Genomic DNA, 72,089 nt, shown 5'->3' with positions numbered 1-72,089 from the left:
GGCCGTGGTCGGAATCAGGGTGTTCTCTCTTACCCCGCCTCAAAACTGGGGATACCTGGATGCGAAGGAGGTAAAGGATCTCTAAGTGTAGTCAAACACACCTTAATAACATTCTACCACTGAGCTTTGCATCAACTGGGCTAATACTCGCATTTTTGTAGAGGATGTTCGCGCTGTTGAAATTTTGTCAATAGTGGCACAAGAACAGGGTGAGTCTCTATTAAACAAACACTCTCTCTGTAATATTAGAAAAATATATGTTTACTTTAAAGCATGTTGTGATCTGGTCAAGAAGTTCACTAGCCAACACAGCACACCCATTACTAAGAAAACAAAAAAGACATCACAATTTTATTGGACGCGCCATTGCAAGACATTTCCCCAGAATACAAATCGACTCCTCCCCCAGAACATTTACAGCAATAAATAAAGACATTTTTATTATAAAGAGGACAAGACCACATCACCTGTACCTTGGGGCCTGCTGCAAACAGTAACAGAACACTTCTTGAAGAAAGGAGCATAATCAAATGGGAATAAGTGTACACAGAGATCTGTGGTCCCTGCCAGGGCATCCGGGAGTGAGGTGGTTAATGGAGTTACGCTCATGGTAAAACACAAATGTCCTTAAAAAATGGCTGGAGTTCTGCATCTGTGTGTGTGGTTATGGGTAACTGTTACTGTACTAAGGCACTGACAGCATATTTACCAACAATGACTGCTGGACAGTGGACCTGGAGTTAACCGGCAATGACTCCGGCACCAAGTCAGAGCTCACCATGTTACCTTTTACCCACTCACCCTCCACTGATATCCAGTACAATGGACATGGGAAACAATATTGATACTAACTCAAATGTCCAAATAAAGAATGCTTATGTTTATTTAATACAAATCAACAATATAACTATAGCTCTTTCATAAAAGTGTCAAATCTGTCACACCATATCACACATTGCTTTTTCTGAAGATATGCCAAGATTATTTAAATAATTAAACTGGAGCCTTTCTGTTAGTAAGATACTACTAGTAATAGAATGCATCTGCATAGGCCGTGCTGTATCCGGCTGGATGCCTGCCCAAGTAATTCAATTGGATTCAAGTCTGTTTGTCAGTAAGTGGTTCCAATAGGCATGGTATAGTGAACCCCACTCATAGAAATATAGAATTTGATGGCAGATAAGAACCGCTTGGCCCATCTAGTCTGCCCATTGTTTTATTAACCTATGGTAACCTTAAACCTTATTTGATCCCTTATTTTTTTTATAAGGATATTCTTATGTCTATAACAAGCGTGTTTAAACTGCTCTACCATATTAGCTTCTACCACATCTGATGGGAGGCTAGTCCACTTATCCACTACTTCTGTGAAGTAGTTTTTCCTCAAATTTCTTCTGAACCTACTTCCCTCCAGTTTCAGTGCATGTCCTAGTAGTTCTCTTCCTTTTAAGAATGTTTCCCTTATGTACCTTGTTCAAACCCTTGATATATTTGAAAGTTTCTATCATGTCCCGCCTTTCCATTCTCTGCTCCAAACTATACATATTAAGTTATTTTAGTAATTACGGGTAAGTTTTGTGCTGTAGGCCTTGCACCATTTTAGTTGCCCTTCTTTGTACAGTTTCTAATGTATTTATATCCTTCTGGAGATATGGCCTCCAGAATTGAACACAGTATTCCAGATGAAGCCGTACCAATGACCAATACAGTGGCATTATTATTTTTTTCTTTCTTCCACTGATTCCTCTCCCTATGCAACCATCTGACATCTGACTTGCGTTCCTCATTGCTTTGCTGCATTGCTTTCCTGCCTTTAAGTCACCTGAAACAGTGACTCCTAGATCCCTTCCCTTCTCAGTAGTTCCATTATAGTGCCATTAATACTATATTTAGCCTTTGGGCTTTTGGGATCCAAGATGTTCATACTTAGAAATACAAGTGAATTACAAATGGGTCTTCAGATGTGAAAAGGTACATTTTAAAAGATTTTAAAAGCACATTAGTAATTAGAATATTAAAATGTCATATGAATGGTTGAGTTTATGTATCCAGGCAATAATGTGGACAGCAATAAGGTTTTGACCATTTTCTTTGCTCTAGCCTATACAAATAAGGCTACGGATACCTAGTGGCGCCCTATAAATAAAAATTAATAATAATAATAATAATAATAATAGAAGTGGACTCTATTTGTGGAAAACTGTAATGGAATACTAGTTGTTAGAAAGCTGAATAGCAGCACACACAGTGGCTGAAAAGGCAAATAAAATCCTGGTATGCGTAAAGGTGGGGGCGGTGCAAACATAGTCCCGCCATTCCTTAAGTCACAAGTTACACCACATCTTGAATATGGGGTACAGTTTCAGAGGCAGACATCATCATCATCATCACCATTTATTTATATAGGGCCACTAATTCCGCAGCGCTGTACAGAGAACTCGTTAACATCAGTCCCTGCCCCATTGGAGCTTACAGTCTAAACTTCCTAACACACACACACACAAACACACACACACACACACAGAGACTAGGGTCAATTAGCTTGCAGCCAATTAACCTACTAGTATGTTTTTGGAGTGTGGGAGAAAACCGGAGCACCCGGAGGAAACCCACGCAAACACGGGGAGAACATACAAACTTCACACAGATAAGGCCATGGTCAGGAATTGAACTCATGACCCCAGTGCTGTGAGGCAGAAGTGCTAACCACTTAGCCACCGTGCTACGGCATCCTCGCTAATTACTGGAATTGAAAGGATAAGTTATAAACAGAGGTTGAAAAACTAGGATTGTTTACTTTGTGGAAAAGATGCCTTAGATGTGACCTTATTAATATTTATAAATATATTCAAGCTCAATACAAAGATTTGCCTAATGGACTTTTTTTTGCGACAAGGTCCCTACAGAAGACATGGGGTCATTCATTGTTAATGGAAGAATGATTGTTTCATAATCAGCATAGGAATAGTTACTTTACTGTAATGATGGCTAAGCTGTGGAATTTCATATCTCATGATGCTGTGATAGTTTGCAAATCCTAAGATTTAATGTTCACATTGTCAGAGAAATGATTGTATATATGGCACTTGAAATTACTTATTTTCTTCACTTCTTGGTCTGAAAATGTTCCATGGAAATGTAATTCACGTTGAAACAAAAGAATGTGATTATAAAGACCTCTTTGAATCCACATTCCCTTTAACTGTCAGAATTCCTAGTTAGAATCATTTACAGAGAAATAAAACATGAATTCTTATGTGTTAATGTGCAAGATGTAATTGGGGACCAGATTGAAGACCCTCTTCCCCAACCCACAATGAATTGTGTCCCTCAGCATAATTTGAAACAATTCTACAAAACAAATCTACATTTTGGATGAGTTCCTGTAATGTTATACGTGTCATCTTGTCCAGCATCCACTTATCTAAGATAATGGAAATTTACAACCAATAATTATTTTTCCAATTGACCAATTGTTCTTGGGTATACATTAAAAAAGCCCCCTGTCGCTGTAAATCCTGCTGTACACAATTTGTACAAACAGCAGCTGCATGGAGACACAGCAGATATATTGCAGATGTAGAATACTTTCTGTCACTTTGAAAAGTTTGTATTGTGCTGCTATACATTCCTGCTTGTTTGAGATTATCATTGGACATTCAAGTTTCCTGTCGCTTATCTAAATTATGTTAAAGTTTAATATGCACTAGCTATGGTCAAAGGCAGAGGTTACTTTTTCTTATAACATTATAGGCCTGATTGTAACGGTCCGGAGACTGTATAGGAGTCCAATAGCAGTAAGGAAGGCAGGCCACAAGAAGATAATAAGGAATGGTCAACAATAGCCTGGTTCGGTACACAGTAAGGCAATAGGTAAAGGGTTCAGAAAGAGGCGTAGTCGAGGACAAGCAGAGGTCGGTACACGAGTAGTCGATAATTGAAGGCAGAATGCAGGAACAGGAACTAGATTACAGGCAGAAGCACAATAATCTGGCAAGGAAGACAGGAACAGGCCATCCTCTTATAGGAAGTCAAGGGGAGGAGCCATAACATACTGGAACATCAGGAGATCAATCAAACTGAGCTAGAACACAGTTTGAAGGCAAGAAGCTGTCCAACACCCAGAATAGCTCAGTCAGCAGAGCAGCTGTCCGCAGAAGCCCTGGGTTTGAATCCTGACTCTGTCTGTGTGTGTGTTAGAGAATTTAGATTGTAAGCTCCAATGGGGCAGGGACTGATGTGAGTGAGTTCTCTGTACAGCGCTGCGGAATTAGTGGCGCTATATAAATAAATGATGATGATCTGCAGTGGTAACAACTTGTCCGCAGATCATCTCACCGTTGTATTGTGCTCCTCTGTCCGTAGTGGTAATAACCTGTCTGCAGATCATCTCACTGTTTTATCCTGCTCCACTACCTGCAGTGGTAATAACCTGTCTGCAGATCATCTCTTCATTGTATCCCGCTCCACTGTTCGCAGTGGTAATTTATCTGCCTGCAGTCTATCTCATCATAGGATCCAGTTTCACTGTCTGCAGTGGTACAATCTGTCCGCAGACTATCTCACTTCAGCTATTCTCCAGATTACTCCAAGACATCTGGGTTCTTCCAGCAGGTCTCGCCTGACAGAGGGCCGCAACCTGCGGTGCAGAGGCTGCGAAGTCCATACCTCCTTGCTGGTATCCCTGGTGAAACCCATTTGCTTTGTTACACTCCGTACCTTTGGGTTGAGTAGAACCAAGCCAGGCAGATCTCAAGGGTTCATAAACTCCAGCGACCGTGACACTGTTGCTGCTATATTATCTCAAATTGTCACTGACGCCGTTTATTCAAAAGGCTTATTTTTCATTTCTATTTGGATTATTATAGGAAAGAAGAATCCCATTGTATTTATAAAGTGGTGAACAAATGATATGGGGTGTTTGTATTTACTTATATTTTATATAATAACACTGTCAAGACGCATGTCTATGCTATTGTTGGGTGTAAGTGTTTATATTTGTAATCCTGACATATGCCTCATGTGGAAATACTGCCGTGCTTTGAGTTGCAAGTATCTTGAGATATGTGTATCTCAACAAATACCCATAAGCATGCATTTCCTGCAACAGAACTTGTATGCCTACATTCTGGGCCTGAGTAATTAAGGAGAACAAAGCATAAAAAGGAAGTAACTTTGCACCTGGGCAAAAACATGTTGCATTAGAGGGGGAGGTAAATTTAAAAAGTGAGGACAGATTTATAGTTGGGATAGAGCATGTACTAGGTCAATTTTAGATTTCAGTGTAAAAATAAAGCTATGAAGTATTTGTGTGCTACTTGAAAAACAGCCAGTGTTTTCCTTATGTGCAAAATAATAAATTAATTTGCACCCCTTGCATTGTAACATGGTTTGTCCAGGATCACATTTACTCCTTTCTTTGCCTTGCTCTCCTTTAATGACGTAGGCACTCTGTGCATAAAATGCGTCCAAGTCTAAATAAGGTCCATAGTGGCTAGTATACAAAGCCAAGACAATGGCATGTATACAGAGCTGAGCACAACATGGTGTATAGTACAGTGGGGGGACTAACCTTATAGCTTCCACTAGTCCCTTTTTTGAGGTGAAGGATGTGGGTAAAAGTGCATGGTTTCACCGAAAATGAGAGTAACAAGAGTGGATGGGCAGCACAGTGGCGTAGTGGCTTGCACATCTGCCTTACAGCACTGGGGTCATGAGTTCAATTCCCAACCATGGCCTTATCTGTGAGGAGTTTTTATGTTCTCCCCGTGTTTGCGTGGGTTTCCTCTGGGTGCTCCGGTTTCCTCCCACACTCCAAAAACATACTGATAGGTTAATTGGCTGCTAACAAATTGACCTTAGTCTGTGTGTGTGTCTCTCTGTCTGTGTGCGTGTGTTAGGGAATTTAGACTGTAAGCCCCAATGGGGCAGGGACTGATGTGAGTGAGTTCTCTGTACAGCGCTGCGGAATTAGTGGCGCAATATAAAGAAATGGTGAAGGGGATGATGGCATTGATATGGTGGATTGATCTGTGGTATGGGTGGATTGGAAGTAATACAATTGACACACAACAGCTGTAATTGGAGACTACTTTACTATAGACAAGCAGCAACCTAGGAAATATAAATGTAGAAACTGAGTTCAAATATCTGAAAAACATACATCTCAAATAATGAAATTTAAAAACATATAAATAATATATAGTAAAACAAAAATGTTATAACCTGTGAATCAATTAAGTGAATCAGTTTATCTAGTCACAAGTTTTCGTATTTTTGGTTTTAGTATATAGTATTTATTTATATATTTTAATTTGAATTATTTGAGACATATATTTCAGCTGTTTCAACATTTATATTCTACAGAAATTAGAAAAATGTCGGTAAACAAAGCTGCCCCCAATTTGTTGGCTGGTATTCAAAGCTGTATTGAACATTCTTAATGAAGCTCACTTAGATTTGGGGCCTCAATAGGATTCTCAGTACTTTTTGGGCCTGATTCATGTTTGGATGTATTTCCGTTTGCATATAGTATCTTGCGTGAAATATCTCTGCGCATGCCCAGAAACAGACATAATGCCGGTGAACGCAATAGTACGCAAGTCATGTTTGTACGCAACTGTCACTTACGACTGTCTACAACTTGAGAGGCGGAACAGGGGAGGGATAGGGCGGACTACATAGGCCATGTACAGTAAGAACGTTCTGATGCAGATGCAGCAGATTCAAGTCCTGTGTTTGTTGTTTTTAAGCTTGTTTTCACCCATATCTTTGCACCCACTACAGGAAGGTATAAATGCAGCCTGCTATTACAGAACAACTGTGTACAACTAAGATATACTATTAAAACACATTGTATGTACAGCATACATTGAAATCATCTTTAGTTATGTAATTAATAACAAAAAATATTTAACAAAAACTTTTTTATATTTGAAAATAAATGTTTATGTAAATGGTTGTACTGATAAGAGTTGTTATTTTTTTTTTATGATCAAATAAAAGTTTTATGTGTTCTGATGTGACCTTTTATTGTACTTACACAGGTGCATTTACTACAGACAAGTACTGTGTAGGTAGCGCGTACCTCCACCTGGATTCAAATCAAAACGTATCTTGAGATAAGCTGGGATTCGAATACGACCATAACTATGATTAAGTTCAGGCTCGGACTGGCCTGCCGGGCAGCCGGTATATTCACCGGTAGGCCCGGCCGCGTTAAAGCTCCGCCTCCTCCATGGTTAGGACGGAGCTTATGGGGAAGACCTGTCTTACGATGGAGGCGGCAGCGGCGGCGACACTTCGGTAATAAGCACACTACCGCGCAGGTGCAGAGAGCCACATGGCTCTCTGAACCTGCGCGGTAGTGTGTTTTTCACTTTCAGCAGGGGAGGAAGAGTTCTTCCTGTTGTCATCACTAGCCACGGCCGCCCAGAGGAGCAGAATGCCAGAGATTTTCACAGACTGAGGAGACAGGTAAGTGAGTGCGCTCCCAAGTCAGCCTGTCATTATTTTTTTTTAAACAGAAAAGAGCAGAGAAGCCCTGAGGGAAATAGTGAGAGGGATAAGGGGCCAGGTCAGCATGGCAGAATGAGAACGGAGGCGGCAATTGTCTTTCTCACCCCAGGCGCTAGAATTCTAAGTTACGACCATGTGTGACAACAGTCAAAATTTTTCCAAAAGAGGTAGCGATCTGGGGACACTTCATCTGAAAACATGGATGTGACTTAGCTGGATCAGGGGTGTGGAAAACTATGTCTTGCTTTTTGGCCCCTGAATGTTGAGAGATATGCCTTTATCTACCTTTCCGGTATGACAACATAACTCCTGACAGTCCTGAATTTGTCCAGATCCTGATATGTCCTGAACAAGCTTTCATCCTCCCTGATCACACCACTTTCTGCAAGACCACACCTTGTCTAACCATAGACAAATCAGTACTTTTGGAGTGTATGTTGCACTAATATGTGCAACGTGAGGTCTCAAACCTCAGAAGGGCTCCTTTTTGTCTTTTTATTTTAACATTAGCAAAAAGTGCAGAAGTAAATAGAAGGAAAAGTGAGGTATAATTATAAGCACACTTATGGAAAGTAATTATAAGCTTGGGCATATGTGTCATATACACTGATCAGCCACAACTTTAAAAAATTAAGTGAATAACATTGATTATCTCCTTACAATGGCACCTGTCAAAGGGGTGGGATATATTAGGCAGCATATGAACAGTTAGTTCTTGAAGTTGTTGTGCTGGAAGCAGGAAAATTGGGGACGCATAAGGATGATTGGTGCGCATGGATAGCGAACACTAGCCCATCTGGTCCACTCCCACTGCAGAGCTACTGTAGCACAAGTTGGTAAAAAAGCTAATGCTGGCTATGACTGAAAGGTGTCAGAACACACAGTGCATCGCAGCTTGCTGTGTATGGGGCTGCATAGCCGCAGACTGGTCAGAGTGCCCATGCTGACCTCTGTCCATCGCTGAAAGCACCTCCAATGAGCATGTAAGCTCCAAAACTGGACCATGGAACAATGGAATAAGGTGACCTTGTCTGATGAATCAGGCTTTCTTTTACGTCATGTTCACGATCAGGTGCGTGTGTGTCGTTTACCTGGGGAGGAGGAGGAGGCACCAGGATGCACTATGGAAAGAAGGCAATCTGGCGGAGGCAATGGGATGCTCTGCCAATTTTCTAATGGGAAATCTTGGGTCCTGCTATTCATTTGGATGTTACTTTGACACATACCACCTACCTAAACATTGTTGCAGACCAAGTACACCCCTTCAAGGCAATGATATTCCCTTATGGCAGTGGCCTCTTTCAGCAGGGTAATGTGTCCTGCCACACTGCCAAAAGTGTTCAGGAATAGTTTGAGGAACATGACAAAGAGTTCAAGGTGTTGACATGGCCTCCAAATTCCCCAGATTTCAAAAGAAATCGAGCATTTGTGGGATTTGCTGAAAAAACAAGTCAGAGCTATGAAGGCCCAACCTCACAACTTACAAGACTTAAAGGATCTGCTACTAACATCTTGGTGCCAGATACCAGATACCACAGGACACCATCAGAGGTCTTGTGGAGTCCATGGCTCGTGGGTCAGAGCTGTTTTTCAGTATGGTGGTATTAATATTGTGGTTGGTAGGTGTATGAGATAGTGTGTAATTATATGTCTGTGTAGTATATAGTATAGAAATTAGTTTAAAGTGTATCAGTTCATTATTTGTAATAGCCCCTGCTTTCTGTTTTCATCATTGCCACACAAACTGCTTTACTATATGTTCATTGAACTGGAGCTGATTGGATGATCAGCTTTCGGGTTGAGCTCCAGTTCAGTAAATAGCTAGAAGGGTAGAATCCAGGAGTTGCTATATATGGTGCCATGTTTAATATACAGAGCACTACTTGGTATTAAAATTCATGCGCAGAGCCATAACTGGTGACAAAACTAATATGTACAACTATACACAGGGGTGCAGCAGAGGTGGGGGAGGAAGCTGGTAGAAAGTATTCAAGCCCAGCCTGAGTTGGCAGTGAACAATAATGGGGTTGAATGGGGCAACAGTCCAAGGAGACCATGGCTCCAGTCCATCCACCTATCATTGGTACTAGCCAAGCCAAACTGTCACACATCATTAGTCACTTACATTGTCCGCCGCTGTCATATCATGGCTATCTGGGTATCTCCTGGTCACCTGCGGCAGTATTGAGCACCACTTCTTCATCTACTGATTGTTCTGCTACATGGGTGTGGTTGTTTTGGATTCAGTCAGGGGACCTTTCCAGCTCAACCAGAATTCATCAGCTGTGATCACATGATCTGTGCAACTAATAGGTATTGGGAACATCATATTTAAACCTGCTCCTGAGATTTGCTCATTGCCAGAATAACACACTTTCTCTCCTGAGGTTATTTCTTGGCTCAAGGTTCCAGTTGTTTCCAGCATTGTTCCTGAATACCCTGCATTACCAAGTGATCATCTTTCTGCAAATACTCTGCATTACCAAGTGATCATCTTTCTGCAAATACTCTGCATTACCAAGTGATCATCTCTCTGGAAATACCCTGCATTTACAAAGTGCATATCTTTCTGCTAGTACCCTGCATTTACAAAGTGCATATCTTTCTGCAATAATTCTGCATTCATCAATAGTGCTCAGCAAGAACTTTGCATTGTCTAGTGGTTATTCTGTAGTGATGGGGTTTTGCCGGTATTACCAGTTCTGTAGCTTGGGCTGGTTCTGAGTCTCTAAGGCTCATTTCTTGTTCTGTATATCTGTGTGTGGGTTTAGGTCTGTGGCTGTCTCACAGTCCTGAGGTCTCCATTCCTAGTCACAGTTCTGAGTTCTGAGTTCCAGTTCCAGCTCATTATGTTCTGTGTTTCCGTCTGTTACACATTCTAAGTTCCTAATAGTGTGTTCCAGTTCCGTGTGCCTGGCTACAGGTGCCGGGGTTGAGTTCTCACAAACAGTTTCAACATGTTGTTACAGTGGATTCCAGTTCCGTACTCTGGCGCAGAATCTGCTCCTAGAGTCCTATCCTCAATGCTACTCAGTGCACTCCAGATGATCAGAGGGTTTATCAAGGCCTCCAGTTTCTGTTACACTCCTGCTTCAGCAAGACCCAAGGGTCCAGAATCAGATGAAGAATAAAAGGGGACAGTAACACCAATTAAGGACAAAGTAGGGCAGGTAACTGTGCACGCAGCCTGTGGGGTCCATGGGGTCACATCTCCCAAGGCCATGCACACATCACCAGTTTCTGCAAATGATGCACACACAGCCTGCAGGGTCCAAGAAGCTGCTGCTCTGAGGCACAAGTTTCCTCTCAGCACCCATGACCATCATAACGGCATGTTTAATATACAGAGCCATACCTAACATCAAGAGTAAGGTGCAGAGCCATATTTGATGGCAAAATCAATGTGCAGAGCAATATCTGGTGCTACATAGATTGTGCAGAGCCATATCTGTATCCCACTCCCTTTACTGTAAGAGGAGAAGGCACTTTGTCACATGTAGATAATCTTATTGGCAGAGACACCTATCCGTGCTCTACCCCATATACCTGCTCATATGCGTGCACAGATCATTTCATTAGGTGCACCCATGGTAATCTAGAGGGGGATACTCTGCACCGCAGAAGAGGCACGGCTACCACCAGCTAGGGACGGTGAAAATATTAAACATTGAAAAAAAAAGTTCAAAATAGTCATAAAATAATCCCAGCTCTTACCTTGCTGCTGTGTCCAGTGGAGGAGGGTTCAAAAGACTATTAGAAGTCACACTGCTACCGCATCCACTTAGGGTGGGAACTGCTGTGGTGTGGATAAAAAAAAGACATAAATGTTCAACATGCCCCTCAGACCTCTTCACATGCCCATCGGATCTCCCTGCATGCCCCTTACTTGCCCATCAGACCTCCGCACATATCCTCATCAGACCTTCTCACATGTCCCTTAGACCTACCACATGCCATCAGACCTCACCATATGCTCATCAGATTTCACCAGCTGCCCTTTACAGATTTCTCCACATGCCCATTAGATTTTATTAGACACCTCTTACACCTTCCCACTTACCTTTACCACTGGAGTCCATGCAGAGGAAGGAGGGAGAGCACACTACACTCTCTCCTCCCCCTCTTCCCTGATTGGTTGCACCGTGACTTCTTTGCATTGTGCAGGGGAGGTCACGTGACATGGGAGTCCGGATCAACCCACTCGGGTACCTGCTTTGCCTATCTGCTGCTGGCCGGGAGCCACATTTTAAATTATGATGACCCATATGTGGCTTGGCCATCACTGCACTATGATTTGCCTGGGCACACCGGGCACACTGTTTGCATTATTCCAAGAGAGAAAGTGTTAAATAGTGCTAATCGTTATCATTATATTGATCATTCACAATTAGCACAATGTAACTATTTAACATTTTTAGCGCATCTGATATTTTGATTCCTTCTGTCTTAGAATACATTTGCTTTGTAGAAGATGATCATATATATATATATATATATATATATATATATATATATATATATATATAGGGACACATACATATTTATCAGGTATATTTTACATAATAAATCAATATGTTCATTTACATTTTATATACATGACTAAAATGCATCTTGGAAACAATCCTACTCTGCAAGTTGCTGCCTAATTTGAACCCTGACACAATCTTTGAAACATTCCAGAGGTATTCAGTCCCCGAAGGCCATGATTATTCTCTCAATATTGACCAACACATTGTTGACGTGGTCAATTTAGTCATTTCATATGTCTCTCATTAAGCACTCCCCTAAAACTGACAGACGCCTGTCATCTGCTATTCTTTATTTTTCAGTTTTAGAATGCATGACACACATATTGCATTTCAGACCAGTCGCAGCACGTTCCATCTAGTTCATTTGAGGAGATTCAGAGACATTTATTTTACAATTAGTTACTAGGGAAGACTCAGTGTATTTGCAAATAGTAAAGAAATCCACATATATCCAATTTCTAAAATTCTTCGCTTTCCTTATACATAAGACATTCATCTAGGTGGCTGAATCTCCAGCAAGCTCATTCTACCTTTACTCCTATATTGATCACCATTGGAAAGTTACCCACTATGTGTGTCTAAACAAATGATGAGATTCCACCATATTCTGCCCTTTGAGAGACCCTAGAATACAGTGTCGGACTGGGGCATGAAGGGCCCACCGGGGGACTGCAACACTAGGGGCCCACCAGAGGGGGTGTGGTCAGTCATCATAGAGGTGGGACCAGACACTAGAGGGGGAGTGGTCAATCCACGAAGGACAGCTAGCACCTTAGTGTAGTATATAAAAAATGCAGTGTGTATAAAGAATACACAGTGTTGACCTGCCCCTCAGTTTGGGCAGAACAGTCACCAAAAATCAGGATTGTCCCACTAGATCAGGGTTGGCTAACCTGTGACACTCCAGGTGTTGTGAAGCTACAAGCCCCAGCATGCTTTGCCAATATATGGCAGCTTATTGCTGTAAGGGTATGCTGGGACTTGTCGTTTCACAACATCTGGAGTACCACAGGTTAGCCAAGCCTGCACTAGACTCAGAACATTTGACAGACTGTCCTACCTGTTGTTGTCACTTTTACCACCAGTGGCTGCTGGTTTCTTTAGTTGCGGCTTGTCTGGATCCTGCAATGTTGAGGGCTCTATTTGGAAAAAATAAAGGGGACATTTAGAAACGCCAACCATCCCTGCCATTAAATCAACAGCACCCACATTTAATAATTAGGCCTCTCTCCAGCCTCAACATTAAAGTATAGTGCTCACATGTGATAAATAAACCTATTACCCTCCCTCCAAACAGCCCCAGCAATAAATTAATAACATTTAAGTTTAAAACATCCATTTCCCACGACCATTCATAGCATTAAATAATTAATATTCACATTTTAGATAGCCCTCCTCCCCACACTCTGCCACACAGTAATGCCCCAATATTATGCCACACAGTAGTGCCCCAATATTATGCCACACAGTAATGCCCCAATATTATGCCACACAGTAATGCCCCAATATTATGCCACACAGTAGTGCCCCAATGGTATGCCACGCAAGTGTCCCCAATTCACACACACACACATTATATATGGGACTTTTCTGCCGTTTTGTGTTTTAAAAAAAACAAAAACCAGGCTGTCTGGCAATGAGTGTCTTACCTGTGAGATACTCCGGCATGCTCCCTTAGATTGTACGCTCCTTTGAGCAGGGTCTTCTCTCCTCCTGTCTTCTCCACTTTCAACTCTGCTCGCCAGCTTCCCTGCCTCCTCCTCGAGGACCCTCTTCCCCCGCCCCCTCTCGCTCCCTCCTCTTCCCCCTGGGGGTCTCCCTCTAATCCGTGCCCTCCCTCCTAGGTGCCGTTGTTGGCAGACCATCCCCTCTCCTCTTCCCCGCCCCTCTAGCTGTGCCCTGAGCTCACTGAGTTACTGTGATTATTGTTTACTGTACTGTGCTGTCCCACCTCGTATTGTAATTTCTTTTGTCCCTGTACGGCGCCGCGGACACCTAGTGGCTCCCTATAAATAAAAATTAATAATAATAATAAAAAATAATAAATGCTGCTCCTTTGGGCGGCTGCGACAGGCAAACAACTCCTCCCCTGCTGAAGTGTAAAACACACTACCGCGCAGGTGCAGAGAGTCCAGACACAGCTCTCTGCACCTGCGCGGTAGTGTGTTTGTTACACTGCCGCCGCAGACGTCCGGGACCATCAATTAGGTGCTCCTTGCAAGCTCCGCCCCAACGTCGGAGGGGGCGGGGCTTAATCGCGCCCGGGCCTACTGGTGCCTAGCCCGGCTGGCCGGCAGGCCAGTCCGAGGCTGTTAGAATATAACAACCTATAGGGTACAAGCCCTGTGCTAGTCCATGCCACGTACTGCCAGAACAGTTATTACGAAGCTAATTACAGTGACTTTACAGGCAAAAAAAATCTGAACACTATCAAAGCGACATAAATTAAATGAAGACATCAAGTAAAACAGATAGAGGACTTTACCAATACCACTGGCATGTAGACTGCTGTAAATTCCAAAAATACTGCATGCCAGCAGTTAACTTTCATATCAGATAAGATAGCAGCAATCAGATGTCTGTATTTAAAACGGCAATCAGAGGACCTGGCGCCTAACTTTAACCCTCACAATAAATTGTGGAGTTGCCGGGTCCTCTGATTGCCGTTTTAAATACAGCCATCTTGGGCTAGATTTATTAAACTGCGGGTTTGAAAAAGTGGAGATGTTGCCTATAGCAACCAATCAGATTCTAGCTATCATTTTGTAGAATGTACTAAATAAATGACAGCTAGAATCTGATTGGTTGCTATAGGCAACATCTCCACTTTTCCAAACCCGCAGTTTCGTAAATATACCCCCTAGTGTTCTAGTGTCCTAAACAGGGTGTCACTTACTCCATTGCAGCCCTCCCATAAAGAATAAAGCAATCAGCAGTGTAATACTATTCAAACAAGAGTTAACGAGTTTTATGAATAAATGGTGCCAACCTTAGTAGCCCCTTGTTAAGTGCCAACAAATGAAATCCCCAGCAATCTGTAGAGAGTGTTCAACGTTTATTATCTTTACAAAGGAAATCTAACAATAGTATAATGCTTAAACCACAGGGAGCTTCTTTTCTCTTAGATGTCAATGTAAGACTTGTCAGCATGGATGAAACATCAAAGGCCCCAGTTCAAGAATATAGTTTTCTTGCCCTCTTCTATAGGATCATCTTAGAACCTCATCCTTTGGTAGAAGCACCTGTTTAAAGGGAATTAAGTAAATGGTATCGGAGGCCTCTTAGGTGACCCAACTGACATAAAATATAAATAAAATACATATGGTTCAGACATTGCTTTTCTCTTGTCAGCCTCGCCTGGAATGCATCCGTGGAACCGTGACCTGTGTGGTGTAAGCAGAGTAGATTAAACCTTCTTTCAAGGGTCCCAGGCGAAAACCTTCACCACGTTAGACTCCACGCCTCTGTGGTTGGTGGAGCTAAGCCAGACAGATTGTAAGAATACTACCATTTCTGTGTGTTCCCTGACAAATTGTTTATATAGGTAAGAAATAGCAGATATTCTCTAACTTTTTTGGTGTTTCTTCTCCATAATCCAGAGATAGGAAAGTCAAGAGCATGTTATTCCTTAATAAAAAGAAAGCTATGATTCATAAGACAGACTCAGTGAGCACTTCCAAATGTGCTGTTTCACATATGTTGTATTGTATTTTTATATTTTGTAGAATAAACTTTCCATCATCAGCCCCCCACCTGAGCTACTTAAGAAAATATTAGCCATCGCAATTCTCTGGGTTCTGGGTGTCATCAATTCCAAAAGTGTCAAGATGGCCACTTGGGTTCAGGTCATATTCACAATACTTAAGATGATGTCCTTGACCCTTATTATTGTGTACGGTCTTATTGAGCTTGGAAGTAATACAGAGGCTTCCAAACCCTTTCAGGACGCATTTATTTCAGCAGTGCCCAATGCAGCTCAGACTGCAGAGGCTTTTTTTCAAGGCCTGTATGCGTATGGAGGCTGGAACTTCCTCAACTACATGGCTGGTATGTATTTCTCATGGCAGATATCTACTGTCATGCAGTTTAAATATTTTTTATTTGCATGTGAAACTTTTTTTTTATTCAATAACATAGACATTTATTTTACTAGCAATGTTTAATACAGCACATAACTAACTGTGTAAATAACCTTATTTAGCTATATATTTGTATTTACCTGTGTTGAAAGCCATATGGGATACTTATTTCATGGCAGTGATGGGCAACTCCAGCTTACAAGCGGGCCGCGTAGAGGAAGGAGAGAGAGCACAGTCTCTCCCCCCCCGCCGCCGGTGCCCGGCTGTCAGGACCCCCCCTCTCTCCCGCTCTCTCCCGCTCTCTTCTTCTTTTATTATTATTATTTATTTATTTTTCTTTCCCTCCTCCTTCAACACAAATACCAACTCCAGCCCGCAAATCTCGTCGCCGCTCTCCGCTCCGACATCATTTCGCGAGAGCAGACATTTCAACGGCCGCGCTGGGAGGCGGCGGGCGGCATCCTGGCTCAGGGCAGAGGGAGGAGTGGGCGGGACCCGCAGCCCTCGTCACGTGATGTGTCAGTCACAGACAGCCGGGCCGGTGGCTGCGGGGAGCTCGGAGCTTGGCCCGGGCCGGTGCCGGTGCCGGGATTCTGCCCTGAGCGTCCTCCAGGAACAGCGGAGAGTGGATCTGTAGCCTGGAAGATCGTGGGTGGCAGCTGTAAGTAAATCTACTGACGGTAAGAAGGAAGGATGTGACACCCTGACACTAGAAATGGATTTAGTTGTAAGTTTTCTACTGCGTTTACTCTAAAATGCAACAAGGGGCTTTACCCTCCCAAAATCGGGTGCAATGCACAAAGGCTTTTTACATTATTATTATTACCATTTATTTATATAGCGCCACAACTTCCGCAGCGCTGTACAGAGAACTCACTCACATCACTCCCTGCCCCATTGGAGCTTACAGTCTAAATTCCCTAACACACAGACACACAGATTAAGGCCAATTTGTTAGCTGCCAATTAACCTACCAGTATGTTTTTGGAGTGTGGGAGGAAACCGGAGCACCCGGAGGAAAGGAAACCCATGCAAACACGGGGAGAACATACAAACTCCTCACAGATAAGGCCATGGTCGGGAATTGAACTCATCACCCCAGTGCTGTAAGGCACAAGTGCTAAACACTGAGCCATTGTGCTGCTCCATTTACATGCACTTACATTGCATTACAAATGCATCATTATAACACCGTAGCTTTGGGGTCTATGTATGGACCTCAGAGTGGTAGTCCTCAATATCACTGCAATTTATTATGCCAGGGTTTCTCTGGGAACCCCAGCGGCATAGACCCAGCAGCTAAACGCTGCTGGTGAACGGAGAAGGCGCTATGCAAAGTAACCCTTTCTCCAGGCAGCCTCTCCTGCTTCGCTGGAGCGAAAAAGAATTACCTAATACTGCTGTCATCATAGAGGTCTATGGGAAATAGCCTTTTGCCAGCGTTTACGCCAACATTTTGGATTATCACCACTTAAAATATAATAGACCTCTTAATGCGGACTGCACGCCATCCGATTATTGCAGCAGATATGAGTGTGTGGTCCTAAAATCACTGATGACCGATAATTGTCCAACCAGATTGTTATCGGGCATGTTGGTTAATGCGGTTGGAAGCGGTGGTAATCGTATTCCTGATGATGTAAACCCCGACAAGACTCAGTGCGACAGCTTCAGTGCAAGTTTCTCAGTAGCTCGGCATATTGTTAGTAACGGCTGTTTACTATACTGACTTGGAGTGAATGTGATTAATTAACAACCTGGCAGCACAGAATCATCATCATCATCATTTATTTATATAGCACCAACATATTCCGTAGCGCTTAGAATGTCGTCGATGTGCACGCCAACACTAATCCTTTTACCTAAAGGTTACATAATGTAGCCTTTACCTATTCTATGTCTGTACTCTTAAGTGTAGAAAGATTAGTGTCCACATGCACATCGACGTCATTCTGTGCTGCCAGGCTGTTAATTAATCGCATTCACTCCAAGTCAGTATAGTAAACAGCCGTGATTAACAATATTTTGGGCTGCTGAGAATACGCACTGAAGCTGTCAAGGTGAGTCTTCTCAGGGATTACAGCATCAGGGTTCCTACCCGGTTGGAAGATGACCATATATAACCTCCCTTGGCCAGTGTGTGCCGTCACCTTCTCAACCAGAAAAGGGTCTTTTTTTACGTTACAAAGGTTTTGTCTGTAAAACGGTGTATCGTAAGTACATTTTTCAACATTGTTACAGTGTTTTCAATGTTTAATAATCCTGTCCGGCTGGTCCGTAAATGGACTGGTTTGTCAAATTTTGGTGAGAGTGATCAGGAATAATATAATCTATTGCTGACACTTCTAAAGTGTACATAAAGGGACCGATGCAACGTTGGTATATATGTCTTGTGTTAGATCACTCTGTGTGAGTCCAGCGCATATGCTCCCACGCAGGTTTGCGTTTGGAGTAGTGGGATGGGCAGTTCTAACATAGGCTGAGTACGGGAAGACGCGGTACAGCTCACATATAGGTGTACAAACATATAATACCTTTATATTAGGTCCCTTTTCTGCCTGGAGATTCTGACCTGGATCAGCTTACAAGGATATTTGAGACTTTGGGTACTCCAAAAGAAGAGCAGTGGCCTGTGAGTATCCAGCATTACATAACGTGCAGTAATTGGGACCCATTGTCTAATCTATACACAAGGAATTATACTTTCCATACACTAGGAACCAGAGACCGTGCTAGGGCATTCTGTGAGGCAGTCCTTTGGCTGAACCAATATTCATGAGACTGTACCCAATCAAGTTGTTTGCCAACGCATTCTCCAGAATATTGGTTCAGTCCACAACAGGGCTGCCGTCACTGTGTTTATGCCACGGGTGCAATTAACATAGAGAATTAAAGTAAAAAAAAAGTCTTTGACAAAAAAAGATCTTCAAAATTCTGGCTTTAAACAAGTTCAGGCTCCGATGTTTAAGATGATATATTATAAATCCAGTTGTATGTTAAACCAAATAAACATCCTGAGCTTTGTTGTGATTGTATTGTCTCAGGGGGGCGCTGTTGCCTAAGGATTGCTGGTTTGAGGTATAGGTCCACTCTGCAGAATGACTGCTGTATAGTATTTGGGGTTTATTGCTATTTGTTTTATTTGTTTTCTGAGCATATGTATTATGTTAAAATATTTATTCTGTCCTAATATCTGGGAATTTTGTGCAGGGCATGACCAGTTTACCTGACTACCTCACATTTAAGAGCTTTCCAGGGACCCCACTGCATATTATATTCAGTGCTGCAGGAGATGACCTGCTTGAACTTCTACAAGGTTTATTCACCTTCAACCCATGTGTACGATACACAACATCTCTGGTAGGTTCCCATTCTGAGCTGACCTCGTTCATGCACAGTGCTGTGTCTTCTGTTCTTCTATAATCTATGCCTTGAGTTAGAAGTAGCATGTTCAGGCAGCGCTCAACTAGCTTCATAATGTTTTTTCCTTTTTATTATTTATTTATTTTGCTAGCCCCTGTTGTAGAAATGCTGGAAGATCGGAGCAGTGGAGGAATGTTCAGAACTGTTAAGCATGGACCATATATAGCAAAGATTACAGCGATCGACCAATTGGGTGCTGCCTTCACTACACACCTCCAGTCTAAAGCAGTTTAAATGTTTCCTATCCACTTCAGTCTTCCAGCATTTTCAAGACAGCAGTCCTTCCTGTGACATTCAGCATGGGAGCAACAATGGGTAGCAGAGAACTGTTGGTATACCAGTCTGGTTCTGCTGGATAGACAAATGGAATGTTTTAATTATTTATTTACATTAAGATTACTTGTATGCATATCTCTAACATAAAAATAGGCAAACAGTGTCTCTTCTGCTGCTGTAGAAATGAAAGTTCCAGCATACCCTGCCAGTCAGAGTTCTCCAGCTCTTGTGTAACTACAAGTTCCAGCATCACCTTCCAGCCAGCTGGGATTTAGTTCCAGACAAAGAGCCACAATTTGCCTTACCTTTTTCTAGTATAAATTCATATAATGCCTTTGATGTGTGTCGGAAACTTCGCTCTCTTATAATGGAACAGTGACTTATCTCTTTTCTATACATATTGCAGCGCTCACTAGTGCTTCTCGTTTTCCTTTAGGCGCTAAAGAAAAAGTATTTTAGTAATAGACCAGCACCAACTCCTGGGCACCTATTGCCAAGACCCAACTGTTCTGTAGAAGTATTGAAAGAGCAGCAAAATCTTTCTTTGGGCATCAAAAGGAAGCGGGTGGAAGGCCCAGAACAAAGTAAGTAATTGTGGCCAATTGATATCTTTGTCCTCGAAATTGGGAAGGTGGGGTGTTAGCTGCTACTAGTATACTGGTCGCTGTACGTAAACAAAACCAGAGCTGTTCATCTTTGCCCTCCCTCTGGCCCCTGGCACGAGCTTCATGTTTATTTCTTAGCGTTTATTTGTGTAGCGTCGCCACATTACACAGCTCTTTACAGAGAATATTGTGTCCGTCACATAGATAATGCCAGAACTGCGAAAAATGTTAATTTGCAATTTAGTTTGAAACCAGGCATTAAGGACTTTTTTATAATTCTGTTTTTTATGGGCAACTGCACAACGTATGGATTGAGTTCTCGCTATCTTTTGTAAGATATTATTTACTGGATGTTTTTAAAGTAAAATGGAATTTGTACAAGTCTGCCCTGGACAGATGTCCTATGTGTCAGAGGTGAAACGTCAATATGTTTGTATCTGAAATGGGAATTATACCTACTAATATGATTGTACGTGATGTGGCTCTTGATCCTTGTGACAGGATATCCGGCCTCCCATTATTTGATTCCCCCCCCCCCCCCGCAAAAAAATACCAATGCTATTCTGAAAACGTTGCGTTGGGGTGGCCCCCCGAGCGCTGACCGTGCCTGAAGAATGCCAGCACCGGATCGGAGGTTTGGGTACTAAAAGCTGACTACAGAAAACTTGACAACAATTTTCCCTGCATGACAACAGCGATGAACTGCCGGGTGTACCGACTGTACAATGTTTTTTTACAAACTATTCTGCATTGTACAGCCGGTACACGCAGCGCCTTAAATGAGCACCTTAATACCAGCAATGACAGTGTCGCTCTCTGTAGTGACGTCGTTTTGGGCGGGCGGTCTGTAGATGCGCCGCATTTGTTTTGAAGTCTGTTTTCCAACCAGTCGCCAGGAACACACTGTCGGTAAGCGGTCTATCGCTGTTGTCATGCAGGGCAAATTGTTGTCTGGTTTTCTGTAGTCAGTCTTCTGACTACCACTGGAATCCAGGATAATGTGTGTTTATTTTAAGTGCATACAGGGCAATAAGAAGCAGCAAAGCCTTTGTATAAGGTTACATCTTGGCAGCAAACAAAGCTACTCTTTCTTTGAGTGACCGTCATTAGCAGTTAAGTAATTCCAGGCAGATTCCACTTTATTATATAGTGCATGTGTAGCAGTCTTCTCCTTAGAGATGAGAAACTCCCTCCCTCCCTCTGATACGGACAGATAGTCCATGCTAACACTTGACTGACCTTGTTTCTCAAGTAGAGAAAAGTAATAAAGTGGTGGAGATATCCGCACTAATTGTTTTAAGAACATACTGAAGACCTTGAGGGGGGGGGGGGGGTGATCTTTGAATGGGGTAAGTCTTTTATTTCTGTGTGTCACATCTGACTCCTGACTTGAATGTAAAGATATTGCAGGGGGGGCTGCATACCAAAATAAAAACAATAATGTTTAACATCTGGGATTGTAAACTTCCCCCCCTACTGGTCAGCGGCTCAAGAGATGCAAGACACAAGAGCAGAAGTAGCAGAAAAGCAGCATATAGTGTAGTAAATGCAACACACGATAATACATTATAAAAGTTACATGTACATAAAATCAAAACATAGTGAGCTTATCTGGTATACCTACACAGTGTCCATGGGCCTAATCCAGAGTGAGGCATTCGCCCCTTTGTGTCTTTTTACACACCTTGCATGCTCAGAATGTAAACGTATGCAACTGTGGCTTTTCATTCTTTATTGGCACTTCCTACTTCTTAGACCTGGGGGTAAATGTATGAACATGCGGGTTCTTCAACACCCGTGTGTTCAGCGGGTTCGGCGATTAAATTTCAAGCGGCGCTGCATTATAAAGGGAAACTTCCCTTCCGGCCCGTCACGATTTACACCTCGCCTAAAATGATGATTGCTGAAAAATAAAAAGCCCAAGGGGTCCAAACATTGCCCCTTTAAATTAACATGAATGAACGGCGCACTGACGTTCATGTGAAGTGCTGGACAGCTGCCTCATCGGAATGATTGGCTGTCTGCAGACGCTGCCGTCAGAGAGCTGGATCTGCTTAAATTGCCTTCTTCTTTTTCAGCAATCGTCATTTTAGTGGAGGTGTAAATCGTGTTGGGGTTTTCGTCCTCGTTAACACGTACCCAACCCGCATGAGTACATATATGTACGTATATGTTCTTGGAATCTTGTATTAAAAGGTTTTGCCTATGTATTGATCAATGCAGGTACATTTTAGTATGTAGATCACTGTTGTCATTAGACAACTAATGAAATGCTTGGTCCGAAACATATCAGTCTTGCTACATGTAAAAAATATATTAGTCAGACAAGAGAATTTAGAAATGTTACAGTGGTTACATTTATAGAACTCCTCTGTTAAATTCTCAAAAACTTTAGTGTCTTGGCTAGCTGTACTTCTGAGTATGCCTGGTGCCTTCATAAAAGCCATATCAGACTTTTGAGTGAGCAAATTAGCCAATATTGAGCCCATTAATACAATTTCCCAGTAATGCATCAAAATGTTCAATTCCCTTTACATTACAGTTGTACTCAGTAATATTCTGTATGTCTTTGAATTCAGTGTTAAAATATATCTTTAAGCTGGAATGCCGTCAGTGACCAGCAATAGTCAGCGATAGTATAGTTACCAATTTTCGCATTTCATATGCATGTACTGAGAACTATGCCATGGAGGAAGGGTCTTCCTGGTCCGATGTGATGCAGTGTAAAATTGGATAATATTATTCATTAACATTTATCTTTATAGCATCAAAATAGTCAACAACGCTTTTCAACTAGGAGCAAACACAGAAATTAAAGAAGATTGGTTATTTAGGGGCAGCACAGTGGCTAAGTGGTTAGCACTTCTGCCTCACAGTGCTGAGGTCATGAATTCAATTCTCGACCATGGCCTTATCTGTGTGAAGTTTGTATGTTCTCCCTGTGTTTGCGTGGGTTTCCTCGGGTTGCTCTGGTTTCCTCCCACACTCCAAAAACATACTAGTAGGTTAATTGGCTGCTATCAATATTGACCCTAGTCTCTCTCTGTCTGTCTGTGTGTGTATGTTAGGAAACTTAGACTGTAAACTCCAATGGGGCAGGGACTGATGTGAATGAGTTCTCTGTACAGTGCTGCGGAATCAGTGGCGCTATATAAATAAATGGTGATGATGAGGATTTTCAGACATACAGGTAAGAGAGACATGCTCAATGGCTTTGATGGTCTTCCATACTCCCTGAAGGTGGTGTGCAATAACTAAATAATCACCTTACCCATTGTAGAGGGTTCTTCCTGGCCCCACCTGGTGCTGTGTGGGTTAATATTAACTATCCCATCCCCTTTGGGCAGGGGGCTCCGACCTGGGTCAGAGGTGATGAGGCAGAGACAGCCCCCAGCCTAGGGATGAGATTTCTTCCTTCCCATTCCTAGAGCAGAGTGGGGGTGGGGAACATTAGCTATGACTAGCCTAGTTCTGAGTACCCTATCTGACCATGGTCATTGAAAACCACCTCCATGCCTTGGAGAGATGGGCATAATTATAAATTAATTACATAAACAAATAATAAAGTAAGTAAGCAAAAACAATACATTTACAAAAAACTCTTAATTAGAACTGTATTAGACTCTTTATTAGACAAAGTCATAGGCAAACCGAGGGTGGTTTTCAAGTGCCTGGAAACCCCCCTCCAAGCCTGGGGCACTGCATAATTGAGATGGCTAGACCCTGATACCACTTCACACAGCTCTGCTTGAAAAGGGAGAGCTGCGTGCACCTAACAGTAATGCACGCAGCATTGCCAATGTATATTATGGGGATAGGAAGAGTTGGAGAGCAGCCAAGTACTGTCTAAAATTAAAACCACGCCCCAATGCATGCTGGTCACGCCCACTGGCGTCATGGTGTGAAAACCCCCCTCTACAAATCCTGCGTCCTAAAGCTTGTTTTAGAAGTAGTCAATAGCACTCCTCATCCTCAGTCTTCATCAGATATAATTAATAGTGTATGTTGTCTGAATACATTGATCCTCTGCTTATTTGATGTAATTCAGTTAGCAAGATAAAACAAACAAGAATCCCCCACAATAAAATCTCACACCATATGCAGCAGGATGGAGCAGACGTATAAGATTTGTAGAACTTTCTCTCTTATATAGATTCTCCAATGAGTTTTTCAACCAACTGGTGAGTTGTGGGAAAAACTCAAATATTTTTCCCAATATTTTTCACATGTTGAGGCTATTATATTTTTTTCCACCATTCTTTGAATGGTTGAAGCTTTCAGCTTATCATGGTTCTTAGAGAGTCTATATAAGAGAACTGAAAAGTAGAAGATGGAGGAAAGAAAATGCCATTTAAAAGAGAGTAAGCCTTTGATTACTATGACTAATGGTTATTCCATGTGGCAGGTCTCCAAGACAGCATGCTAGTTTGAAGCATGCCTTGTCATTTGTAAGGTTTTTTCTGACTCGTTATACCATTATATAGTGATATGAGAAGAGGGAGCAATACTCAGCGTGCTAATATAGCAAATGATTATTTTAAGTTAAGTGAGGTTTAAATGTGAACACCTGGATTTGAAATGTTAGTGTTCACATTGTTCTTTGCTGTGAGGGAAAAATCTGGAAATTAATTTAAGAAATCTCTGTTAAAAATACAGTTAAGGATCAGTCTGTACTAAAGAACGACAGGAGATTTGTCTTTTAAAGTTGCACCCAACATTAACTATCCCACACCCAAGGACTTTTTGATGACATTATTTAGAAAATCAGATAACGTCACTAAAGACATCATATAGAACATTTCAAACATTATTATATTAGTGATCACTAACATCACACAACATACCATATGACATCAGCAAATATGCCAGCAATTACAAAGATTATAACAGTACGTCATAAGTATTAAAAGCACAACAATCTCAGATATATGAATATGAATATATATACTACTTGATTTTTTTTTTATCTAAACTAAATGGTTCATGTTACTGCTGGTGATAATGACATTTTCTTCACCCTAAAAATCAATAAGGTTTTTTTTTTTAAAAAAAAATTGTATCTAACATTGTTAGTACAACTCCTTTGCATTCTTATGGCGATGAATAACTATGCAGATTTGTTGTTTCTTTTGCACATTTAGTTAATAAAAAACATTGTTAGTAAATAAACTGTTAGTAAATAACCATAGTGTTATGCATATTATGCTATTCTAAATAGTGCACTAAGTAGTGCACCAGCTTTAGATATACTATCCTATATTATCCTTTAAGTTGACCTGTTTGATCAAGGTGATTGTTGATGAAATCATTGTCAGTACATAATTATGTTTGAAATGCTCTATGTTGCGTCATAAGTGACATAATTAATTTTGTTATGTGATTTTATGAATTATGTCAGCAAATCCTTGAGGATGGGGCCAGTTATTAATCTTAACCATCCAATTTCCTGTGTTTCTACACTGTGGGACTCATTTCTTAAAGAGTTTCTCTGCTGAAAATGCATGTTTTCGCCAGAGATAGCACATTCCTATCTAGTAAAGGGTTAGCGGTAGCTATAGCACTGATATCGCCAGAGGTAACACCCGCTGCTGATAAAATTAGCTGGTTTTCTCTTTTTCAACAAGGACCTCACTAATACTTGTACTGCTGCAATCCTTCTTCTTTTATTGCCATCTCATGTATGCTCACATGATTGTACAACCAGATATATATTATGTGTCACCCTATATGCCAGACCTGGAGTACTGCCGTTGCCCTGATTTACCTCTCCAGGTCTTGGGGAGCTGTGTGTCCACCGAAAGCAGAGTGACAGTGACTCAGGGCTGCTACCTTTGCTGATAACCTTAAAGGAGAGAGGGGAAGAAGCTTGGATTGATAGACAGCAGTCCCAGAAAGTGACAAGGATACTGGTGAGGTGTTTTCATTATACCCTGTATGTTGTCTGTGCCAGACTGTAGTTTTTCAAGTTATTATTTAAATATGTTTATTGCTGTTTGGTGCTACCATTTTATTAAATAAACTTATTAGCTTTATTTCGGATATTTGCCTGGGTTATTTTGAACCTTGGGTCGGTACCGCGTAGGCCAGCTGTGCAGCGCAGAAAGTTACGTCATACCCAGTATCCTCACAGGGTCTATACCCAAACCCCTCAAAAAACATGAAGACAAAACAAACCAACCAAAAAAAAGTGGAAAAAGTGCTAGGTGCTAAGTGCCAGTGTAAATAAATAGTGCCACTTAAGGCCCCAGCATCTCGACTGGTCATATAAAAAATTATCCCTGCCCCCGCCAAAAGGCTAGGGCAAAGGAAAATTAAAGCTGCATCGTGTAAAGTGTCCTACTCTGTGCACAGGTGTTCACCTTCACCATGGACATTTTCGGGCATCCTTGGCTCAGGCAGCACCAGGGGCACAGAGCACCTCAGTTTTCAGACAGCTGTCCTCTTGGCCAGAGGACCAGGTGAAGTCCCATTGCCTACAGGGGGCACCTTTAAGCACCACTGTGTATATGGGCATCAACACCGGATCTTAGCCAAAAGGCCAACTAGCCTTTTGTCTAGTTTCAAAAATAAGGGCAGCACGGTGACTTCCAGAGGGTCAGGTGTGAGAGTAGTTTATAAGTGATTCATACTGTATACTGAATTAACACAATTAGAGTAAGGTCTGCTGCTGACATAATGTAATGTTTAAGTTGCTAATGCTTGTTGTGTCTTCAATCAAAAGTAGACAGTGGTGGCACTGTGGTACTGGTCAGTCAGGATGGGATACAGAGGCCTCCGCTCAGGTTTCCCCGTGGAGGACACCTCCTCCAGTTTCTTTCCTGTTTGGAGAATGGTCTACTCCCACACGGACAGCTTGACCCTCCATTGTGGTCCCAAAGAGGAAAGGTATTTGTGATATTTTAGCTTCACTGTAGAACATTTTAGCTATTTATATTATGAATAACTGTATGATCATCTATTCCACTTATTGAAATTAAATGATATATCAGAAAGTAAACTTACACATTGGAGAAGGTTGCAAATCATAGTTCAGGACAAAGCGGTTTTCATGGCAAGACCAATTTACGCTTATTTTTAAAGTTTTGCAGGCTATAACTTTTTAATTTGTTACTTTTTATGTAGTTTTGTATTTGTCATTTTTTATTAGTAAAATATTGACATAAATATCTCTTTATTTCATCTGTGTGTTTTACATAGACATAACGACATAATGGAACATAACCTGACATAATAGGACTAAAAACCACCTTTGCGCAATTCTTTCCCATAGTTACTTTCATGTAGTTTGTCCAGATGTTTATCCAAATTGTAATTAGTTAGTACTCTCGAAAATAGGGATGCCACAATATGTGCATTTTGCGCTGGTTCTGCTGCAGTTATAGGACACAGGAACAATATACATTGGCTTTGTATACAACTGCATATGATTTAAAAGCAGTTAGAATCAGTGCAACTGGTCTTTCTGGAGCGAGGTTAGATGATTTCTAAAGTTTTTCTTTTACAATTTTTAGATTTGTTACATCTCGTCACATTGATCTATTAAAAACCTGGCATGAGCTATCATTGTAGTCTTGCAGATGCAGCAACAAAAGCACATTTTTCTGATCCCATTAACAGCTGTGATTATAATAACCATATTAATAATGCAGCGTATTGTGAGTGAGCACGCTATTGACAGGTGCTCACCTGCTGTTTAACTTTACATGCACAAAGCAGGCTACTGCTGCAAGCCACTTAGCTGCTGTTAACTTAATAGTGACTTATTTGCCATGTCAAACATAGCAAGTCCTTCTTCCTGATGATTCCCCCAAAACTAAATGGGCCAGAGCAAGTCTTTCAGCCCAGCGCTTGTATCCCGCAGACACTGACATAAATGCCATTCTCACAAGCTTACAACATGAGGTGTCACGGTTACATAACATTATATTTTCCAGTCTACAAAGCAGATACAGCACTGCCTGTCATGCACAGTACCCTCAACATTTAGATGGATGTAAATATGTATCAGTTTGTTTTATTTACTTTTTGTTACTTTTTTGGTATAATGGCTAAGGGTCTTAGGGAACCTACTTTTTGTGACGTCTTTCTACCTACATGGAGGTACCAGCTTTGGGCTGGTTTCCACTATATAGAAGAACCATAAGCCGAGTATTCCCCTTATAGTGGTAACAGTTCTTGGCTCAGGCTGGTTAAGGATTTTATGCAGGGAAAGTCCTGCTGCCTGATATATTTATTTATTACCAGCGATTTACCCATTTATTTCAATGTCCCATTCATGTCAATGGTGTTTCCACAGTTTGATTGCTTCAGTAGTGTCATCTGGTGGTAGAAAATGGGCAATGAATGTAAAAAAAAGTTCATTGAAACTTGAATCTTTGCCAAACTAAGACCTGATTTGTTTCCTTACTGACTTTGCGTGTTGCAGTCATGCCTCCTTTTAAGTTTAATGTTTGCTATATATGTACTTCATCGATCTAATCAGATGTGCTTCAGGTGGACTGCAGAAGACAAATGTTTGCACCGAGATAGTTAATAGAGTTTCATGCAGTATTAAATATTTAAGATTTGACTTTATTTTAGGGTGTATTTTCCTCTTATGAGTATCGTCAGGAATAACCATTTTCACATGATGCTTTCACATCATTTCAATGTACTATTTTCCCTATTTTATAGATCATCTGTTACTATCTGCCAATTCTTTCTGTGTCCTGAGCCAACTGGGTGGCCATTTCATTATGTACTCCTGAACACGTAACAACTTTTACTCCTGTATGTGTATCTGTTATATCACCTTCCTTGATTTCTATTAGATTATAAGATCTATATACTAAGGCCTTTGCACACTATTTGTTTCAAGTCACAAAAAGCATACTTACGTGTCGCATGTTGGGTTCCTGTATCTCAACATGCGTCAACTAACACACTGTAGTGTTTGCATTTGAAACTTTGCATGTGTCAGACGTACAAGTGAATATACTAATACCTAAGGAAAGAGTAGAGATGATAGTGTTTGTGCTAAATGCGAACGTTACATTATCCATATAGAGTGTAATTAAATAGTGGCTTAGTGGTTAGCACTGGCTTAGTGGTTAGAACTTCTGCCTCACAGCAGTGGAATCATGAGTTTGATTCCCGACCATGGCCTTATCTGTGTGGAGTTTGTATGTTCTCCCCGTGCATGCGTGGGTTTCCTCCGGGTGCTCCGGTTTCCTCCCACACTCCAAAAACATACTAGTAGGTTAAAATTGACCTTAGTCTGTGTGTGTCTGTGTTAGAGAATTTAGGCTGTAATCTCCAAAGGGGCAAGGACTGATGTGAGTGACAAATATCCTCTGTACAGCGCTGTGGAATTGGTGGCGCTATATAAATAAAAGATGATGCTGATGATGATCAAATGTAATGTGATGTCATGTTTGCCTGAAACTTGTTTGAAATTCATTTAACTTTATTACAATGCTTTTAAGTTTGAATATTTTCACAGGGTGTAGTCTCTTGAATTGCATTTCAAGGACGACAAAATTATTGAGGAGTTATTGCAACACTCAGGAGTCATTTTCTATATTAATAGCAACTCTTTCCAGGAAGAGTAGTTCCTTTATTCTGAATTCATTATTCTGGACCTGTGTATACACATTTTATTAATTTATAGCTTCCATCTTGGAATCTCTGTTTGTTTTTCAAAGTCTTAATAACTCTTCTGCAGGTCTGAGTTTGTTGTCTTCTTGTCTGATCTGGGACATCAAATCTCAATTCTCAGAATAAGCAAAAACTAACACACAAGCGAAGACTTAAACAAAGGAAACAATATCTCGCCTTGTTGGTCTGGTGAGATCAGCAGCTGGCACACAAGGTAGACCTCAGAATGAACACAAGGATATCTGATCACTGCAAGATTTAGAATAACATACCGTGTACTAGGCTTTTGTGATGGTCTCGGATACTTGGAGCTAGGCTCAGGTCAGGGTGGGCACCGTACTATAATCTCATATACACAGCGTAACAAGTGCCCATGGGTGTGTGATCAGTAAGGGCAGTGGGTGTAGGGGAGCTGGGAAGGAGGGTATCCGGCTGTACCTGCTCGTTAATCTCCATGGTTCCTGGGCCTAGCCAACAGCAGCGTCTTCAGTCCCGACAGATCTGTTCTACTACAGGGCCTGGGAGGGAGACTTAACGGGACCAGCTTTGTCCATCTTATTCCTCCCAGTGCTGCCTACTTTACCCGGTCTGGATGTTCAGCATTGCCTACAAATACTAATAAAAACATTTCAAGTGTGAATCACACGCTTATGCTTTTGATATGCATATTTGCTAGTGTTAAAAATGCACCAAAAGGTCAGTAGTTTTGAAGCCTTCATTTATTTCACTGTTCATTGTAAGATTGTTTATGTTGACTCAGTCAAATAAAATCTATTACATTCATGCTTGTCCGTACTGTTTCCAGACAAGTGGACATCTGAAATATCTGATATAGGTTAGAAAACTAAAATAGCAAAGCCTAGAATAGATATTATACCTCATGTAATATAACAGGCCATGCCGCCTCTGTTTGAACCCACCAATTGGTAGAGACCATGTTTCATTAGTATTCACCAGAGGATTTGCTTGTGTTAATTATCTATTTTATCACGCTTACTTTCTTTTTGTTAGAGTATTATAGTTACATTCAAAATATATACATATACAACATATATATATATATGCTGACTGTTAGGCTGCCTGGTCAGATAATGAACCTGCAGAATTGATAGACGGAGGTCTTCACCTATAGCAGCTGCCTTTCCCGTAGAGCTTTACGCGCTCACAGGTACTTAGATGCCCCCAGGACTTCACTCCAATGTTCGTTATACAGTACCGCAGCGGCAGGCCAGGAGGCAGCAGAGATGGTAATGGATGGTCAGACGTAAGCCGAGGTCAGGGATCACTAGCATGGTAGAATGGTCAGGTAAATCGCCAAAGGTCAGGGTCACAAGGCAAAACAGCAGGGTCCAAGATACGGGCCAAAGGGTCAGGGTCACAGGCAAACAGGCAAGGTTCAGGAAACAGTCAGGGGTCACAACAGGTAATCAGCAATTCAGGAATCCAGAATAGGTCAGCAACAGTCCAGTACTGGGACGCTATAACCGGCAGGGAGGCCAATAAGAGCCTAGCTCTGAAATCACCCCCAGCCTCAGCCTAAATAACAAAGGATATTAATTATCCCACATGCTTGTGAATTAGTTGCGCACGCGCCTGGCTGCCCTCCGTCTCCGGGACGCGGCGCTGCAAGGATTGGCGTCCGACTGTTGCCCTAGCGGAAGACAGCCGGGACGCGGGGCAGAACAGAGAGCAAGCCGCGGCTCGTAACACTGACCATATCTGTTCTCCCGGTGTTTGCGTGGGTTTCCTTCGGGTGCTCTGGTTTCCTCCCACACTCCAAAAACATACTGGTAGGTTAAGTGGCTGCTATTAAATTGCCCTGAGTCTCTCTCGGTATGTGTGTGTGTAAGTTAGGGGATTTAGATTGTAATCTCCAATGGGGCAAGGACTGATGTGAATGAGTTCTCTGTACAGCGCTGCGGAATTAGTGGCGCTAAATAAATAAATAGATGATGATGATGATGAAAGTGGGTTGTTCGTTAGGTGAAGTTAGAGGTCCTCTGAACTCTGCACTATAATGTTTTAGGACAAGCCTGGCCAACTTCTGGCTCTCTAGGTGTGAAACTACAAGTCAGAGCATGCTTTGTCAGTAGATAGCCAGTTGATAGCTGGCAGGGCATGCTGGGACTTGTAGTTTCACAATAGCTGAAGAGCCACAGGCCGGCCAGGCCTGTTTTAGGATCTTCTGTTTCTGCAAATATACTGTATTCATTTGTATTCAAATGTGTTTTCTCCTGAGATCCTGTAGTGCCTGATTACTCATAATGAGTGAGATAAAAGCCTTGGGGGTAAATTTATCAAGCTGCAGGTTTGAAAAAGTGGAGATGTTGCCTATAACAACCAATCAGATTCTAGATGTCATTTTGTAGACTGTACTAAATAAATAACTAGAATCTAATTGGCTGCTATAGGCGACATCTCCACTTTTTCAAACCTGCAGCTTGATAAATTTACCTTGAATTTTATCTTGGTGTATGGGGCACACTGTACTGCTTCTTTTTGAAGGAGTTGCAGATTTTGGACAATTTATTATTTGTACATAGTTGCTAACTATCTCTCATTTACAGGCATGTTCCCTTGAAATCCTTACCCTGAGGGTACAGATTCCTTTGCCCAGTATTAACCTCTTTGCATACTTGCCAACATTTGAAAAATAGTTTCAGGAAGACTGTGCAGGTAATGTTTCGTTGTTGCGCCAATGAATGGGATGTGTCTAGTTCCATCCATAATGGTATCTAGTGTTTCCCAGGGGTGTATCCAGTACATCCAGGTGCAACCTATAGTATTGTGCGCAGCATGCTGCTAGAGGGAGTTTGTGTATGGATGGCACACCACCAGAGGCTGTATAGTGTAGCAGGTCTGAAGGGAAGATAATCAGGTTACATTAAATTGGAGGCGTCTTGTCATCATGTGGGCACATGTGCATGCGCAAGGTAACAGTTATGGGAGGCACACTGGGGATCTGAAAGGTTAGTCTTCCATCCAAGGAGGTCTCCCAATGTTGTCGGTGTCTCCAAAAACAAATCATCGTTTCAGTGAAACAGAATGAGTCATATAAAATTTCATTTAAAATACCTATTCAAACATCTTTTAATTCAACCAAGTGTTGTAATATCACAGGCTACTGTATGTTCTCCAAGGTTTGTATAGAGCTTCAGAATGTGCTGTGACCATAGATGCAGGATGATTGTAATAATGTAGATTCATGGTGAATAGCCCTATTTTGTCACAGTTACTACATTATCCCCAAGCAAAGAGTAGTTATGAGTGTATGGTGTTTAAAAGCAATGAATGTTACCTATTGTCTATATAGGAACTGTATATTGTCTGCTTTTCTGTTGATATAATTGAGTCACCCCCGTTGCGAGTCAAATTACTTACATAACTTACTATCCCACAGACTCACATCCCTCTAGGTCACTACCTGCAATGTTTTAGTGTGTTCATCTTCTTGGAAGGGGTGGTACCCTCCTCTGCTTGGTCAGAGTGTCAGCTTCTAGTGATGTCTTGTAAGAAAAAGTGGAGGTGTGGCCCAAAGAAGCCAATGAGATTCTAGCTATTATTTTCTAGTATGTATTAAATAAATGATAGCTAGTGTCTAATTGGCTGCTGTTGGCAACACTTCCTTTTTAGAAGTTTCAGTAAATCTTTCCCTTAATGTTTTTTTTTTATGTGGGGTTGGGCAAGGGGGGGGACTTATTTACTCCAAAATATATTTTATGTTATCTATTATTGAGACAGGAGAAATGTCATGATGTTGGGTGCGAGATGGAGGCAAGCAGGAAGCCACAGACAGGAAGTTAGATAGTGGAAGATGCTGGATCTCCAGACAGCACAGAGTGGGGGAAGTAAAGCTAATATAAATCTGAAAGATTACAGTGTCTATTGCAGCTCTGTATGAAGCAAAGCTCGTACATCCGACTTGTAAAACATACATTTCAGACATGTGTCCATTTTATAACAAACAGTAAAATGTTTATTAGTGTATGAAAAAAGTTGTGCAGTTAATTTCTAACGTACGATGAATTTGAAAACACCTGCCACTTATTTTTTATTACTACCATGCCGCAAGTGCGTGCTGATTTGTAGATGTTACTTACTTCTTACAGTGACACTATGCCAACAGAAAATAAACTAATTAGAATACAGCCCTCTACAAATCAATAGAGTCAATCTTGTTTTTAACCGCGATGTAATATGAGCTGACATCCGCTGAATAAGTTATAGTGAAGCATGAGCTTCAGAACGCTCTGCTGACAGTGTGTGTCAGTTACATTTAACTGTACATGTACTGCAGCTCGAAAATATCCCAACATTGTCATTCCCTTCACCCTGGGCCTGATGCTGAGTTAGCATCAACTTTAAATTTCACTGTAAAAATAAAACTATCAATTATTTGTGTGCTACATGAAAAAGCAGCCAGTACTTTCCTTGCCTGCAAAATAATAACTAATTTGCACCCCTTGCATTGTAACATGGTTTGTCCCATCTTGTTTGCTGATCCACCAGATACAATCATTACATTGCTGCGCATGCACAGTATGAATTTTTAAGGGGCAGTGTATCTAAACAAGGCTTTTGCATCTGTCTTAAGTAAGAGACAAAACTGAACATATACAGGGCAGTCCTTCGCCGGGACAGCCTGTTTTTGTCAGTGCTGTTCCGGCTACCAAAATGAAAAAATATTTCCAGTAATTAGCAGCAACCAAAAACGATAATGATCGTTATTTGTCAGTGAAAACCCCCTGATATTTACTAAATAGACCCCTAAATCTCTGATGGCAGGTCGGGAATTTTAAAGCTAGGAAGTCAGTTTGCAAGTTACACAGGTCTAGTAGCACAATCAAGGATGCTCCTGGGAACATTGGTACACAAGGAAACCATATATTTACCCCAACAGTACCACTTCTCATGGGACAGTTATGATTCTCAGCTGAGAAAGAGACCAGGGGGTATATTTACTAAACTACGGGTTTGAAAAAGTGGAGATGTTGCCTATAGCAACCAATCAGATTCTAGCTGTTTTTTGTACAATGTACTAAATATATGATAACTAGAATCTGACTGGTTGCTATAGGCAACTTCTCCACTTTTTCAAACACACAGTTTAGTAAATATATGCCCACCCAGGTTAATTAAATTGGGGCATTACCACTGTAAATTTCAGGGGGGTGTAGAGGCTGGCTGGGATGTTCCATACCTCCGAACTTGCAAAGGGACAGGGAGCGTGGCCGTGTCATGATAGGGCGTGTCACCGCCAAGATGGGGGCGGGACAGAGCCAAAAAATTCAGGACCGTCTGCTGAAATTGGGACGGTTGGGTGGTATGATGTTGTATGACCAAATATAATATTCTACACAGAGTACTAGAATTCCATGTTTTATTATATATCAAATTGCCATACTCCACAACATCAGAATTCTGAATAATTTCTTAATATTAAAGAGCTGACTGTGCAGGCCCCATTCCTAGATATGTCTATTTGGTTTTGCCCTTTATTAATATGTCTATTTAAATGAAAGTTCACAGTAAATACCAAAATGAATAATAAGAAAATGTCATTGATAATAAACAGCATTTACACATTTGGTATTTGTTCCTGAAGTGCCACTTTTATCCCGTACAGGTTTGACAATTGTACCCTTTTTATGGTCTGTATGGAAAACAAAATAATTTAGCCTTAAAAAAGTTCTTCCTATACTCAACATGCTATCATTGATGTTATTTTATGGTGTTAGTAATTGTAGTTATGCCGAGCTTTGTGCATATGTCTGAAAATGTGGTCAGACAGTGATTTATATAACTGTAAGTGTCCATCTTGCATTGTGGAAGTTTTAGAACTAAATAGAATCAATGGGCTAGATTTATCAAACCTTGTAAAAGGGAAACGTGAAGGTGTTGCCCATAGCAACCAATCATATTCTAGCTTTTATTTATCGAGTACATTCTAGCTAGAATCTGATCGGTTGCTATGGACGACTTTTCATTTTTAGAAGGTTTGGAAAATCTACTCCAATTACTTTGTTTCTAAATTTCCTTTCAGGGATCCAATTAGCCTCAGTTGAACTAGGATGATAGTTTCAGATCCATACTCCTTCAAAGGGACTCACCACATTTATAGAGCAGAAGAACAACAAATTGCAAGAAAAAAAACTATCAAAAATATAATATTTTGGCAAATTGTTCATCATATATTGACTCTAAAGGCTCAAAAGCAACTGTATGGTTTTTGTCCACACAAAACAGAAAGCAAACTATTTTCTACATCACTTAAGACTCCGTTTAAGCAATAATAAAATTATGAGTAGTTTATATTAACCGGTCTTCTTCTTCAATATGACATTAGTTTCCATTTTAACAAAACAGCAGTGATTGCCCACTTATTTTAGTAATGCTTGCCCAAGCTATTAATGGCATTGGTGGGACAAGTTATTTTGTCCACCAAGGCAAATGTGGCTAAAACCATTACTATGTATTGTATACCTAATGGTGCTTCACCTGCTGAATTTACAGTGGCGCCATATATTATAGCAGATGCTAATCCCGCACATTACATCAGGACATTGACCACACACAGAATACCAGGTCCAGTGGTCTTGTAGTCTTCAGTCTCTGGTGGCCACCGCAATGTTTTCTGGCCATTCCCTGGTGGCAGTAAAGTAGTACATTTCCCTGGTGGCTAATGTAATGCATATTGGCCAATTTCCTGGTGGCCAGTGTAATGTAGAATGTCCATTTCCATGGTGGGCAGCGATATAGGGCTCATTCCTTGATGGACAATGGAAGGTATAGTGTCCAGTGACCAGATTAACTGACATGCCCAAGAATTATCCGACTGAGTTTGATTAGATCATTCTCTGACATACTCATCATTTTGAGTTCATATTTGCAGATGCTTGTATGGATATTCTTGTGTATATGGCCAACTTGATATCGTCTATCATCATGAGTGATCCACTTTGAATAGTAGCAAGTTACCTACGATTATTGCCAGTTTTGACAGCCTGGGCAATTCTGTGCACAACCTGTGGGCTCCCAACATCTCTTGCCAGATGTGCAATATATTCTGTTGTGTGACCATCACTTTTAAGGGCCCAAAACACAATCAAACTGACACTGAAGAACGGTTGGGCACTACTAGGGTATAACCAGGTTTCATATAAGTTTTGATTTGAGTGAATCAATTTGAATCCTATGAAATAACATGTTCCATTCCTCCCTCTTTATTGCTCTCTCAGCAATAAAACATTTGAACCTGGTCCCATAATCTTTGTTACCCAGCCCAAAACAAATGAGTTCTTTGTTTGATGCGCTCCTTATATCAAATGGAATTGTCTTCACTGACTGCTATGTGATGGGGCCGTATTTATATTGCATGCCGAAGTCGGAAAGATAGGGCGAAACCTGGAGGCAATTTAAATTCCAACTTAACATTCTTTCAGTATTTTTCATTTTATGAGTTTATTATTATTTACATGTATTTTGTCATAGGCAAAGGCAACCTATGAGCTCACTTCATTCTTTCTGCTATTTCATATTGCTACTTTTGTAAGGCTTTCATACACTGGAAAGCATGAATAACATAGCTACTGAAACTCTAAGCAACCTCTCATCCAACCAATCCCACATGTAGCTTTACTAATGCTTCTAAAAAGCAAAACTTGAGGTGTTGCCCATAGCAACCTATCAGAATCCAGCTTTCATTTATGTAGTACCTTCTATTAAAGCTAGACTCTGATTGGTTGCTATGGGCAACACCTACACTTATCCTTTTTAGAAGCATTACAAAATACCCGGTAGTATTCACTGCTTTAAAACATCACATTAGACTATTTTATTTGGATTTTTCCCAGCACCCTTAATCATCTCTCTTTTTTTCTAATTTTAACTTCCAGGTTTTGAAATGTAACCACCACAGTTCTCTCCTCCTTTTTTTTTAATTTTAAATAACAAATGGAACTGTTTCCAATGAACAAAGCAGTGACATGTCTCACGGACATGTGTGCAATGACTATCAAAGGATACATTTGTTAGGAAGGCAGAGATTAATAAGACCGCGAGCGGCAGAACGGTTCTGTTTGGCAAAACAAATCTAAAAGAGTAAGATAAATCCGCCATGCCGCCAAAGTCTACGGGGACAAAACAAGTTGGAGATGTGATAATCTATTTAGAGTGTGAAATGCCGAAGAAACAGAAGAAAGAGTCTACGCACAGCAGCTCGTACTGCAAACAGTAGCGAACAAGGGATCTCATGCAAAACAGACAGCGCTGAGGAAAACTGAAAAACAAATATTTCACAATTGCCTGAAGGGGAAAAGAACTTAACATCAGAGCGTCTTCCGTCTTTTATTGCATCCTAACTTGACAAAATTACTTTATTTATGGAGTTATGCGGCGCCTGCTATTAATCCTAATTATTTGCTCCACGGGGTATTTTTTGCAGGGCATGAGTTATGAGTAGATGGATAAAATAACGTCTTTTAAACGTTTTGGTTTTCACACATGTAATATAGAGATAGCAGTTGGCAAAATCAACATATAGCAACAATGTTAAAGGAACATTGAAGGTCACTTCACCATGCATCATAAGTACATCCGTGCACTGATACAGTAATTGTGATTGACATCACTGACTATGCTTTGCACTCATACTCTGCCTGATGATTCTTATACTGCCGCCCCGGCATTATCCCAGGAATATGAACCCGGGATATTGCCGGGGGACAGAGGCTCCCACAGAGAGAAATTCCCGGGTAGACCCTGTTCATACTGAACATGGGTCTGCCTGGGTCTCCATGGCAACATCACAAGAGGAGCTCTAATTGGCTCCTCTTGTGATCTGTTTTTTTTTTCTTTCAACTTTATAATTGTATTTGGTGAGACCCAGGTTCATTGTGCGGGCGACCCGGGTCGGACCCGGGAATTATCCCACCAAAAGTCCGGGTCTAATTCCTGGGTCATCAGACCCGGGAATTAGACTTGACACCATTCATACTGTGCCTCGACCAGGTAGTCTGGGCTTGCCCCAGCAAAGACCTGGGTTTTTGGAGCAGCATGAATGGAGTATCATTGAACTCAAGCTCCTGAGCCTAAGATAGCTGTACACTGAAATAAGCTCTGCAGTGAATGATAGGACTTCTATTACAGTAGTCGGCCTGGGGGTGGCTGCACAAATGTGGGCTACAGTTATATGCATGAACACCTCTTTTTTAACTGAATTAATAGCATAATAGCATTAGTATATGGCAAAATTAAGGGCCTTTCTTGTATTGAGCAAAAACACATGTCAAGTTATTCCTCGTTAGTATAGTGGTGAGTATCCCCACCTGTCACGCGGGAGACCGGGGTCCGATTCCCCAACGGAGAGTCCTTAACAATTTTTATTTTTTCTGTAACATAAGCACTTATGGGAAGTGTTGCATGCTAGTACGATTATTTCCTGCCATGATGCAGGAAAAGACAGTAATATTTATGCATTAACCTTAGTTTAAATACAACTTACCTTTTTTGCCCACATTCAAAGTTTATGTACACTTTCTTTTAAAGTCATTTAGAAAAAGTCATTTTGGCCAAAAATTTAATTTATCAGGTGATTAACAAACACTTTAGATTAGCCAAAAACATTAAAAATTCCCAATTTTAGAAAACATATACTATTGTCCTCTGTGACAAAATATTTTGTGTCAGTTGTTTTACGTCATTTAGCAGGGAATTTTTAATGAGTGTTAATGGCAAAAGGTAAAAGAATTAAAGCAAGCCATTATTATGCATAAAAAGGGATAACAATATGCAGGAAAATATAGCTAAATATATTTCTTGAAAGGGATAAGAAACATCTTTTTGAAATGTTTTGGAGCATTAATTTCATAAAATGTCCTTCGAGTCATATTGTAGTGTAGCAGATTATCCATGCATGACTGTACAGGAGTGTCTCCTGACGAAAACCCAAAAAACAGTGGGCAAATATATACTGTGCCAGGAAAATACTGCTTTAGCTTAATCTTACACTCTCTTTACTCAGGGTCATGTAAATAATGCAGTCTATGTTTTTATTCAATTCTCTCTGTTTGGCAACAATCCCGCTAACTACACATTTTTTTTTACTTTTGCATCAAGCAAAGCAGCTTACCATTCAGCAAAATGTTTATTTAAGTTGTGCATCTTCTGATTAGCGGCAGAGATGGCATTGAAATCTCCCCATTGGAGGGAGTTTTCCCAAAAACACATGTCAAGTTATTCCTCGTTAGTATAGTGGTGAGTATCCCCGCCTGTCATGCGGGAGACCGGGGTTCGATTCCCTGATGGGGAGTCCTTAACATTTTTTCTTTTTCTGTTACATAAGCACTTGTGGGAAGTGTTGCATGCTAGTACTATTATTTTCTGCCGTGATGCAGTAAAAGACAGTAATATTTATGCATTAACCTTAGTTGAAATATAACTTACCTTTTTTGCCCACATTCATAGCTTATGTACACTTTCTTTTAAAGTCATTTAGAAAAAATCATTTTGGCCAAAAATTTAATTTATCAGGTGATTAACAAACACTTTAGATTAGCCAAAAACATTAAAAATTCCCAATTTTAGAAAACATATACTATTGTCCTCTGTGACAAAATATTTTGTGTCAGTTGTTTTACGTCATTTAGCAGGGCATTTTTAATCAGTGTTAATGGCAAAAGGTAACAGAATTAAAGCAAGCCATTATTATGCATAAAAAGGGATAACAATATGCAGGAAAATATAGCTAAATATATTTCTTGAAAGGGATAAGAAACTGTCACGGGCACTAGGAGTCTTTACCCAGGGATCACCAGGTGGTAGGCTTACCAGAGCAATGTAGATGGTAATAGGGTACTCTGGTAGCTGGGTGATCACGGAACTGGAAATGGTAACTGATGAGATGCTCAGGAAAGTCTATGACTAGCAGCACTGGTAATATGGAGGTATTAATACACGAGGAACTGTATGGACAAGGGCACGTGAAGGTAGTCAGTGGTCTGCGATAGCAGGTTGTACCACTGCTATAGTGAGGAGGAATGTCCAACAGAGACAAGGAGGTGATGAGAGTCAGCGGTCTGCGGATAGCAAGTTGTACCGCTGTCTGAGTGAAGGAATGGAATCCAAGTGGAGGTATCCGGGTAGTCAGTGGTCTGCGGTAGCAAGTTGTACCACTGCTATGTGAGAGGATACTGGAAACAGAGATCAGTGGTCTGTCATGAGCAAGTTGTACCACTGAATATATATGTGAGGAGATGCACGGGGAGAGACTGCAACACAGGATATACACAGGCACCTTATACACGATCCACAGTAATATGCACAATATATATATATAAATGACTGAGCAGTTCAGCAAATCTAGAAAGTCACTTGAAATAGTCCAGCACAAGATAACACAGTCAATGATGGCAAAAGACTCAGCGGATAGCAGACTCCAGAGAGAACCAAACACAGTCCAGCAAGATATGCAATACACCAGCACAGTCAATGAGAAGTATGCATACCGTGGTTCAGAAGCAGGCAGTCAGATAGGAGTGCAGCGATACCTGAGCGGCAGGAGGCCGACTGGATGAGAAGTCCCTGGATGGATGCGGCAGCGGTCTAGTAGGTGCAGCGCACAGGTAAGTAAACCAACAGGGACACGAATCCACAGGAATCAGTAATACGTGGAACTGGACTCATAGAAGACCCAGGAGAATGGAGATGATCCAGCAGAGGAGTAGTTGTTGAGATACGAATCCAATGCTGACAGGAGGGTAGAGACCAGCGGGACACGTGAAGGCGTGGAGAGCGGATCAGCAGGAGATGGACGATAGCGCTGATGGCAGCAGCGGGACTCTGCGCCCACGGAGGTAACCAGGGGCAACCAACAGGACCCACAGTGATGGAACACGGGATGGCAGAGTAGACCAGGAGCTGTAGATCCAGAAGTGTAGCGGATGGCAACGTGAGCAGTAGACTGGAAACACAGAAGAGCTGAGATGAGGCGGCAATGCACAGGGGCAGCGGATAGGAATCAGCTAACAGCCACGATGATGAACACAGGCGAGTTGCAAGCTGGAGACTGTAGTGCACGGAGGCAGCGGATAGGAATCAGCTAACAGTCACGATGATGATCACAGGCGAGTTGCAAGCTGGAGGCTGTAGTGCACGGAGGCAGCGGATAGGAATCAGCTCAGGAACTTGATGATGATCAGGTGAGTGGATCTGAAGTGAAGGCTGGAGTGCACGGAGGCAGCAGATAGGAATCAGCAAACAGTCACGATGATACAGTTGATGGTAGAAGTGGTATGGGAACCACAGTAGCAGAAGTGGTTTGGAAACCACAGCGGTAGAAGTGGTTTGGAAACCACAGGAATCAGCAGCGCTGAATACACGAGGAATACAGGAACACCTTCAGAGACTCATGGGGAATGAGACTCCAAGATCAGGCCACGTGGTGTTGACCACAGGTGCTTAATATAGGGAGTGTTGCCTGATCTGCCAATTGAGTTAAAGGGACATACACTGAAGTATAGGAAAGGGCTGCGCATGCGCAGACCCTCAGGATGGCGGACGGCCACGGTTCCTAAATGTCCGAGAAGAGGCACTCACGGTCCGGTGAGTGACAGTACCCCCCCTTTTAAAGGTGGGCACAGAACGCCTGGAACCGGGCTTGTCCGGATTTTTGGCATAAAACTTCTTCAAAAGGGCAGGAGCATTAAGATCTTCAGCCTTGATCCAAGAGCGCTCCTCAGGACCAAAGCCCTTCCAATGAACGAGGAAATGAAGACCTCCTCGCGAAATTTTTGCGTCTAGCACCTCAGTAATCTCGAAATCCTCCTCCTGATGGACTTGAACTGGCTGCGGAGCTGAGGGAGGAGTTGAGAAACGGTTGATAATAAGAGGTTTGAGCAAGGATACATGGAAGGCATTAGAAATCCGAAGATTCTTAGGAAGAAGAAGTTTCACACATACTGGATTGATTACTTGAATGATCCTATATGGACCAATAAAACGAGGGGCGAATTTCATGGATGGAACCTTCAAACGAATATTTTTGGTGGATAACCAGACACGATCTCCAATTTTTAGTGGTGGAATAGCCCGCCTCTTCTTATCTGCGAAAGATTTATATTTGATAGATGTCTTCTTTAAACAGGTTTTGACCTGAGACCAGATATTTTTAAAGGTCTGACAAACAGTTTCCACCGCAGGAACTTGGGTGGGCGGGAGGGCAGGAAATTCTGGAAAAGACGGATGGTGACCGTAGACCACAAAAAATGGAGTTTTGGATGATGACTCATGATACATGTTGTTATGGGCGAATTCAGCCCAAGGAAGCAACTCTACCCAGTTGTCTTGATTGGCTGATGAAAACATTCTTATAAAAGTCTCAAGATCTTGATTGACACGTTCAGTTTGTCCGTTAGATTGCGGATGGTAAGAAGATGAGAGTGCTAATCGTATGCCCAAGGTTTTACAAAGGGCTCGCCAGAATCTGGAAACGAATTGTACTCCTCTATCAGACACAATCTCAGACGGACATCCATGGATACGGAAGATCTCTTTAATGAAATGTTCAGCCAGGACGGACGAGGAAGGCAAACCAGGCAGAGGGATGAAATGAGCCATCTTCGAAAATCTGTCCACCACCACCCAAATAGTGTTATGATTCTTACTAGGTGGTAAGTCAGTAACGAAATCCATACTAATATGGGTCCATGGTTTGGACGGAATGGGTAGTGGTCATAGCAACCCTGCTGGAGTTCTACCGGAGGATTTGAACTGAGAACATAGTTCACAGGAAGCAATGAACTCTTTGACGTCTCTCCTCATTGAAGGCCACCAGTAACTTCGAGAGAGGATCTCAAAGGTCTTGTGTTCACCGGCGTGTCCAGAAAAACGAGAGGCATGGAACCACGAAAGGATTTTTCTCCTTAGAGTAGGAGGCACGAGGGTCTTCCCAAATGGTAGCGTTTTGGTGGATGAAGCAGCCAGTGAGATACATTTGGGATCTAGAATGGTATGGTTGGAACTCTCTTCTATATCAGAGGACGTCACAAAGGCTCTAGATAAAGCATCAGCTTTTTTGTTCTTGGCAGCTGGTTTGAAGGTAATTATTAATTCAAAACGGGAAAAGAAAAGAGACCATCTTGCTTGACGAGGGTTCAAGCATTGGGCAGACTGGAGATATGACAAGTTCTTATGATCCGTGAAGATCGTCACCGGATGGCGAGCTCCCTCCAATAAGTATCTCCATTCCTCTAATGTGGCTTTGATAGCCAGTAATTCCTTGTCCCCGATGGTATAATTCTTCTCTGCGGGCAGGAGACCCCGAGAATAGAAGGCACAAGGATGGAACTTTTGCTGTTCAGAGCGTTGGGAGAGAATAGCTCCTAAGCCCACATTAGAGGCATCTACTTCTAGAAAGAAGGGGAGTGTCACATCAGGCTGTCGAAGGATTGGAGCCGAAGAGAAGGACTCTTTGAGTGTTTGAAAGGCTTGAAGAGCCTCAGGTGACCATTGCTTAGGATTAGCCCCTTTTCGAGTCAGGGCCACAATCGGAGATGCAATGGAGGAAAAGTCTTGAATGAAGCGTCTATAGTAATTGGCAAAACCTAAAAAACGCTGGATAGCACGAAGAGTAGTTGGCTGGGGCCAATGTAGTACAGCACTCACTTTGTCTGGATCCATCTTCAGGCCAACTCCGGAAACTATATACCCCAAGAATGGAATCTGGGGTAATTCGAATGAACATTTTTCTAATTTACAGAACAATGAATTTTTCCGTAGTCTGGAGAGGACTTCTGCCACATGTAGGTGGTGAGAAGGCAGGTCCTGTGAAAAAATCAGTATGTCGTCCAGGTAGACGACGACACATACATATAATAAGTCCCGAAAGATCTCATTGATGAAGCCTTGAAAAACAGCGGGGGCATTACACAGCCCGAAAGGCATTACCAGATATTCGTAATGCCCGTCTCTGGTGTTAAACGCTGTCTTCCATTCGTCACCGGAACGGATTCTGATTAAATTATAGGCACCACGAAGATCCAACTTAGTAAAGATACGGGCTCCCTTGATGCGATCGAATAGCTCAGTGATCAACGGAATGGGATACCGATTCTTGATAGTAATGGCATTGAGTCCACGAAAATCTATGCAAGGGCGTAATGATCCATCCTTTTTTTTGACGAAGAAGAACCCAGCTCCAGCGGGCGAGGTGGAAGGTCGAATGAACCCACGCTGGAGGTTCTCCTGTATATACTCAGAAGTAGCTTGAGTCTCAGGTAACGAGAGTGGATAGACCCGGCCCCTGGGGGGAGTCTTGCCAGGAAGAAGGTCGATCGGACAATCCCAAGAACGATGAGGAGGAAGACGTTCAGACTGAGCTTTATCAAAAACATCGGTAAATGAAGCATATTGAGGAGGGAGTCCCGATGAGGTAGATGAGATGGAAGATTGCTGTACTTTGAGAGGAATGACTTGGGAAAGGCAATGATGGTGACATTCAGACCCCCAAGACGTGACTTGAGGGGTGCGCCAGTCAATCTGGGGAGAGTGACACTGAAGCCATGGAAGGCCTAAGACAATCGGACTTGTCGTAACAGGAAGGATTAAAAACGATATTTCTTCATGATGCAGGGCACCAATCTGAAGGGTTACTGGAGATGTACTCTGGGTGATGAGACCGTTGATGAGACGTGATCCATCGATAGCCGTCACAGTAATGGGTGTTTTTAAGGTAATCACTGGTAGAGACCATTGCCTTACTAATGATTTGGAAATGAAATTTCCTGCTGCTCCGGAATCAATCAATGCCTGTGACTCAAAGGTTTTAGTAGCAAAGGAAATCGTAACATCAAAAGCGCAGATTTTAGATTTCATAGAAGATGGAGAGGACTCCAGGGACCCTAACTTCACCTCTCCAGAACTAGTTAGGGCCTGGCATTTCCCGATCTCTTAGGGCAGGAACTGAGAACATGAGTGGAATCAGCACAATAGATACAGAGTCTATTCTTGACTCTTCGTTTCCTCTCCTCAGAAGATAACTTGGAACGTCCTATCTCCATGGGAATCACAGTGGGTGACACAGGACGAAATTGAGGGTTAGAACGAAGAGGTGCTTTAGCAGAAGTCGTTTTCTCAGCCTCTCTTTCACGAAATCTCATATCAACACGATGGCATAGAGAGATCAAATCCTCAAGTGACGAAGGAAGCTCCTGAGTAGTCAGTGCATCTTTAATTTTATCGGAGAGCCCCTGCCAGAAGGCGGCAACTAGGGCTTCAGTGTTCCACTGAAGTTCAGAGGCTAAGATCCTAAATTGAATGACGTACTGGCCTACTGTATGAGATCCTTGTCGCAGACGGAGGATGCTGGAAGCAGCGGAGGTCACACGACCTGGTTCATCGAACACACTTCGGAATGTAGAAATGAATTTGGCACTATCTTGTAGTATTGGATCGTTTCTCTCCCACAGAGGGGAGGCCCAAGCCAGGGCTTGTCCTGAAAACAAAGAGATAAGATAGGCCACTCTGGAACGATGGGTAGAAAAATTTTGAGGTTGGAGCTCAAAATGGACTGAACATTGGTTGAGGAAACCCCTACAAGTTTTGGGGTCTCCATCGTACTTTGACGGAGTAGGCAGGTGAAGCGTGGAAGCTGTAGACACCTGGGATGGCAATGGGGAAACGGAGGAAAGCACAGAAGCCTCAGTAGTAGCTGTCACAGTCTGTCCAGATGTTCCTTGGGAGGTTAATGACTGATAACACTGAAGTAACAGCTGTTGGCGGGCATCCTGTTGCTCCACACGGCTAACCAGATGCTGCAGCATCTCTTTGGCAGTAGGTTCCGTATCTGGGTCTGTCAGGGCCTGATCTTACTGTCACGGGCACTAGGAGTCTTTACCCAGGGATCACCAGGTGGTAGGCTTACCAGAGCAATGTAGATGGTAATAGGGTACTCTGGTAGCTGGGTGATCACGGAACTGGAAATGGTAACTGATGAGATGCTCAGGAAAGTCTATGACTAGCAGCACTGGTAATATGGAGGTATTAATACACGAGGAACTGTATGGACAAGGGCACGTGAAGGTAGTCAGTGGTCTGCGATAGCAGGTTGTACCACTGCTATAGTGAGGAGGAATGTCCAACAGAGACAAGGAGGTGATGAGAGTCAGCGGTCTGCGGATAGCAAGTTGTACCGCTGTCTGAGTGAAGGAATGGAATCCAAGTGGAGGTATCCGGGTAGTCAGTGGTCTGCGGTAGCAAGTTGTACCACTGCTATGTGAGAGGATACTGGAAACAGAGATCAGTGGTCTGTCATGAGCAAGTTGTACCACTGAATATATATGTGAGGAGATGCACGGGGAGAGACTGCAACACAGGATATACACAGGCACCTTATACACGATCCACAGTAATATGCACAATATATATATATAAATGACTGAGCAGTTCAGCAAATCTAGAAAGTCACTTGAAATAGTCCAGCACAAGATAACACAGTCAATGATGGCAAAAGACTCAGCGGATAGCAGACTCCAGAGAGAACCAAACACAGTCCAGCAAGATATGCAATACACCAGCACAGTCAATGAGAAGTATGCATACCGTGGTTCAGAAGCAGGCAGTCAGATAGGAGTGCAGCGATACCTGAGCGGCAGGAGGCCGACTGGATGAGAAGTCCCTGGATGGATGCGGCAGCGGTCTAGTAGGTGCAGCGCACAGGTAAGTAAACCAACAGGGACACGAATCCACAGGAATCAGTAATATGTGGAACTGGACTCATAGAAGACCCAGGAGAATGGAGATGATCCAGCAGAGGAGTAGTTGTTGAGATACGAATCCAATGCTGACAGGAGGGTAGAGACCAGCGGGACACGTGAAGGCGTGGAGAGCGGATCAGCAGGAGATGGACGATAGCGCTGATGGCAGCAGCGGGACTCTGCGCCCACGGAGGTAACCAGGGGCAACCAACAGGACCCACAGTGATGGAACACGGGATGGCAGAGTAGACCAGGAGCTGTAGATCCAGAAGTGTAGCGGATGGCAACGTGAGCAGTAGACTGGAAACACAGAAGAGCTGAGATGAGGCGGCAATGCACAGGGGCAGCGGATAGGAATCAGCTAACAGCCACGATGATGAACACAGGCGAGTTGCAAGCTGGAGACTGTAGTGCACGGAGGCAGCGGATAGGAATCAGCTAACAGTCACGATGATGATCACAGGCGAGTTGCAAGCTGGAGGCTGTAGTGCACGGAGGCAGCGGATAGGAATCAGCTCAGGAACTTGATGATGATCAGGTGAGTGGATCTGAAGTGAAGGCTGGAGTGCACGGAGGCAGCAGATAGGAATCAGCAAACAGTCACAATGATACAGTTGATGGTAGAAGTGGTATGGGAACCACAGTAGCAGAAGTGGTTTGGAAACCACAGCGGTAGAAGTGGTTTGGAAACCACAGGAATCAGCAGCGCTGAATACACGAGGAATACAGGAACACCTTCAGAGACTCATGGGGAATGAGACTCCAAGATCAGGCCACGTGGTGTTGACCACAGGTGCTTAATATAGGGAGTGTTGCCTGATCTGCCAATTGAGTTAAAGGGACATACACTGAAGTATAGGAAAGGGCTGCGCATGCGCAGACCCTCAGGATGGCGGACGGCCACGGTTCCTAAATGTCCGAGAAGAGGCACTCACGGTCCGGTGAGTGACAGAAACATCTTTTTGAAATGTTTTGGAGCATTAATTTCATAAAATGTCCTTCGAGTCATATTGTAGTGTAGCAGATTATCCATGCATGACTGTACAGGAGTGTCTCCTGACGAAAACCCAAAAAACAGTGGGCAAATATATACTGTGCCAGGAAAATACTGCTTTAGCTTAATCTTACACTCTCTTTACTCAGGGTCATGTAAATAATGCGGTCTATGTTTTTTTTCAATTCTCTCTGTTTGGCAACAATCCCGCTAACTACACATTTTTTTTTACTTTTGCATCAAGCAAAGCAGCTTACCATTCAGCAAAATGTTGATTTAAGTTGTGCATCTTCTGATTAGCGGCAGAGATGGCATTGAAATCTCCCCATTGGAGGGAATTTTCCCAAAAACACATGTCAAGTTATTCCTCGTTAGTATAGTGGTGAGTATCCCCACCTGTCACGCGGGAGACCGGGGTCCGATTCCCCAACGGAGAGTCCTTAACAATTTTTATTTTTTCTGTAACATAAGCACTTATGGGAAGTGTTGCATGCTAGTACGATTATTTCCTGCCGTGATGCAGGAAAAGACAGTAATATTTATGCATTAACCTTAGTTTAAATACAACTTACCTTTTTTGCCCACATTCAAAGTTTATGTACACTTTCTTTTAAAGTCATTTAGAAAAAGTCATTTTGGCCAAAAATTTAATTTATCAGGTGATTAACAAACACTTTAGATTAGCCAAAAACATTAAAAATTCCCAATTTTAGAAAACATATACTATTGTCCTCTGTGACAAAATATTTTGTGTCAGTTGTTTTACGTCATTTAGCAGGGCATTTTTAATCAGTGTTAATGGCAAAAGGTAACAGAATTAAAGCAAGCCATTATTATGCATAAAAAGGGATAACAATATGCAGGAAAATATAGCTAAATATATTTCTTGAAAGGGATAAGAAACATCTTTTTGAAATGTTTTGGAGCATTAATTTCATAAAATGTCCTTCGAGTCATATTGTAGTGTAGCAGATTATCCATGCATGACTGTACAGGAGTGTCTCCTGACGAAAACCCAAAAAACAGTGGGCAAATATATACTGTGCCAGGAAAATACTGCTTTAGCTTAATCTTACACTCTCTTTACTCAAGGTCATGTAAATAATGCAGTCTGGTTTTTTTCAATTCTCTCTGTTTTGCAACAATCCCGCTAACTACACATTTTTTTTTACTTTTGCATCAAGCAAAGCAGCTTACCATTCAGCAAAATGTTGATTTAAGTTGTGCATCTTCTGATTAGCGGCAGTGATGGCATTGAAATCTCCCCATTGGAGGGAATTTTCCCAAACACACGTGCCAAGCTATTCCTCGTTAGTATAGTGGTGATTATCCCCGCCTGTCATGCAGGAGACCGGGGTTTGATTCCCCGATGGGGAGTTTTTAACTTTTTTTCTTTTTACTGTAACATAAGCACTTGTGGGAAGTGTTGCATGCTAGTACGATTATTTCCTGCCATGATGCAGGAAAAGACAGTAATATTTATGCATTAACCTTAGTTTAAATACAACTTACCTTTTTTGCCCACATTCAAAGTTTATGTACACTTTCTTTTAAAGTCATTTAGAAAAAATCATTTTGGCCAAAAATTTAATTTATCAGGTGATTAACAAACACTTTAGATTAGCCAAAAACATAAAAAATTCCCAATTTTAGAAAACATATACTATTGTGCTCTGTGCCACAATATTTTGTGTCAGTTGTTTTACGTCATTTAGCAGGGCATTTTTAATGAGTGTTAATGGCAAAAGGTAACAGAATTAAAGCAAGCCATTATTATGCATAAAAAGGGATAACAATATGCAGGAAAATATAGCTAAATATATTTTGTGAAAGGGATAAGAAACATCTTTTTGAAATGTTTTGGAGCATTAATTTCATAAAATGTCCTTCGAGTCATATTGTAGTGTAGCAGATTATCCATGCATGACTGTACAGGAGTGTCTCCTGACGAAAACCCAAAAAACAGTGGGCAAATATATACTGTGCCAGGAAAATACTGCTTTAGCTTAATCTTACACTCTCTTTACTCAGGGTCATGTAAATAATGCAGTCTATGTTTTTTTTCAATTCTCTCTGTTTGGCAACAATCCCGCTAACTACACATTTTTTTTTACTTTTGCATCAAGCAAAGCAGTGTACCATTCAGCAAAATGTTGATTTAAGTTGTGCATCTTCTGATTAGCGGCAGTGATGGCATTGAAATCTCCCCATTGGAGGGAGTTTTCCCAAAAACACGTGTCAAGTTATTCCTCGTTAGTATAGTGGTGAGAATCCCCACCTGTCCTGCGGGAGACCGGGGTTTGATTCCCCGACAGGGAGTCCTTAAGATTTTTTCTTTTTTCTGTAACATAAGCACTTGTGGGAAGTGTTGCATGCTATTATGATTATTTCTTGCCGTGATGCAGGAAAAGACAGTAATATTTATGCATTAACCTTAGTTTAAATACAACTTACCTTTTTTGCCCACATTCAAAGTTTATGTACACTTTCTTTTAAAGTCATTTAGAAAAAATCATTTTGGCCAAAAATTTAATTTATCAGGTGATTAATAAACACTTTAGATTAGCCAAAAACTTAAAAAATTCCCAATTTTAGAAAACATATACTATTGTCCTCTGTGCCAAAATATTTTGTGTCAGTTGTTTTACGTCATTTAGCAGGGCATTTTTAATCAGTGTTAATGGCAAAAGGTAACAGAATTAAAGCAAGCCATTATTATGCATAAAAAGGAATAACAATGTGCAGGAAAATATAGCTAAATATATTTCTTCAAAGGGATAAGAAACATCTTTTTGAAATGTTTTGGAGCATTAATTTCATAAAATGTCCTTCGAGTCTTATTGTAGTGTAGCAGATTATCCATGCATGACTGTACAGGAGTGTCTCCTGACGAAAACCCGAAAAACAGCTGGCAAATATATACTGTGCCAGGAAAATACTGCTTTAGCTTAATCTTACACTCTCTCTACTCAAGGTCATGTAAATAATGCAGTCTATGTTTTTTTTCAATTCTCTCTGGCAACAATCCCGCTAACTACACATTTTTTTTTACTTTTGCATCAAGCAAAGCAGTGTACCATTCAGCAAAATGTTGATTTAAGTTGTGCATCTTCTGATTAGCGGCAGTGATGGCATTGAAATCTCCCCATTGGAGGGAGTCTCCCCAAAAACACATGTCAAGTTATTCCTCGTTAGTATAGTGGTGAGTATCCCCGCCTGTCACGCGGGAGACCGGGGTTCGATTCCCCAACGGGGAGTCCTTAAGATTTTTTCTTTTTTCTGTAACATAAGCACTTGTGGGAAGTGTTGCATGCTATTATGATTATTTCTTGCCGTGATGCAGGAAAAGACAGTAATATTTATGCATTAACCTTAGTTTAAATACAACTTACCTTTTTTGCCCACATTCAAAGTTTATGTACACTTTTTTTTAAAGTCATTTAGAAAAAATCATTTTGGCCAAAAATTTAATTTATCAGGTGATTAACAAACACTTTAGATTAGCCAAAAACATTAAAAATTCCCAATTTTAGAAAACATATACTATTGTCCTCTGTGCCAAAATATTTTGTGTCAGTTGTTTTACGTCATTTAGCAGGGCATTTTTAATGTTTTTGGCTAATCTAAAGTGTTTGTTAATCACCTGATAAATTAAATTTTTGGCCAAAATGATTTTTTCTAAATGACTTTAAAAAAAGTATTGTTGGACCAGGATCTGGTGTATTACTTATGGACTTCTAATATATAAAAAAATGTGATGGAAAATATTATTATCAATATTAGAAGTCCATAAGTAATATACCAGAAGTCAAATATGTGTTAATATCTTTATATGTGCCTCTTAGGTCATTGACTTATATACAATCTAGATATAAACAAATTGACGTTATTATAGAGAGGTTTTGCCAGCAAGAGATTTAATCAATATGAAGTGTGAGCCCCATGTGACCATTTTTTTTATAGAAATCATCAAGTTCCCCAAATAAGAAGAAACAGGTTGAATTCTCATTTAGGTATAATTTATATGCCAGGTTATATTATGTTTTAGCAAATGATCTTTCTGAGGCAGAGATTCTATCAATAAATAATGAATATACATTGGAAATTGTGATGCAAGGTTATGTTGATTTTAATAGCTAAAAAAAATAAAATAAGGCAGAAGAAAGAAAGTGAATCACTGAGGATATGTAAAAATGCTGTAATCAAAAGGTTGCCTAAAGAAAAGTGACATTTCATTATCTACGAGTTACTTACTACTCTATAAACCTTGGCTTGCCGATAGAACGAAGTCACAAAAAATCATAATAAAAGCGCAGTAAATGTAGGGTTGGTGACCACATTTACTTACAATATAAAGATAAGTTATTAAAGGAGACATGCAGTAAATGTAGAAAGTGTATTTTTAAAATCATATTTCAAGAGTTAGCACAATGGTGTAAATAGAAATTTCTAAACCATTGTAAACCTGTGTAACGTTCCTAAAGCCTTTGTAACAAACTAATGCATGGTTTCCCAGAGTTCTGTGGACCATACCATATGCCGGGGTTGGCAAAATTAAATAGTGAAGAGTAAGTTATGTACAGGGGAGGTTTTCATTTTGTGGGAGGAACAAATACTTCAACCTAATTCACTGGGAGCTTTGTGATATGTGGTGTAATGTGCCTAGCAAATTAATAGGCAGCTTTCCCATGAATACTGGTTTAGCCCACAAAATAGTTGCTTCCATCAAGTATAGATGATTAGTACATTTTAAGGACTCACATACATATTTACACATTGATATCTATAGAGTACCACAATAAAGATGGCAGAAGTTAAACTTTAAACCTTATGATTAAGTGGCTTCTCCAGTCTGTCTACTCCTGGTTTATACTGCCATATGATAGGGTCATGTTTGGTAGTGATTGAGGCAGTATTTAGCCCCATTGCTGAGGTGAACGACACAGTTTTGTTTTTGTTGTTTTAAGGACTTTATTTCAGCTTCCCTGCTCTTTTGTCTAAGTTTAGAATCATTGCCTATTATTTTCTTTTTCCATGTAGAAGAATGTTTGTAAACATGAAAAGGAGGAATGAAAAAGGTGGCAGGGAGGACAAGATGGAAAGACTGCGACAATAGTGCAGGAGGCAAATGGTGGAGGAGACCAAAGAAGAAGAGGACTATTTAAGGGGAGTTGAGGCATATTCCTAAGTGAATGTACCCCCTCCACTGGAACGACCTCCAATGCTCCATACGACTGTTCCCTAATTTATGCACCTTCAAACGGGCACTTAAAACTCATCTGTTCCTCAAAGCCTACACCCATCCACCTAACCTTCTCTTCATACCTGATCTCCTCACCCCTCCTCCTCTGTCTTGCTTCTCACTCCTCTTGCGATTAATCCCCTTGTGCCTCATGTCTGTTTACCCTCCCTTTAGGATGTAAGCTCTTACGAGCAGGGTCCTCTTCCCTCCTGTCTCTATACCTATTCTTCTCCTCCAACTCTTCTGTGCTACCTATGTTTAGAGCTAAGTACTGGTATTTTTGTTTATTGTTCTGTACTGTTTTACCCTGTATGGTTCACTGTCTGTTTTCTGTACGGCGCTGCAAACATCTTGTGGTGCCTTTTAACGAAAGACTAACAATAATAACAATATTAAAATAGTATAAAATTGTTAATGATTATAATCTAGCTCAACTGTAAATTGCGAAGCAATAGACGGAAAACCAAAAATAAATGTAAATATCTGTACTGGTCATTTATGGGTAAATACATAAGCGTGTTACGAAACAAATATCAGAAGGTGCTTTTTGGACCAATATGCCCCAATACATTTGTGAGTATGATTTTCATATTTGATCTGGCACAGTTTGGCTAACTATTATTATTATTATTTTTTTTTTTAAACGTTTATTTTTGACGAGTCAAAACAATATATCCAAAACATAGCAAAAGTGAAATATAACACTATTATAGTACATACTCACAAAATAGAAAACAAACATTTCTAGCACAAAGAAATGGAACAACAACACTGATACATTCGAATCGGATGACTCCAAAATTTGTATAAGAACTGGGGAAAGGATAGAGAGGGGAAGGGGACTAGAGATGGCGTAGCTAGGACCGAAAGAGAACAGAAGGAGAGCAGAGGGAGAAGGAGTTTAACGGGAACGTTTGTATTTGTCAAGAAATTAGAGAGAAGAAGCGAATACCTCGCTAGCAATTAAAAGGAAGCAGGAATTGAAAAAGGATAACTATGAATACCAAAAATTTTTAAAGGATTTGGAGGAATGGTTAAGAATGCTGGTCATAAATTCTATACGTTGTATGTGCCAGACTCGGTTGATTATAGATTGAATAGAGGGGGGATTATGCTGCTTCCAGTCAGCTGCAATTTGGCATGGGGCCGCTGTTAGAATGTGTCGAATGAGTTTATTTTGATGGCGCGAAGCCCCAGGAATCCCTAGTGGAAGCAGAAAAAATTTAGGCTCCATGAGGTCAGAAATCTGAAGTATTGCAGTAATCAAGTTACTTATGTCGAGCCAAAAACTAGTCAATTTTGGGCAATCCCACCAGATGTGAATGTCCCTTCCATGGAGCAATTTCTCCAGCAACGATCAGAGGTATCTGGTAACATTTTTTAAAGAGGCTAAATATAATTTTATGGGACTGGACATTGTTGTCACGGGCACTAGGAGTCTTTGCCCAGGAAATCACCAGATGATGTTCTTACCAGAGTAATATAGCTGGTACTATGGTCCTCTGGTAGCAGGGTGACAACGGAACAGGAGAATCAGCAGATGGTGAGAGAATGCTCAGGGAAAGTCTATGACTAGCAGCAACTGGTAATGACTAGATGTATGTACACGAGGAACCAGATGGACAAGTAAATGTGAGGAGAGTCAGTGATCTGCGTACAGCAAGTTGTACCACTGCTATAGTGAGGAGGAATGTCCAGGAGTAGAGAGGAGGTAGTGAAAGTCAGTGGTCTGCGTATAGCAAGTTGTACCACTGCTTATGTGAGAGGATACTTGAAACTGGTGTTAATGGGAAACAGGAGTCAGTGTTCTGCGTTCAGCAAGTTGTACCACTGCTATATATATGTGAGGAGGGGCACGAGGAGATGAATGGAATGCAGAGGATACACGGGGCACACGGAACTTGATCCCACGATGATAACCACAATACAATAATAACTGACAAGCGCTGCTTGAAGTATACAGAGTCACTATAGAGATCCAGGTAATAGGAAACAAAGTCAACGGTAATAATAGCTTCAGTAGATGGAAGACTCCGGAGATGAACACAACAAAGTCCAGACGGATATGCAATAGCAAATAGCAATTTGCAATAGCAATAGCAAAGTCAATGGAAAGTATGCATACCGCGGTTCAGGAGAGCAGGCTGTCAAGGAGACGTGCAGGGATACCTGAACGGCTGAACGCCGGCAGGAGGAGAGACCACTGGAGGATGGAAGCGGTAATCAGGTTGGTGCAGCGCACGGAAGGTAACCGATAATCAACGGAGCAATACTCAGGAAGCAGTAGTAAGTAAAACTGGAAACATGATGAACACGGGAGAGTTGAGGCTGTCTGGTATCCGGCAGTAGCAGCGGAGGCAGCAGAGGGAAGGCACGCTGAACACAGGAGAGTAGAGTCGGTCTGGAATCCGGCAGTAGTAGCGAAGGGATCAGTGGAGAGCTGACACGATGAACACAGGAGAGTTGAGACGGTCTGGAAACCGGCAGGAGTAACGGAGGCAGCGGAGAGCAGACACGCTGAACACAGGAGAATTGAGGCGGACTGGAATCCGGCAGCAATAGCAGATAGGAATCAGCTGAGTGCAGACACGATGAACACAGGAGAGTTGAAGTGGTCTGGAAACCACAATCGTAGTAGACAGGAATCAGCTGGAGCTGAATACACGAGGAAACACAGGAACACCTTCAGAGGCTCATGGGGAAATGAGACTCCAAGATCAGGCAACCAGGTAATGATCACAGGTGGTTTAAATAGGGAGGGTTGCCTGATCATGCAATCAATTAAAAGCAACAGGAACTGAAGGTTTCATAAGGGCTGCACATGCGCAGACCCTCAGGATGGCTGACGGCCATGGTTCCTGAACACAGGAGAAATAGCACTCACAGTCCGGTGAGTGACAGTACACCCCCTTTTAAAGGTGGGCACAGAACACCTGGAACCGGGTTTGTCCGGAAACTTGGAATAAAACTTCTTAAGAAGCGTTGAGATCTTCTGCTTTAATCCATGAATGCTCTTCAGGACCAAAGCCCTTCCAATGAAACGAAGCACTCCTCGCGAAATTTTTGCATCCAATATGTGAGTAATCTCAAAATCCTCCTCTTGATGAGCTTGAACTGGCCGAGGTGCTGAAGGAGGGACCGAGAAACGGTTGATGATAAGAGGTTTGAGCAAAGACACATGGAAGGCATTGGAAATACGAAGGTTCTTAGGTAGTAGAAGTTTGAAACAAACTGGATTTATCACTTGAATGATCCTATACGGACCAATAAAATGAGGAGCGAACTTCATAGATGGGACCTTCAAACGAATATTTTTGGTTGATAACCATACACGATCTCCGATTTTAAGTGGTGGAATAGCCCGTCTCTTTTTATCTGCAAAAGACTTATATCTGGCAGATGTCTTCTTTAAACAGGTTCTGACCTGAGACCAAATATTTTTGAAGGTCTGACAAACAGTCTCTACAGCAGGAACTTGGGTGGGAGGGAGGGCAGGAAATTCCGGAAAAGACGGATGGTGACCGTAAACCACAAAGAATGGAGTTTTAGAAGATGATTCATGATACATGTTGTTATGAGCGAATTCAGCCCATGGAAGCAAATCTACCCAGTTGTCTTGGTTGGCTGAAGAGAACATCCTTATAAAAGTCTCAAGATCTTGATTGACTCTTTCGGTTTGTCCGTTTGATAGAGGATGGTATGAGGAAGAGAGTGATAATCGGATACCCAAGGTCTTACAGAGGGCCCGCCAGAATCTGGAAACGAATTGCACTCCTCTATCTGAAACAATCTCGGAAGGACATCCATGAATACGGAAGATTTCTTTGATGAAATAATCAGCCAGAGTAGATGAAGAAGGTAAACCAGTCAAAGGAACGAAATGTGCCATCTTCGAAAATCTATCCACCACTACCCAAATAGTATTGCACTTTTTACTAGGAGGAAGATCAGTAACAAAGTCCATACTAATATGGGTCCACGGCTTGGAAGGAATGGGTAGTGGTTGAAGCAAACCCGCTGGAGTTCTGCGGGGAGTCTTAAACTGGGAACACAATTCACAAGCAGCCACAAAATCTTTGACATCTCTCCACATAGAAGGCCACCAGTAACTTCGAGAAAGAATTTCAAAAGTCTTGCGTTCACCAGAATGTCCAGAAAAACGAGAAGAGTGAAACCACGAAAGGATTTTCTTCCTAAGAGCAGGAGGCACGAGGGTTCTCCCAAATGGTAGCACCTTAGTGGAAGAAGCAGCCAGAGAAACACATTTGGGGTCTAATATAGAGTGGTTAGGACCATCTTCAACGTCTGAGGACGTCACAAAAGCTCGAGATAGGGAGTCTGCTTTTTTATTTTATGCAGCTGGTTTGAAGGTTATGATTAGTTCAAAACGAGAAAAGAAAAGAGACCATCTTGCTTGACGAGGATTCAAACATTGAGCAGACTGTAAATATGACAAATTTTTATGATCAGTAAAAATTGTCACAGGATGACGAGCTCCTTCCAACAAATATCTCCATTCCTCTAATGCTACTTTTATAGCCAGCAATTCCTTGTCCCCGATGGTATAATTCTTCTCCGCAGGCAGAAAACCCCGAGAGTAAAAGGCACAAGGATGGAATTTGTGTTGCTCCGATCTTTGGGAGAGAAGTGCTCCTAAGCCAACATTAGAGGCATCTACCTCTAGGAAGAAAGGAAACGTCACATCAGGCTGTCGAAGAACAGGAGCCGAGGAGAAGGACTCTTTGAGAAACTGGAAGGCTTGAAGGGCCTCAGAGGACCATTGTTTAGTATTGGCCCCTTTACAAGTTAGGGCCACAATAGGAGATGCAATCGAGGAAAAATCTTGAATGAAGCGTCTATAGTAATTAGCAAAACCTAAAAAACGCTGAATTGCACGAAGAGTAGTTGGCTGAGGCCAATGTAATACAGCATTCACTTTTTCTGGATCCATCTGAAGACCAACTCCGGAGACAATATATCCCAGAAATGGAATCTGGGGCAACTCGAATGAACATTTTTCTAACTTGCAGAATAATGAATTTTTCCGGAGTCTGGAAAGGACCTCTGCCACATGTTGATGATGAGAAGGCAGGTCCTGAGAAAAGATTAATATGTCGTCCAGATAGACGACGACACAAACATATAACAAGTCCCGGAAGATCTCATTAATGAAACCCTGGAAAACAGCGGGGGCGTTACATAACCCGAAGGGCATTACTAAATATTCATAATGCCCGTCTCTGGTGTTGAAAGCTGTCTTCCATTCGTCACCGGACCTGATTCGAATTAAATTATAGGCACCACGAAGCTCCAACTTGGTAAAGATCCGGGCTCCCTTGATACGATCAAATAACTCAGTAATTAATGGAATGGGATACCGATTTTTGATAGTTATGGCATTAAGTCCACGGAAATCTATGCAAGGACGTAATGACCCATCCTTCTTTTTTACGAAGAAAAACCCTGCTCCAGCGGGAGAGGTAGAAGGTCGAATAAATCCTCGCTGGAGATTCTCTTTGATGTACTCAGATGTGGCTTGAGTTTCAGGTAACGAAAGTGGATACACACGACCCCTAGGAGGAGTCTTGCCAGGTTGAAGATCAATCGGACAGTCCCACGAACGATGAGGAGGAAGACGTTCAGACTGAATTTTATCAAATACATCGGCAAAAGAAGCATACTGAGGAGGAAGTCCCGGTGAACAAGGTGAAATGGAGGATTGCTGTATCTTGAGAGGAACGACTTGAGAGAGGCAACGATGATGACATTCAGGCCCCCAAGACGTAACTTGAGGAGTGTGCCAGTCAATCTGGGGAGAATGACGTTGAAGCCATGGAAGGCCTAATACAATCGGACTGGTAGTAACATGAAGAATTAAAAATTAAATTTCTTCCTGGTGTAATACACCAATTTGAAGGGTTACTGGAGACGTACTCTGGGTGATGAGACCATTAATAATGCATGATCCATCGATAGCAGTCACAGTAATAGGTATTTTCAAAGTAATCACTGGTAGGGACCATTGATTCACGAGGGATTTAGAAATTAAGTTTCCTGCAGCTCCAGAGTCAATAAGTGCTTGGGACATGAAAGACTTGGTAGCAAAGGTAACCATAACATCAAAAGCACAAACTTTTAATTTCGTAGAACATGGTGTTCCTTCTCCTTCCTCAAATCTTAATTAACTTATTGAAGGCTTCTATTTGGACTGCATTTTTGCATTTTCCGGATTTTTTCATTTTTATTTTAATTTTATTTTATTTTCATTTTTAGATTTCTTTATTTTTAATTTTATTTTTATTTTTATTTTAATTTTATTATTATTTCTATTTTCATTTCATGTATGTACTCATGTATCATAATCCAATTATCGTTGGAAATATTCATTCCACTTTTTTTTTTTTTTTTTTCTGGAATTGTTTATTTATGCCAATTAAATTCACTGTTTTTACCATTCTGCATTATTTCATGTTAACTATCTAATTCTACAAATAGTTACCATTTATATTATAGATATGTTCTAGGCAATTTGAGCGCATTAATTTATTATACAAAGAGAGAATGAGACCTTCACCTTTGTCTACTAGTGGCAGATCCCAAAAAGTTACCGAGCCTACAAGTGGTGCACAACTACTGTTACGCATCAAAGCCGAGCTGCAAGATAACAGTAAGGCATTAGAGGATAATGTTTGCTCTGATTCACAAATGACACCAATCCCTGTGGAGAGTCCATCTAACAGTGGGATGTCTAATCGTGAGCATTCTGCTGATGTGTGCCTTAATAGCCCGAGTGTAGCCGGTGATACACAAATTGAGGATGCCACTTTGGAATTAGAAGAGAATGAGGGGGAGATTTGTGTAGGCGACGGGGGCGCTAATGAGGATGTTGATGAGGTTGTTTGTGTCAGTCCTGCACCAGTGGCAGCAGTTCTGGCACGTGACAAGAAAAAGGCCATTGTCATGCCTGGGCATAAAACAAAAAAATCCACTTATGTGTGGAATTATTTCTACCCAAATCCAGACAACAATTGTATAGCCATTTGTAGTGTATGTCAAGCCACAGTCAGTCAAAGGAGGGACCTTAACCATCTTGGAACCTCGTCTATGTTACGCCATTTAACGAGAGTTCATGGCAAAGTGTTGGGAAAAGCTAAAAGTTCTTCCAAAAAAATTACAAGCACTCCATCATCAGCTAAGACCCTCCAGTCACCGACATCCCGACGGCTACAAAATACACCCACCACACCATCCTTATCAATATCCTCAGTAGTGCTCGGAGTTAGCCCGGCATCCCACTTATTAAGGCAGGATGACTCCTGAACTATTATTGATTCCTCTGAAGAAAGCATTAGTCCCGCTGCTGCTGTTGCTGCTGCTGGGGGTGAATCGTCATCCCAGAGGCAGGTCAAGAAAATGAGCAGTCCTACATTTCAGCAATTAACTGTGAAACAATCATTTGCGAGGGGAAGCAAATATGACAGCAGTCACCCAGTTGCCAAGCGAATCACAGACGCCATGGCTGCAATGTTAGTGTTAGATCTGCGTCCAATCTCCACAATAAACGCAGCTGGTTTTTCACAGTTGATTGAGGCTTTGAGTCCGCGTTACAGAATTCTATTGCGACACCATTTCTCCCGTAAAGCAATTCCACAACTATACCAAAAAGTGTGTAAAAATGTAGAGATTGCGCTGAAAAATGCCATTCTGCCCACTGTCCACTTAACCACAGATATGTGGACAAGTAGAAGTGGCCAAACCAAAGACTATATGACTGTGACAGCCCACTGGGTTAGTCATTCACCTTCACCAGCAGCAACAGCAGCAGTATGTACACCACTACGTAACATTTGTCACACGCAGGCCACTCTTTGTATCACAGGCCACTCTTTTGTATCACTAACAGGCATACAGCTGACAATTTGTTACCCAAACTAAGAGATGTGATTGATACATGGCTTATACCATTTGGACTCTTCCCAGTATATGTCATTTCTGATAACACCAACAATATAGTGCGAGCATTACAGCTGGGTGATTTCCAACACATTCCCTGTTTTGCTCACACCATCAACTTGGTGGTGCAGAGCTTCCTACGAAATAACCGTGAGGTGCAGGAGATTCTTTCGGTGGCCCGTAAAATTTCAGGCATTCAGCCACAGCATGTAGGAGATTACAGCAGTTCCAAGAGCAGTTTAACTTGCCCTGCCACCAACTTAAGCAAGAGGTGGTAACTAGGTGGTTTTCCACCCTGTACATGCTTCAGAGGATGGAGGAACAGCGCAAAGCCATCCAAGCATATTGCATAAGCCATGACATTGGGAAAGGAGGGGGGATGTATTTCACTCTTGCACAGTGGGGAATCCTTTCAGTGCTGTGCAAGGTGCTGAAACCATTTGAAGTTGTGACGTGTGAGGTGAGTGCAGACTCTGCTAATTTGAGCCAAGTCATTCCTTTAATTAGACTATTGGAAAAGCAGCTTGAGAAACTGAGGGAGGAGCTGAAGGCAAGCAATTCAGCATAGTATGTTGGCCTTGTCGATCAAGTACTTCATTCGCTTCACAATGATCCTCGAGTTATTAAGATCTTGAACTCGGATCCGTACGTTTTGGCCACTGTGCTTGATCCAAGGTTTAAAATCTACATTGAGTCTTTACTTGTAAATGAGCGAGATGTGAACTTTTGCAAGGAGCTATTGCTCAGCAAGTTGGCCACTGAACTGGACCTCGGATTGACGACGTGTCCTCCTTCACTTTCTCAAGCTGCTGCTGCTAGTAAAAAATTAAATTTCCCAAAAAGAAGCAGGGAAGATGCAGGGGGCAGACCAGAACAATTTAACATCTGGGTTGGTTTGAAGGATTTTTCTTAAAAATGTCACCTTGCCCATAACTCCATCCAACACGAGTATAAATATGCAAAGGATGGTGGAGGATTATTTTCAAGAGGTAATTGATATGGAAATGCCAGACAGTCCATTTCCTTACTGGGAGGAAAAGCAGGCTATTTGGAAACCCATGTACAAACTTGCTTTGCAATACCTAAGCTTCCCACCCTTCAGTGTGTACTCTGAACGAGTATTCAGTACAGCCGGGAACTTAGTCAGTGATCGCCGTCGAAGGTTACTTCCAAAAAATGTGGAGAAAATTATGTTTATAAAAATGAACTACATCTTCCATGAGGAAGGCCTTCACCATCCAAGACATCCAAGCACTGACTGTTCTCTAATGGTGGATTCAAGCGGCGATGAATTGATAGTCTGTGATGATGACGTACACACTGATGAGGGTGAGGATGAAGCTGAAGATGATGACAATAACATCTTTTTAAAACTTTCTATGTAAGTGTAGGGTGCAATCTACCCCCAAAGAGGAAAGGGACTTGTGGCATTTCCATATCACGTACCGTCTTGAAAGGCTGCTGTTTGGACAATTCATCCTTAAGGGTAGGGTGTTATAGACAGAGTGACCCCAAACTGGCTTTTTCCATTTCTCTTAATATTGTACAGTCTATAACGGCTGATTTTTTTTGTATTTTCAACAAGTGGAGGGGGGCCTATAGAGACAGAAACCAAACTGGCTTTTTCCATTTCTTTACATATTTAACTATAAGTGTAGGGTGTAATATACATCCAAAGACGATGGCTGCATTGCCAATATGCATAGATGGAGAGGAAGACAATCTGTTTTGTGTGTAGAAATAATGAAGGCCTACCTACCAGGAATTAAACTGTTTTTTTGATAATTTATTAGCTTTACAATTAGATTACTTATCCATGAAACAGGTGGAGAACACAATTGTCATCAATTGTTTACATTTTACAATCTTTAAAGCAATCCTGTTTACGCGTAGTGGAGGTAGCCATTTTGTGAGCTGAATACATGAAGATTGCAGCCTATAGAACCACAAGGAACAAGCGATCTTTCTGATGCAGGGATACAGTTTCTCAATTCACTAAGGTCTATTAACATAGGTTCCTCGTGTATTGATAAGCTGCATCCCCGTTGAGTATTTGTTCAGGGAACAAGATGGCCGCTTTCACTGCGTGTTGAATACAGGGCACTTGAATAGAAAAAAATGGGTTGATTTCGCTTTAATCCTATTATACATTTAATGGATATAACCTAACCCATGCATTTGCTTTCCAAGAACTCCTGTGAGGTAAGTGTGGTCGGCTCAGAGTATTGTTAGTTCCATCTGCTTCTCTCCAAACTAACTGCTCTATTCCATGCACAGCTCAACAACCACTGCCATCATGCACGCTCTGTGTTCTCACATTGCAATTCCCCATCACTCGCATCAGTCAACACTCCATGGCTTACCTAAAATATCCTGTGCATTGATATTTTGTGGATATCCATACCGTAACCCTTTCACCGCAAGCGAACTGCAGTAATCTTTTTATTTCAGGAATAAAAGGGATTTTGTGTTTGTGGCTCAAGCTTTTCTTAACGTTGATAAAGTATAATTATTCTGGACGTTTATTTGCAATTAAGAGTCTTATTAAAGAAGTATTGAGCGCAAGACTTTTAGTTTGGATTTGGGTGGAGTCACTACTAACCTATAATAAAAGCCATAGTTCTACTTACCTTTGTCGTGGCTCCATTGAACAGTATCTCTCTCCTACTGGTTGTTTGATTCAACCAAGAGTTGTCAATCTCTTCCATGCAGATGTGAAGTTCATGGGGGAGGTGCATTACTACATCTGTGCGATTTGAATTGGATCCACCTTGGTAAGAGGGAGGGGGGGAGCAGTTCTGGGCTTTTGGGCTTTTTGACATGACCTTCCACACTAAAGAGAAGTAGAACTGTTTTTATCATATCTTGGTGAATTCAATCCAAAATTGTCTTCACTGTGTTCAGTGTTCACTATGTATTTTAGGGATCTGTTCGGTGGAGCAATGTAATGTTCTGCAGATCTCAGAGGTAACATGTGAAAATGATTACTGCCAAATAAATGAAGCAGAGTTTTGGATGGTACCACAGTCATATTCTACTAAGACGTCTGGACTTAGGCTGCCATTACAAACACTCTGCAATACTGCTTTGCATATGTTCTGTACTCTATTAGTCGTATCCGTTCCCTTATTATTTATGTCTTGTGATATCACCCCTGGCTGTGGGGTTTTTCTAGGTATTTAATTTTTCCCATGCCCCATTCAAGAATTTTCTCTGCAGATATTTGTCTCCATGTGCAAAGAATACAGGGTGATTCAAAAGTCTTGGGCCGATTTCAAGATGGCGCCCATGTTTGGTACATACCGTAAAAGATAGACCACGTCACCCATACCTTAATGGAGTATTCAGGTTTCCCAATTTGCTGTAGAGTTTTTGAAATAAAAGGGTGTACTGCGACTTTTGAATCACCCTGTAGAATAAGATCTGTTTGTAATGATTGATGTTAGTAGCTCTGAACATCTGTTGATTGGCTGATGTAAGTCATGTGGCATGAGTCAGGCTGAGTAGTTCTGGTATAGATTATTGAATAGATAAAAATGATTTACTGTTGGGGACCAGCTCTCGCCTCAAACTCTGGATACCTTGTAAAGGTTATTTAATGTATTTAAAGATTCTTGACTCATCCTCATACCCTTTAATGATTATGCAGGCAGTGATGCAGGATAGAAACTCTGTGCTGGTACTTCCTGCTACCAGCAGAGGGCACTGTTGTGCTCCCCCCCCCCCCCCCCAGCACCTTATGGCTAGTCAGCAGGGGGGGCTTGTATTAAACATCCTTTAGAAGTAGACATCCCATTTAAGCCATTTAATAGTTGTCACCTTTCTCTGTGAAATAAAAAATAAGAGAATGAGCCACCGCGACTGGTTTGGGCAGGAGCGGACTCCTGCTGATTCCTGAAGCTGCAGCTAAAACAGCGTCTTTTATTTAATCTAATAGTGTAACATCTGTGTTTCTAAATATAAGTATCAACAATGTACAAACCATTATTTTTCTTCTTTTACAGCAGGAACATTTAAATTATATATTTTAAATTGACTACATTTTGCTGCCACCCAGAATGTGCTACCCCATACCGCTACCTCAGATTTCCCTGTGGTAGCACCTCACTAGGTTTTGATGAACTGAAGAGCAGATGATCAAAAATATACTGTAATCTGTTCTTGAAACAATCTGAAGCCAGTGAACACTATTGGCTTATATATGTCAGCTGTGAGTAGTTAAGAAGTTTGGAATAATTACAAATGCTGCCAAGTGGTAGACTGTATCTATCCACTGCATGTACCATTTGATGTACACTGGAAATCCAGGATTTAGTTTTGATGATTGTTCCAATGGGGACAGAGCTGATTACAAGCTGCCCTCCACCTGTACTCATTGGGCTGAAGGGTCACTAACTATTCACCCGTATAAAAGCACATGGTCACATTTGTGCCAGCGTTGATAGTGCCCTATGGGAACAGTATAATAAAGACTCCATTATGGAGACACCCAGAGAAATGATGATCACATTCTCAGCTGATAAACAATGCACAGATAGCTAAAGGTGAATGTAATAGTTCCACCCATTCGTGTTTGTAATCCTGTCAGAGGCAGATGGTGCAGGTCGGGTTGAGGAGATGCTGGCGTGTTTCTTGGGGCTGTGGTAAACTGTGAGAGGAAACAATCATTGAGCTTCTGTTCTTTACATTATGAAACAGTCTTGACATAGGGTCGTCCTATCAAAACTGCCCTCACTTTGGATATAGTCTCAGAAATTGGCTGTAAATGTGCTCTATAGTCCACCAAAAATGTTCCACTTTTTTGTGGTAAACTGGAATTTTTTTAGAATTTTATTTTTTCCCCCCCCCACTTTCGGGGAAAAATATCCCCCTCATAGAAGTACAGGTGTTAGTCACTGGTTCTGCCAGTTTTGAGGCCTCCGCCTGTGCTCCTGTGAGTAGAGGCGTGTAAGGCACTGAGCCGTCGATGCAGTGAGACACATGACTGTCATGGATTCCTGCTATATGTGGCTGCTAACAAGACGCTCTTGGTGCATCCCTATCGCTTCTCTCTTCTCACCTTCTATAAGGCATTGTCTTTGTTCCCTGCCTTCATCAATGTCCCTATAAGGCCAACATAGAGGATCTTACCGTGCCTGCATGTGCCAAATGTCATGTCGCCTAAACATACTCATTTTTCTATTGACATCATTTATTTCTAAAATGTTGTACAATATTCAAAATTAGGTCTGGTTTAAACATTTTTGCACATTTCCTCACCTTGTATTACAGACGAACACATTTGCAAAGCAAGCAGAGCTGCAACAATTTTGCAGCCTTAGGTCACATAGGTAGTGACTGCAAGAAAACACTGCAAACACAATGTGTGTTACATTTTTTCAGTGTCTGTTTTCTATTCACTGCTTGTGTAAACACCATATATATTTTGGCTTGGGGATTGATGATCCATAAGCCTTCAACATTTCAGCAGCACTTTCGTTTTGTCTGCTCCATGCCAATGGTGGAAGCAGTTTGCGTTTGTACCTACAAAAAAATATTTTCAAGCTGTGGACAAGTGCCCATTAAATTTTACTTCTGTGCAGTTTACATATGTAACTGTGTACACACACATATTGCTTAATTGCAACAAACTGCCTTTTATATAGGGATGAGCGCACTCGGATTTCCTGAATCCGAGCCCACCCGAACGTTGCGGATCCGAGTCGGATCCGAGACAGATCCGGGTATTGGCGCCAAATTCAAAAGTGAAACTGAGGCTCTGACTCATAATCCCGTTGTCGGATCTCGCGATACTCGGATCCTATAAATTCCCCGCTAGTCGCCGCCATCTTCACTCGGGCATTGATCAGGGTAGAGGGAGGGTGTGTTAGGTGGTCCTCTGTGCTGTTTAGTTCTGTGCTGTTTAGTTCTGTGCTGTTTAGTTCTGTGCTGTGCTGTGCTGTGCTGTGCTGTTTAGTGCTGTGCTGTGCTGTGCTGTGCTGTGTTCTGCAGTATCAGTCCAGTGGTGCTGTGTGCTGTGCTCTGTCCTTCTGAGGTCAGTGGTGCTGCTGGGTCCTGTGCTGTGTCCTGTTCAGTCCAGTGGTGCTGTGTCCTGTGCTCTGTGCTTCTAAGGGCATAGTTATTTCCCCAATATTCCCCTGTGTTTAAAAAAATTAAATTTTTTTTTTTTAAAAAATACCAAAAACTACTTTAATATTTTTTAATTACCACAAAATTTGCACAACCAATCCTGCAGTATAAGCCCATTGGTACTGCAATATTACCAAGTTCACACATTCAGCAGTAAAAGTCCAGTGGTACTGCAATATTACAAAGTTTACACATTCTGCAGTATCAGTCCAGTGGTGCTGTGTCCTGTGCTCTGTCCTGCTGAGTTCCGTAGTGCTGCTGGGTCCTGTGCCGTGTCCTGTTCAGTCCAGTGGTGCTGTGTCCTGTGCTCTGTGCTTCTAAGGGCATAGTTATTTCCCCATTATTCCCAAGTTTTTAAAAAATAAAAAAAAAGTAAAAAAAAATTAAAAATTAAAAAAAAAAAAAATATATAATAATTATAACCAAATTTGCAAAACCAATCCTGCAGTATAAGTCCATTGGTACTGCAATATTACCAAGTTCACACATTCAGCAGTAAAAGTCCAGTGGTACTGCAATATTACAAAGTTTACACATTCTGCAGTATCAGTCCAGTGGTGCTGTGTCCTGTGCTCTGTCCTGCTGAGTTCCGTAGTGCTGCTGGGTCCTGTGCCGTGTCCTGTTCAGTCCAGTGGTGCTGTGTCCTGTGCTCTGTGCTTCTAAGGGCATAGTTATTTCCCCAATATTCCCCTGTGTTTAAAAAAATAAAAAAAAGTTTTTTTAAAAAATACCAAAAACTACTTTAATATTTTTTAATTACCACCAAATTTGCAAAACCAATCCTGCAGTATAAGCCCATTGGTACTGCAATATTACCAAGTTCACACATTCAGCAGTAAAAGTCCAGTGGTACTGCAATATTACAAAGTTTACACATTCTGCAGTATCAGTCCAGTGGTGCTGTGTCCTGTGCTCTGTCCTGCTGAGTTCCGTAGTGCTGCTGGATCCTGTGCCGTGTCCTGTTCAGTCCAGTGGTGCTGTGTCCTGTGCTCTGTGCTTCTAAGGGCATAGTTATTTCCCCACTATTCCCAAGTTTTTTAAAAATAAGAAAAAAGTAAAAAAAAATAAAAAATTAAAAAAAAAAAAAATATATAATAATTATAACCAAATTTGTAAAACCAATCCAGCAGTATAAGTCCATTGGTACTGCAATATTACCAAGTTCACACATTCTGCAGTATCTTGTGCTACATATAATGGAGACCAAAAATTTGGAGGATAAAGTAGGGAAAGATCAAGACCCACTTCCTCCTAATGCTGAAGCTGCTGCCACTAGTCATGACATAGACGATGAAATGCCATCAACGTCGTCTTCCAAGCCCGATGCCCAATCTCGTAGTACCGGGCATGTAAAATCCAAAAAGCCCAAGTTAAGAAAAAGTAGCAAAAAGAGAAACTTAAAATCATCTGAGGAGAAACGTAAAGTTGCCAATATGCCATTTACGACACGGAGTGGCAAGGAACGGCTTAGGCCCTGGCCCGTGTTCATGACTAGTGGTTCAGCTTCACCCACGGATCTTAGCCCTCCTCCTCCTCCCCCCCCCTACAAAAAATTGAAGAGAGTTATGCTGTCAGCAACAAAACAGCAAACAACTCTGCCTTCTAAAGAGAAATTATCACAAATCCCCAAGGCGAGTCCAAGCGTGTTGGTGGTTGTCAAGCCTGACCTTCCCATCACTGTACTTCCCATCACTGTACGGGAAGAGGTGGCTCGGGAGGAGGCTATTGATGATGTAGCTGGCGCTGTGGAGGAACTTGATGATGAGGATGGTGATGTGGTTATTGTAAATGAGGCACCAGGGGGGGAAACAGCTGATGTCCATGGGATGAAAAAGCCCATCGTCATGCCTGGTCAGAAGACCAAAAAATGCACCTCTTCGGTCTGGAGTTATTTTTATCCAAATCCAGACAACCAATGTATGGCAATATGTAGCTTATGTAAAGCTCAAATAAGCAGGGGTAAGGATCTTGCCCACCTAGGAACATCCTCCCTTATACGTCACCTGAATAACCTTCATAGTTCAGTGGTTAGTTCAGGAACTGGGGCTAGGACCCTCATCGGTACAGGGACACCTAAATCCCGTGGTCCAGTTGGATACACACCAGCAACACCCTCCTCGTCAACTTCCTCCACAATCTCCATCAGATTCAGTCCTGCAGCCCAAGTCAGCAGCCAGACTGAGTCCTCCTCAATACGGGATTCATCCGAGGAATCCTGCAGCGGTACGCCTACTACTGCCACTGCTGCTGTTGCTGCTGTTAGTCGGTCATCTTCCCAGAGGGGAAGTCGTAAGACCGCTAAGTCTTTCACCAAACAATTGACCGTCCAACAGTCGTTTGCCATGACCACCAAATACGATAGTAGTCACCCTATTGCAAAGCGTATAACTGCGGCTGTAACTGCAATGTTGGTGTTAGACGTGCGCCCGGTGTCCGCCATCAGTGGAGTGGGATTTAGAGGGTTGATGGAGGTATTGTGTCCCCGGTACCAAATCCCCTCGAGATTCCACTTCACTAGGCAGGCGATACCAAAAATGTACAGAGAAGTACGATCAAGTGTCCTCAGTGCTCTTAAAAATGCGGTTGTACCCACTGTCCACTTAACCACGGACATGTGGACAAGTGGTTCTGGGCAAACGAAGGACTATATGACTGTGACAGCCCACTGGGTTGATGTGTCCCCTTCCGCAGCAACAGCAACAGCTGCATCAGTAGCAGCATCTACAAAATGGCTGCTCATGCAAAGGCAGGCAACATTGTGCATTACAGGCTTTAATAAGAGGCACAACGCTGACAACATATTAGAGAAAATGAGGGAAATTATCTCCCAGTGGCTTACCCCACTTAGACTCTCATGGGGATTTGTGGTGTCAGACAATGCCAGTAACATTGTGCGGGCATTAAATATGGGCAATTTCCAGCACGTCCCATGTTTTGCCCACACCATTAATTTGGTGGTGCAGCATTACCTCAAGAGTGACAGGGGTGTGCAGGAGATGCTTGCGGTGGCCCGCAAAATTGCTGGACACTTTCGGCATTCAGCCAGTGCCTACCGCAGACTAGAGGCACATCAAAAAAGCTTGAACCTGCCCTGCCATCACCTCAAACAAGAGGTTGTGACGCGCTGGAACTCCACCCTCTATATGCTGCAGAGGATGGAGGAGCAGCAAAAGGCCATTCAGGCCTACACAGCCACCTACGACATAGGCAAAGGAGTGGGGATGCGCCTGAGTCAAGCGCAGTGGAGACTGATTTCCGTGTTGTGCAAGGTTCTGCAGCCATTTGAACTTGCCACACGAGAAGTCAGTTCCGACACTGCCAGCTTGAGTCAGGTCATTCCCCTGATCAGGCTGTTGCAGAAGCAGCTGGAGAAAGTGAGGGAGGAGCTGGTAAGCCATTGCGATTACACCAAGCATGTAGCTCTTGTGGATGTAGCCCTTCGTACGCTTTGCCAGGATCCGAGGGTGGTCACTCTTTTAAAGTCAGAGGAATACATTCTGGCCACCGTGCTCGATCCTCGGTTTAAAGCGTATGTTGTGTCTCTGTTTCCGGCGGACACAAGTCTACAGCGGTGCAAAGACCTGCTGGTCAGGAGATTGTCCTCTGAAGAGGACCGTGACATGCCAACAGCTCCACCCTCATTTTCTTCCACATCTATGGCTGCGAGGAAAAAGCTCAGTTTTCCCAAAAGAGGCACTGGCGGGGATGCTGATAACATCTGGTCCGGACTGAAGGACCTGCCAACCATTGCAGACATGTCTACTCTCGCTGCATTGGATGCTGTGACAATAGAAAAAATTGTGGATGATTACTTTGCTGACACCATCCAAGTAGACATGTCAGACAGTCCATATTGTTACTGGCAGGAAAAAAAGGCAGTTTGGAAGCCCCTGTACAAACTGGCTCTATTTTACCTGAGTTGTCCCCCCTCCAGTGTGTACTCGGAAAGAGTTTT

General features: G+C 41.9%; 1 protein-coding gene and 1 non-coding gene across 7 annotated transcripts; both read left to right on the top strand.

Moving 5' to 3' along the window:
- The first annotated feature begins 16,455 nt into the window (after positions 1-16,455).
- LOC142133407 (cyclin-dependent kinase 7-like) lies at positions 16,456-54,540 on the top strand. Of its 6 annotated transcripts, XM_075194457.1 has the most exons (7): positions 16,456-16,787; positions 18,672-18,758; positions 19,337-19,486; positions 20,262-20,409; positions 26,203-26,339; positions 27,155-27,315; positions 53,851-54,540. In XM_075194457.1, the coding sequence occupies exons 3-7, from the start codon at positions 19,340-19,342 to the stop codon at positions 53,924-53,926; spliced, it is 669 nt and encodes a 222-aa protein (XP_075050558.1). In that variant the 5' UTR covers positions 16,456-16,787; positions 18,672-18,758; positions 19,337-19,339; the 3' UTR covers positions 53,927-54,540. The 6 variants fall into 6 exon arrangements, 4 of the variants coding, with proteins under 4 accessions (XP_075050558.1, XP_075050556.1, XP_075050557.1 ...); XM_075194455.1 differs by lacking the exon at positions 18,672-18,758; XM_075194456.1 differs by lacking the exon at positions 18,672-18,758 and having other exon boundaries at positions 16,456-16,806.
- On the top strand, positions 40,304-40,375 carry TRNAD-GUC (transfer RNA aspartic acid (anticodon GUC)). Its single transcript has one exon. It is a non-coding gene; the product is annotated as a tRNA-Asp (tRNA).
- Positions 54,541-72,089: the final 17,549 nt, after the last annotated feature.

This window comes from Mixophyes fleayi, unplaced genomic scaffold (assembly GCF_038048845.1).
Source record: "Mixophyes fleayi isolate aMixFle1 unplaced genomic scaffold, aMixFle1.hap1 Scaffold_38, whole genome shotgun sequence".
NCBI lineage: Eukaryota > Metazoa > Chordata > Amphibia > Anura > Limnodynastidae > Mixophyes > Mixophyes fleayi.
This window is presented reverse-complemented; position numbering and strand designations above follow the sequence as displayed.

Coding starts and splice junctions, on each gene's coding strand:
- LOC142133407 (XM_075194455.1), top strand. CDS start 19,340: ATGACCAGTTTACCTGACTACCTCACATTTAAGAGCTTTCCAGGGACC. Junction 20,410..26,202: donor GGTGGAAGGCCCAGAACAAA/GTAAGTAATTGT, acceptor TTACCTCTCCAG/GTCTTGGGGAGCTGTGTGTC. Junction 27,316..53,850: donor TGTGGTCCCAAAGAGGAAAG/GTATTTGTGATA, acceptor TTTTCCATGTAG/AAGAATGTTTGTAAACATGA.